The sequence below is a fragment of the Lygodium microphyllum genome, chromosome 10, assembly GCF_053477565.2.
Source record: "Lygodium microphyllum isolate KBCC chromosome 10, Lygodium_microphyllum_v1.1.10, whole genome shotgun sequence".
NCBI lineage: Eukaryota > Viridiplantae > Streptophyta > Polypodiopsida > Schizaeales > Lygodiaceae > Lygodium > Lygodium microphyllum.
The window spans coordinates 46460716-46532804 of NC_141144.1; positions in this window are offsets into that span (position 1 = coordinate 46460716).

The window sequence follows — 72089 nt, forward strand, 5'->3', positions numbered from 1 at the left end:
TTCCTCCATTGATCTTTACTCTTCACCCCCCCCCCTTGGTAAACAGATCCATGAAATATTTCCATCTAATGATTTCTTGGATTTCCTAAGAGGTTGTTCCCACCCTCTTCTTTATTTCAAACCTCTAAATGTACAAAAAATCAACAAAGTATTAGACAAATATTTGTTTGTTGATCCGGGTTTTTTTACAACCCGGATTATTACCACAAAATTTTGGCCAAAGCCCCTATCAAGAGCCTACCATATCACTCTGGGTTTACTCTTCAAGCACTAGGTATGCTACATTGCTTCTCGATTACGATAACTCTAGCAAATGGGGGGAACAAGTTCTTAGGAGGCATGTCAATGTAAAGGGTAAAAGGGATGGTTATCTTAGTGAAGATGAAAATGGATTACACCTAGGAGTTGAGTGAGTGCATAGATTTTTCAAAGGACTAGCCTCCAACTACACATGGGCCCCGTCTGCATCACTAAGATTTGGAATCTATCACCATCATTAGAGGACACCTCACCCTAGCACACAAGTCAATATCCACATCATGGTGTCATTTGGATCTTGCATAAAAGCTTACAAGCATGGACCCCTTTTGTCACATGCTTATATGTATTTATATACATATGGGGGACTAAAGTCAAAGCAGCTTTTAGAAGCTGTTTTTTATAATCTCAATAACTCCCAAGAAAAATCGAATTTCAAGAAAATTCTTGCGAGTCCCGATCGGTTTCGACCTGGTCTACAAAGTTGCAGAAGAAACTTTTTTCAAATTCCTCACGGATTTGAAGTTACAAAGGCGCAGACTACTGGCTACATGCAATTTTCTTCTCTCTTTTACCACACCAACTTTCCACTCTATCCTTCTTGTAAATATATTATAATAATGTGCTTTGGGCACCCATCTATTGTAATCTAGCTCCATTTCTCTATTTTGTCTACCACCACCCTTGGCTTCTTGCATGATGACCAAGGTGGGGACTTGTCCCATCCACTATTCTCCATGTTTTCAAAGATGCCATACATAATCTAAGATTATGTTAATCAAGAAGATTAGCTTAATCTAATCCCTCATGGAGGCTATATAAAGAGCCCATGGAGAATGAAGAAGGAAGAAGGACAATGACAAGTCCATGAGAGCACTCTACAATATCCTCATCTCTTTGAGGTAAGCTATGAGTAAGTTCTTTTATTATGTAGTATAATGGCAAGCTTCCTCTACCTTTTCTCCTATTATCTCCCTCTCTCCTCATCTTCTCATTCCATGTAGCATAATGGCAAGCTTCCTTTACCTCTTCTCCTCTTGTCTCCCTCTCCTCTCATCTCTCTCTCTTCTATTCCAATATGGTGTCTAGTACATATATTCTCTCTTGTAAATTTGTGTCTTGGTTCTCTTGATTCTCTTTGAGAAAAGGGATGTCCTAGCCCATCCTCCCTTTGGCTAGGTGGTGCCCCTCTTTAGTTCTCTTAGTGAGGATTGGAGGTTGGATGGGTAAGAGGCAACTCGTTCATCATTTCAGCCCTCATTTGTGATTTTCTCGGATTATATACCTCCCCCAAACCTGATTAGAGGTATTTATGCCTCTAGACACTCTTTGGTATCTTGAGCTAACCCCACCCTAATGTGATAGGGTTTTAAGTGCCATCCATTTACCCTGGTCTTATGCACTTTTTCCTCAATGTCTTGAAGTTTGAAGGAGCCATTGTTGAATTTTTTTGTGACCCAAAATGGTTCCTCCCACCGGTAGAGAAACTTGCCATCATTTCTTTTATCAAAGCGATTATCATATCGAATCAAATCCCTCCTTGATGTTTTTATCTGTTAGCTTCTTGTTGAACTTTTCTCTACGCTTTGCAGCTTCCTGGGAGTAGTGGTTGATGGCTTCTTCATGATCCAATTGTAGCCTTTCTAGATCTAGTAATCCTTGATGTAACTTCACCTTTTGAGAGTCTATTGTGCCGAAGGCTAGCTAATTTCACCTCAATAGGCAAAAGAGCCTCTTTTCCATAAACTAGATGAAAAGATGTGAACCCTAACATGATTTTGAAGGAGGTTCTATAAGCCCATAGAGCTCCATTAAGGTGCTTGTCCCAATCCCGGGGCCTTTAATGTACCTGTTTGTTGATGATTTTACAAATCATTCCATTTACCTTTTCCACCAATCCATTGCATTGAGGGTAGTAAGGGGTAGAGTATCGTCATTGAATATTTAGCTTTTGCATGAGTTCACCCACCACATTAGCTCTAAATCCTGGTCCTCTATCTAATAATATTTCAAGAGGGGTACCAAAGCTAAAACAAATGTGGTCAAAGATGAATTTACTCACTTCCTTAGCAGTGATTCTTCTAGTTGGCATAGCCTTGGCCCATCTAGTCATGTAATCTACCCCCATGATAATATACTCTTTTCCTGATGGAGTGCGTGGTACAGACCCTATGGCATCCATTCCCCACTTCTCAAAGGTTCCATAGACCTTGATTGGGGTTTGGGGTTCTGCTATGAGTGGTCGTGGTCTTGATTTCTGACATTCTTCACATGTTTTTGACACCAATATTTGAGATCTTGGTGTAGACTAGGCCAAGTAAAGCTAGCTTGTAGAACCTTTCTACTTGTGATGTCATGTGCAAAGTGGCCTCCACACACATCATCATGGCAAGCTTTTAAGATTTCTTCAATTTCCCATTTTGAAGGCACTTTCCTAAGTACACCATCCTTACCAAGACAATACAAACTATCATTTACCATGCGATATCTTGTAGCCTTCTGAGCTAACCACTATCTTTTTCCCTTAGTCAGGTGTTTGGGAGCTTCTCCTTGCTCTAAGAGGTGTAGAATGTCTTCTAAGTCTTCCTTGACTTGCTGAAGTGGGGGTTTGATAACCACTGCTCCCACCATTGACTCCCTAAATCTTCTCATAAGAGATTTGGCCTCTCTCGTTTTACTAGACAGGTTTGTATTTTTACATGCCCATGTACCTTGCATTTGCCTTACCAATAGCATGGAGTCTCCAAAAGCATTCAACCTCTCGATTGAATTACTAAGACACCAACCAAGACCATGAATTAAAGCTTGATATTTTGCCTCATTGTTAGAGTGAACACCTTCCAAGATGATTCCTTCACCATAGATTTTCTCTCCTAAAGGTGAGAAAACAACGATGCATGTGGCTACCTTATCCTTAGTTCTCTTATATGCACCATCAAAGTAGAGGCTATAAGCATCTACAAGAGTCTTTATGGATGGGGATGGTGGAAGATCCTTTCTTTTCACCCTGAGATTTTTCTCATAGCACCTGTTTGTCAAAATATCAGCCAGGCATGCTCGAGTTGTTTTTTCAACCTGCACTATATAATCAAACATTTAAAGTCAGACCACCCACTTTGCTATTTTGTCAGAGATTTCCATATGTCGTGGTACCTCAAATCCTTCAATTAACACTACATTCCCTAGTAGTGTAACCTTGCTTTCCCCAATGTGACATTTATCCTTATTTAGTTATCCACCTAACCTAGCTAAGTGAGTAAATCCTTCATCAACCTTACGTAGATGTATATTCCTTGAGCTGTAAATACAAAAGTCATCTATGAAAACCCTTATGGGCTTACCAAAGCAAGGTTGGAATATGATATTCATGAATCGTTGAAAGGTTGTTGGGGCATTTGTGAGACCAAAGGGCATGACTCGAAAGGCAAAACAACCCCATGTTGGGCTTCCTTGGGAGACCATTGTGGAAGTCGTGGACTTCAACCAGCTTCAAAAAGAGTTGGTGAAGGCGTTGGAGAAGAGCCACTTGGAGCACTTGTTGTAGAGAATGCACCACTATATGTTATATCGTCATGCATAAGGAGGTAGAGTATTGTGGATGAGAATGTCCTCAGCATGGGTACCAATTTATTACGAAGGAAATTCGGTATGGCAGTCTCTATACTATGCCAAACTCCCTTCTGCCACAAAGTGAATGAGGTAAGGGCACCACCTAGTCATGGAAGAGCAGACTAGGATGCTGTGCAGGAGGGAGAGGAGCTTGTGAGGGAGAAGAGAGGAAAACTAAGACAGAGAGAGAGAGAGAGAGAGAGAGAGAGAGAGAGACAGAGAGAGAGAGAGAGAACTACAAAAAATAGATGAATCGATAAAACTTAAGAGGGTACAAGAGATGGAGAACCCTCAAGACATAACCAATATACACAATATGGACACCAATAGCATGGGCTTATTACACTATAGAGCATGCATAAGCTATAGTAAGGGAATGAACTGCATAAGCTCATGAGAGAGAATGGGGAAGGCTCAATAGGGTTGAAGAAAGCCTCTTGGCTCTCTCTTGTAAATTACAAAGGAGATGGCCTCTTTTTATAGTCCTTGAGGGTGTTTAGGGAGGAGGTTAACATATAATAGGAATTACCAGCACCAAAGCTGCATTAAGGCGGTTCCACCAATGTGGAAGCTCCATCTAGATGTTTTGTTGACCAATTTTGTACTTAATCAAGTTCCATCATAGGTGAGCTTTCTCTATTCTCCCCCCTATAGCTTGAGTCCAAGAGCTCTCCTATAAAAAAACTAGATAATATTCATAAAATAAGATCATATCTAGCAATAATGGAGAGAGAGTAGTGAGAATTCATACATTACTACTACAATTAAGGATGATTTGAGGGTGATTTAGGAGGGGAATTCTAATGGTTTATTAGCTTAAGAGAGAGGAGAAGAGAGGGGAAAGGGTTGGGAGTCTGATGAATGATGTTTTATGGAAGTGTTAAGTGTGGGGAAGAAAGTGTGGGTGTGTATAAAATTGAGAGGTAGTCTCCACCGCAGTTGGGAAAAGTTGGCGTCTACCATTTTGGTCATATCTCCCGACTCGTAGCTCTAAAAAATTATAAAAAAATGCCAGCCAAAACTTCATCTCACGTGCTACAACTTTCATGTTTTTTTTTTTGAATCGGAGTGGAATTATTTTAAAAAAATCTTACAAAATCATGTACTTGATTTTTCTTCCACTAATGCTTCCAAGAAGGGTCCCATATGTTTGAATTATCATAAGGCTCCAAAGCCATGACATTATGAGCCGCCATGCCATTTGGATGGCTCCAAATCCATTTCATGTCTTTTCTTTTCACATTACACATTTTCCCTTTACCTTTCTCCATTGATCTTTACTCTTCACCCCCCCTTGATAAACCGGTCCATGAAATATTTCCATCCAGCGATTTATTGGATTTCCCAAGAGGTTGTTCCCACCCTCTTATTTATTTCAAATCTCCAAATGTACAAAAAATAAACAAAGTGTTAGCTAAATATTTTTTTGTGATTTTCTCGGATCAAAGGGAGGAGGAAGAAATAGGTGACGATAGCAAAGAAAAAGTAGATGATGATGAAGAAGGGGAAGTTGACGATGAAGTCGACGAGGGGGAAGACCACATGGCCTTCCACCCCCTAGACATTACACCCATTCCATGACCAAGTTGGTCTCCCTGCCACCATGCACTACCACCACCACTCCACTTCATCCCCCCCCCCCAATCGTAAAGGAAAAAAGGGATGTATACTACTTCCTTTCCCCTCCCCCTTGCTACAGAGATAGAGGGAGAGGGAGAGGGAGAGAGTATGTGTGTCTCACAAAGAGAGAGAGAGAGAGAGAGAGAGAGAGAGAGAACCCTCCAAAAGGTTCTCCTTCTCTTCCCCTCCTTAGAGGATGACCACACGCATTGTTCTTCTCCCCTTTTCCCGCAAGTAAAATCCCTATTGCAATAGAGGAGAGTCACCCTAGCATGCTATCTCTCTGAAGAGAGAGAGAGAGAGAGATTTATAAGCCGAAAGTATGGTCCCCCAAACGAAGGGAGACTCACGGCAATGGTAATCCTACATCCAACAATAGAGCCACTGGCCAGGGTGTTACTGCTAATACGAATACAATGTTGGGTATGGATAGTTCATATCTGAATATCTAGGTACTAATTACCATCTCCCCTATTCATTGAGACATAGGTTATATCGATTCGTCATGTGCATGAGTTCATTTTAACAAGTAACTTGAATCTATTTTTCAATAGTTAATGAACTCATAGGGGATTATAGGATAATTCTTTCTGTAACCATTGATAACCTTGCATAGATTTATGCATATGGCACATTGAGATTCACACAAACCCTTGTACCCAAATACAATCATTGCATCCCAATGCTATTCAACAAAGTCATACATAGCATGAAGAGCATATAAGGTTACCTTGAGGGTTATACACATAGACGATACATGCCTGGAAAAGATTATATGAAATATACATCGATGGTAGACGAATTGATATTACATTAAAGTCTTGCATCCATCCTATGAAGGTTTTGCATAAAATAATAGTCAAAGAGTTTAACTTGTGCTCCCAAACCATGAGTGGATTACAACTTGCACAATAATTTGGGGATTATTCTACATTGCAAGATAGTCTTGGACCATAACAAATTTGTCTCGCACTCATTGAAAGGAAGATAAAGTCAAGTAAAAACTCTCTCTCTTTGATCCCAAGGGGGAGAGCGAATATTCAATGGAAATGTTATCACAACTATTTTCATAATGTTTGGAAAAGAATACCATTGTTTTTGTTGGTTGATCGAACAACATCCTAAATGCTTTTACATTCAACTGATTGTTGGTTTGTCGTTTGCATGATTATTCCAAGTGCTTGTGATTGATGGTAATTTCATGGCAGGGGTTGTGATGACAAGTTGCCATGGGGATAAAAGAATGTTTTCTTGGAAGATGATATTAGGCTGGTTGCCTTGATTGTGCTTGATTCTTGACTAGATTAATTAAGGAAAAGATATTTTGTGTGGGTGGATCATCTCCAAGGTTATACTGTGCTTCAACCCGAGCGGGCATTGCTTGATTCACGAGAAAAAGATCAAGTAGTGAAAATGCCAACCATGAAAATGTTTCCTCACTCTTAGGCTACTTAGAGCTAGGTGGAGCTCTAAACACCCCTTGCCTAGTCTAGAACACAGTTGAAGACTGCCCCGTGAGCCCAATATCTTTGGCATTAGAAGATCCTATCCTAGATAAAGGATGGGATTTGTGGTGCTATGTAATTTGGACCAGTTACTTCAGTAGAGGGCAGAAGGGATATTTACTTTTTCCTATATGGGCAAGAGATAAAGATTAACTTGAAAATAAATCAACGAACTTGTTTGTTAAAAGGACTGTTTGTTTTGTTTTCGTTAACGAAGGGTTTTCGAAAGCAAAGTCGCAAGCACAGAGGACCTTGACTAATTTCAGCATAGAAGATCAATGATACAAATAAGCAAGATGAGAGGATTTGTGAGTAGCAAAAGCACTAATACTGTGCCAGAAAAATCTATAGAATCCACTATTCAATCAGCTTCTACAGATATAGCCATAATTGTTGTTGACAGCATTACCAGATATGCGAAGAGGACGGGCATTCCCAGCATATGCATTCCACATTATTATTCAATGCATTATCTTTGTTGGTGCCTATGAGGGAAGAAAAGATCCCAATCTCTGCATTCAAACAGCCAGTTCTTTAACTTGACTCTGCTTAACTAGCCAATCTGAGACTACCCTTACAATAGGCACAAAAACCATGTCTAGCTTAACAACAACTTGAATGTGGAGAACCAGAAGCTTATCACATCTAGTCAAAGTCCAGAAAAGCCTCAACATTCCATGCTATCCATAATTAGTAACTGCTAGTAATCAAATGGCAAACCTTGGTGAAAACCATGGTGTTTATCTACAATACACAGCCTTATCAACCTCTGCAGGTATGGATAAAAGCCAGATGCCCCTCATCTGCTTTGCTTGCAGCAAATACCATATCTCCACATCACAACGACAGAAACACTTTTGTTCGATGCGTATGAGTTCCTAACATCTGCTTAGCATGGTAAGAAAGCCAAAACTTAAGTGGGGTGCAAAGGCACAACCCTCTATGCTTCTAGTTTGCACCTATGTGTACATTGTTCCACAAACAGGTACAGAAACAGAATCCACCCAATCAGTCCTCCTCTTTTGAAGAAATCATAATTACACGATCTTCACCTTTTTGCACAAGTCAATCAGTATCAAATATGCAAGAACTGAAAGGCATCTGGTCAGGAGGTAAAATTTGAACACTTGTTCCAGTCTTCTCTATGATTTCCTTAATGACCAAACCTCCCTTCCCAATTAAGCAACCAGTTTGAGAGCGGCCAATCAACAGTCGTATCAAATTTGACAACCCCTGACTTTGTGTCCCAGAAATTGGAGTTGTATTAATTTCTTCAAGTTCCTCAATGATCATATTGGCCACTTGGCCTAGCACATATTCAGCAGATGTGCACGAGTCAACTATGTCCTCCTCCTGTCAAAGGTATGGACTGACCACCCAAAGTTTGTTATTTTTAGCTCTCCTCTCATTCCCATCAACAGGTTCTCTGGCTTGATGTCACGGTGAATGACATGCTTTTCATGGCAATACATCAGTGCACGAGCTAAAGAAGCAATGTACGTGGTAGCCCTTCTCTCACTGAAAACCTTGAATCGTTACAATTCCTTGTAAAGCTCACCCTTGTGAGCATACTCAAGAATCAAGTAAACTCGGCTCTGATAATAGAAGTATCCATAGAGGCACAAAATGTTTGGATGTTTGAGGTGGCTTTGAATTTCAATCTCCCTTCTCAACTGATACCATTTCAGGCGGAAGGTAATACAATGTTCCACACATGATCCTCCTCCTCCCTCGATTGTCTGTTTGCATTTTTGAGTTGCCTGTACTTCTCTCTGATCAGAGGAAAAGTACAGTTCTTTCCTCCCATTCGAGCCTTCTTCCACCTTTTTTCCATTCGTTGCTTTTTCTTCGGCCCTCCCAATACACTGCGCTCCCCTTTTACCAGAAAAGCCACCCCTCCCACAATAGCCCCATGTCATTACATCACAGTCCAGTAGTAAACACGCAATGCGCTTCATTAAGGCATCCAAACTTTGCATACAACTCAATGATAGAGCTTCCAATTACTCTCTCTGATTCAAAATGGTTTTTGACTATTTGTTCATGTAAAATTCTCCCACAACTAATTCTTGTGAGAGATGCACACCCTTTCAACACACACTGGTACGTTACCTTGTTTGCCTGGAGACCCTGCCATTGCATGTCTTTGAAAAGCTCTAGGGCAGCAGTGTCATTCCCATGATGTATATTCTCCACAGCAAACCCACTCTGAACAAATTGATTATGTACTAATCGCCCAAGCTCCACATCCTTTGAACAGATGCAGGCCTTGAATGTCAACAAGTAGGTGACTTTGCTTGGTTTAATGCCCTCATCAAGCATTTTGTCATACTATTTGAGAGCAAAAATACCATCACTGCATCGGACATATGCACCAACCATGGCTGTCCATGCAACTACATTGTGGACTGATAATCTATTAAACAATTGGCATGCTTCCTAAATGCACATCCAGATGGACCAGTTAGTCAGCACTGGCATTTGCAATAATAGAAGTCTCATTCTACTAAACTCTCCTGCCTGTGCAAGGAGATCCATCATTACCCCATAGTGCTTTGCAACTAGAGTGATGCCATACTCTTGGGTCATTGATATAAAATACTGGACTCCTCTGTATATAAGACCTTTTGAGCATCCAGCATACTTGCACAACTCCCATATGCTCGGAGGAGAGTGTTTCTTATAAAAGGGTCCTGATCGTACCCTTGACTGTACACACATGCTTGAATGGCAATCAGAAATGACTGTTGATCTGGAAGGATACCTTCATCTTGCATCTATTTGTACAAGAGCAATGCCTTCTTTCCTTCACCCTTCTCAACATATGCTAAGAGCATGGCACTCCATGACACAATGTCTAGCTTTCCCAATACTTGAAACACATTCTCTGCTTCAACCATACTTCCACATCTTCATCAAGCATCTGTCTGTACAACAATACAATATTTTCCACTTGCTCTTACTCCACATATGCTGTAAGCATTGAGTTCCATGATACTAAGTCTCGCCTTAATAACCCAATAAAGACATTCTCTGCTTCATCAATGCTTCCACACTTGCCATACAAATTCACAAGAGTGTTACCAAGGAACACATCAGAACACAACCCTAACTAGAGCATTAGAGATAAGTTCCTCTCGCTCCAAACCCCTCTCCACTATACTGCCCACGCAGAACAAAAATGCAAACACAACGACTAAGTATATACAAAGTAACAAATGTCACACACACAACTTTTTGGTGGATTCCACACCTTGGATGCGCAACAGTATGACATCGTGTCAACGCTATAAGTTACGCAAACAAACCCTGTTCCCTAAAAGGATTAATTAAGGAAGCCAATTTTAAATGTCACACATAAATGTGATAGGATCTAATTAAATAACTAAAGAACGCTTATTGAGGAAAGCAGGTGGACGAAACCCCTGACATGTCTGTCCTACGGTAGGGTGATCCCGAAGAATTGGGAGGCTTCTCACAAGATTTTACCGACAACCAACCCTTAGGTATTGTTAGGTTGGAACACCAATTCATGCTATTTTAGGGGACCAGAATGGGACTATGTCCTACGGGTAGAGAGGTTGAGTGGTGCATCCCTCTCAATTCCCATTCTCTTTGAACCAAGTGTGGCATGGGTCTACTTCGGATTGGGTATCTCTGCCAAAAGTAGGATGTCCAAGACTCGACGCTAGAATGTTGTCAGGAGACCTTGACCACTAGGGACCCAAGTTTCAAGTCGATCCTAGTGGGTTTAGCCATGAAAGTTTCCTTGCAAGGTGGACTCAAGAAACCCTAGGTACCAACCCCCATAACATTCCATAGGAGTGTCGAGTAGTGTCATTTAGACTGGTCTCTTGATGGACCACTAAAAACGTGCATGGATTAGCAGGCACGTTACAAGAATATGCCAAAATATTTTTGGTCTAAAAATATTCATATTGTTGTTTATATTATGAACAAAAATCTCATAGCTACAGCTCATGGAATGATTCTCAAAGAATGCTTTAGAGAAAAGAAGCCTAATGTGTCACACTTGAAAGTATTTGGATGTATTGTATATGTTCATGTACCAAATGAGCTACTAAAGAAGCTTCATTTGAAGGTTGAAATTTGTATTTTTTCTGGATACTCTTTAGAGTAGAAAGAGTATCGTTGTTATAATCCCATCATAGGTGAGTTCAAAGTGAGTAGAGATGTCACGTTTTATGAGATGATTAGTTAGTATATATCTAGTGGTGATGCATTGGATGATGATAATAATCATGAAAGTTATATGTAAAAAAGAAGAGTAAGAATCACATATACTTAGTGGACCAAAAACATCATTTGGTACTATATCTATAGTGAGACTAAGCAGTAGCCCCACATCTTTAGGTGAATCTACAAGTGTTGCAAGAAAAGACAAAGGGAAGAAGAAAGTGTTAGATGATAATGATACATCTACTAGTAATTTGGGATTGGATGCAGATTATGCAATTTAGAGGGTTTGGATAATGAGCTTGGTATTCCTTCAATCAGGACACCAAGTGTACAGAGACCACATGCTAATGTACCATTGAGTGATCTAGTGGTATGCAAGTCTAGCAAGGTTAGATACCCTCTTAAAATATTTGATTTTGAAGGTTACACAACTCACTATTATGCTTACATGGTAAAGATGGTTAAGGATATTGATCCCACTTGCTTTGAGGATGTTGTTTGGCATTCTCATTGGGATGCAACAATGGATAAGGAGATGGTTGCATTAGAAGCCAATAAGACTTGTGATCTAGTATCATTGCCTAAGGGCAATAAAGCTATTGTCTATAAGTGGGTTTATAAAATTAAGCATAATACATATGGTTTTTCTAGCACGTATAAGGTTAAGTTGGTTGCAAAAGGCTATGCTCAAGCATATGGCATAGATTATGGAGACATTCAGTCCAATTGCTAAAATGGCAATGGTTAGATATGTGATTGCTTTAGCAGAATCCAAAGGTTGGAGTTTGCAAAAAAATGGATTTCAAGAATTTTTTCTTGCATGGTGAATCGCAAGAAGAAGTATATATGGAGCATGTAGCAGGATATGAGGATTTAGAGCATTCCACGTATGTGTGTAGGTTAAAGAAGGCGCTCTATATGGACTAACGCAAGCACCTAGAGCATGGTTTAAAAATATTGGAGAGTATCTTATCAACATTGGCTTTTATGTTTCTAATATTGATGACTCACTTTATGTGAAAAAGGGAGATGTAGGCTTAATCATCATAGTCATGTATGTGGATGACTTTATTATTATAGGTGACAATGACAGTGGGATTGCTGAAGTTAAGGAATTTTTGAAAAAGAAGTTTGAGATGAAGGATTTGGGTGAGCTAAGGTACTTTCTTAGTATTCAGGTTATTGATACATCCATCTTGGTGTCCAAAACGACAATTGTGATTGCAAACGGAACCTTGGACCATCAATCTATTCTCAATAACCCTCTAGTCTCTTGGAATGATGGATCACTTTTGCACAACCATCTAGTAGAATTGACTTGATTACATCCAATATTGTGTATATCTTTGCTTTCAGTATACTACATAATCCACTGATCCAGAAGTACATGGCTATAGCCACATCCAAGGACAGGGCTTTGCATCCTCAATAGAAAATACATGGAAAGGATTATAGAGCTCCATCATAAAATCTCTCCATTCGATCGAATGCTCCAAAATTAGATCAGGAGAATGAAAGATGTTATAGTTTGCTGAAAAATGTAGTTGAGCCAAGCTGGCGACAAGCATTCCAAATAGCCAATCATCACGAGTTCACATGCATCATATTATGGAATAATAACTATCTCTTTGAAAGAATAATGACGTTCAGGACACACAAGTTGACTGCAAGAACCTCACCTTGCCTAGATATCACCTTGGAAAATGCAATGTTTCTGTCCTTATTCCTACTTGCCCATGGTGCCTACGACCAAAAGAAATGTGAACATTCTAAATCACAATTAGTGACTCAAACTACATATGCATACACATTCTCCTTTCGATATCTTCCATGTATTTAAACAATGCAAATACTTATCTACAAATATACTTCGCTTCAAAACACCACACATGTCTAAACACCATCAATAAAATAGCTACATAATAAATATGCAAGAACTGCATATAGAACTTCAAACTCCTTTACCTAGCTGTACATGTCAACCTAGTTATAGCTTCATTTTTATATAATAAATTTAAAAACATGGTTTAAATATGGCAACCCCTATTTATTAACTAGGAAAATTTGTTCATTTACTAGAGATGGATGTCTTTTTACTATCTAGTATTGTGTTTAAAGTTCCTTGTTAAATCATTAACCATTAGTTTTTACTTTCTCCTTGAAAGTGATTAGTTTTGAGGTTATAAATCTTCAAGAGGAAAAAATGGTTCATTGGTTAAATTAGAATTTACAGAGTTTGTCCCTGTAATGGGAGCTGATGCTCAACCACCAAAACCCATGGACTAGTTATTGCTTCTCACCTACCTAAGGTACCTTCACTCCTATGGGGGTGTAGTGAGCTTACCTTGATGCATGAATGAGTAGCCTCCTCCCTCAAGCAAGCTGATAGCTTCATAATTTGAGATGCAAGCTCAAGCAAGCTCAAGCCTCCTCCTTTGAGCTGCATCCTCCATAGCCGCATCCGAGACAAGAGAAAAGAAGAGAAGAAAAATAAGAAGAGACAAGATGATGGAGAGCTTCTTCTCCAAGATCCCTCACCCTCACACACTGACTCTCTCACTTCCTCACACTTCCTTTCTCAAGCACACACAAAGAAGTAAGAAGGAGAGAAGAAGAGACCACTTTTTCCACACACAAAAGAATGAGCTCCTCATTCATCTTTTAGGTTTATATACAAGCCCTAAATCCCTTGGGCACCCATCCCCTTTTTTACATGACCAGGCATTTTCCAAGGTCCTCTTTTCCTATTCCCTTCTAGATGTTGTATCCCTTCACCTATGTCTATTTAGACTTCACAACTTGCACAGGAGGGAGTCTGGGACTCTTATAAAATGAATTATATTGCACCCTGCACTTTCCTTGCGAGAGCCCTCAGAGGATCTCCTTCATCCTGGAGAGAGCATCCTTCATCCTTAAGAGAGTCTCCTTCATCCTTGAGGGATCCTCCTTCATCCTTTGACGAAAGAGACTTGCTAGAATATTCCTAGTCTCCCATGTTATTTTAAGCTTGTCTTCTCCTCCATTTTTCTTGCCTAGCTAGAATGAGCTTCTTCATTCACTTTTCTACTTGGGCTTCCTTGGTATTTCTCTGCTTCTTTTTGGCAGTATGGTCCGTATCTGTGACATGTCTTGTAACATTATCCCCCTCCTAGACGAGTGCCAATCCCATGGCACTTGTGGGTTTGAGCTCATGAAGATTTGGTGATTTGAAAGGTGGTCATGGTTTGGGAGTCGATGATAATGGGGCATCCAAAGTTGGTGGCTTGCATTGTTTGGAGTTACCTGCAATGAAAAGAAGGTACATTGCCTAGGGATGTGTCCACCTTACCCTCTGATGCATTGTGCTTGTGCTAGTGGAACTAGGAGTTGGGTTGAACCCCTGGGTGTTATCCCACACCACACTTGAGAACCAAATTCTTGCCTAAGGGGGTGCAGTGAGTGTGGCTTAGGGAGATAGGTCTAACCATAGGTGAGAGTGGCCTCCCTAGGTATGTCCTACCCTTTATGTGCCCTAAGAATAATGTGGGGAATTGAATGCGCTAGGGGGTTAGAGATGGAGCCAGCCAACCAAAGCCACTGGACACACCTAACTTGAGGACCCCTAGGTGTAGTGACTGTGGCCTATATGTAACGAGATCATTTGGTTGCTTCCCTTGTGATTTCCTTCTAGTGATTTCTTATTCTTTCTCTTTCATTATCTTTTCTTTGTCTTTTCTCCTCTTTTCTTTTTTTAATATTCTTCTTCTTCTTCTTCTTCTTCTTCTTTTTTTGTTTTTTTTAGTAGACGAAAATCTAGTCTTCGTCATTAGAGTCATGAGAGGGAGAGGTTGGAGGCTTAGTGGATTTGCTAAGAAATTGTCTACTTTGGATATATCCTTTTAGGCCTATTCAAGCATTAAGAGGAATGGTGGATAGGAAGGGATGGTTGCAGCTAGTGAAATGATTGTCGCTCATATCCTCTAAGAGGGCTACGCAAGAAGATGGTAGGAGGGCAACACACATCATTAGCCTAGCCATTGCATAGCTATCTATGCTGACATTGAGATAAAAAAAGAGTGGTAGGACGTGGTATTCCTGTGGGGTAGGCTCCTATCTAAGTAGTACCCTAAGTAATCTCAGATAATTACAAGTAGTAATAAAGGTAGGATCTAGGCAAAAAGTGAACTTGTGATAAAATGGGCAATTGAATCCCATGGATTGGTTTCAGACAAGGTCAGGGTGTCCTCCGGCTTGGTGACATCTACATTATACATCTTTGGAAAATCATATCTATGTTAGGGCTAAAGTTTACCCCTATCCTTCTTGGATATGGTGTATGTGTGGGGCCGTTTCTCTCGAAGGGTAATGTGTTCCAAAATGATATCTAGGCATACATGTTGCCATCCTAGATTCTTCTTCTCTCCACTTTGGTTGGTAATCATAGCCTTTCATTTTTCGGGTGACCTCCATGATTTCGTCTTCCTAGTATTCGGGTGATTTTGTTCCCCATCATGTTGGGTTCTTCTCCCTCTCCTAGTTCCACCTACTACACCCAATCCTTCCTCCCACACTTCTTACCTCCTCGACCACTTTGGTGGCATTAGTCAACCCGAAGGGCATGACTATGTACGCAAAGACGCCCCACTCAATGGCAAAGGCAGTCTTATGCCTGTCTACAGGATGCACTTGCACCTGGTTGTACTCCTGAGAAGCCGTCCAGAAAACTGTAGGCTTCCTTGCATGCCACTCTCTCAAGCATGTGCTCGGTGTATGGCAATGGATAGTTGTCCCTCTTAGTAGCAGCGTTCACCTTCTTGTAATTGACGTTCACTCGGATTTTTCCATTCTTCTTCATCATGATGACTATGGGCGATACCCAGTCTGTGTGTTCAATTTCGTAAATGAATCCCGCTCTCATCAGCTTCTCAATCTCCTCTTTGACAGCATGAGTGTGTTTTGGATTCATAGGGTACGGTCGCTGCTTGACCGGCGTTGCGACAAGACTCGTTTCTTCTTCCTCAATCAAGTCATCGACAATGAAGACTGGTAGGGGTGTTTCCCCTTCCTGGGCTAGATTCACCTCCTTGACCTTGGCTGGTCCCTCGATCGGTTCGCTCGTTTGCCCTTGACGCTTGGCACCTAACAGAACTACTACCCTATCATCTTTTTTGAATTTCATAAAACGTTTAGGGAGGTCCTGTGGTTTTCGCTGTTCTTCCGTTCGTGTATCCCTGGGTTGTTTTGCCTTTTTCTGCCTTAATCGTCTGTGCCTCAGGTGGACGGGTAGGTCCCCCTTAGTGCGTCTAGCCGTGGGCGGCCTAGGGATTTCTGGATCACTATCCGAACTAGCCTCCGACTCAAAGCCAAACTCCCCGTCCTCGCTAGAAGAGGTAGTCTCCCCTGGTGGGCGTAGTTCGGACGGCGACTCTGTCCTAAGCACTGATGTCATTCCTGGCTAGGCTAGGCCTACTTGCTCAAGGTCTATGGCTCCTACATGTTCCAACCAGGCACGATCACATTCTATGCGCATGACTCCTCGCTCTATCTTAAAGATACTCTTTTTCTGTGGCTTGAAGTCTGCTCTGTATTTGCTCTATTTCTTGTCCTTTAGTGTCCTATTCCACGGTATCTACCTCACCCTCACTTTTTTCATTGAAGGATTGACAATCTTTGTATTCGTCGTTAGAATCCTCTTCATCAGACTGCTCGTCGTCTCCTAGGGCTTGGTATATCTCTTGTCGTTGGTTAGGAACTAGGACCTAGTTATACATGAGGTTTAAGTCATGCACTCTGGTCCATTGCTACTTGGATTCATCTAAGAGATCCTGGAGTGGTTTGAAGTTTGCAGCTGGATTGCCAGCTAGCTTGTCTGTTAAGTATTCCAGTATCTCCTGGAGTTCCCTTTTTTTGGTTGGGACTTGGAAGTTGATAGGTTTAGGTTTCCCACAAAGGGTTTCTGCCATCATGCAGACTGGTACGGAGGGTGCATCATTAGACTTGCCGATTGTTTTGATGGCTTGCTCATACGCCTCATGATCTGAGAATGACAAGTCAATTGTAGCAAGGACGTGCATCCGATCCTGCTCTTCCTCTGGGCATGGGATATACTTGGTCAAGGGCCCATAGGACTTCTTGACCTGGGTGTTACCCTTGAGCATAGCAGAGATGGCATCTAATATGACTGGTGAGGTCTTCCAAGTGTCCATCTCTATTCTCACGGCATCCGTTCTATTACCAAGGAAGATCAAGCCGTTACCCCAATCTTCGATGACTCTAGCGTTGTGCATCTAGGGTCGGCCTAATAGGATATCGTAGTCCACTCCCTTCATGACTATAAAGTCCATAGAGAATTGGACACTTGCGATCTTCAGTGGCCAATTCTTAAGCACCCCGAATGGCTTGACTCTCATACCATTTGCTAATGTGACATTAAACCTAGCAATTTCGACAAGCGGGTTTCCCCAAGTTTGAAGCACCGCGTGGCTAAGCACACTAACCCCAGCTACTGTGTCCACGATTCCCTTTCTCGTTGTATCGCCTAGGGCTAGAACTGGTAAGACTGCATGCATCTCGAAACTTCCTAGAAGGCATTGAGGTGTAAGGATTTAGGTATAGAGTGCAGCGTCAAACTTGGTATTTGCGTCTCTGCATCATGGTCATGAAGGTCTGTCATGACCTGCTCTCGTGACCCTTCAACTCACTGCTTAAGATCTTGCCATAGGGTGGGATGCTGCCCAAGCAGATCTCCCAGGCTGTGTTATAGGGGTAGTCACCAACATGGTTAGGAGATCATTGGGTGCTCGTCTTTCTCCTAACCTGGATTGTCTTGGTGGCCAATGGCCGTGATTGATCTGTGGCCCTGTAGCTTCAAGGCTTGGCCTTAGCGGCACTACTTGTGGTGCAGTTGCTTCTCGTGACCTTGGTTGAGGAGGTAAGATTGGCATGATTATGTTGGAGAGATCATCGATCTCATCCTCTATGATGGGCTTAGTGTCTTTTAGATGCTATTGAGCCTCCTTCACCCATTCCTTCACTTTTTCTATGGCCTCTAACTATCGCTTCGGATGTGGGTATTCCCCTACCTTAGCACTTCCCTTTTCGGCCATCTTAGGGGCTGAAGTCTCTGTCTCTACGTCAAAGACCTTCTTTCCAGCAGGCAGAGTTGTAGCACTCTCCATTTTTAGTGCGATTTTAGCTTTCGACCTCTTCTTCTTCCGTCCTGGCAATGATATGCTAGCCTGCTTTGTCTTGGCACGAGTCATGACCCGCAATGGGATAGGTGTAGCCTCCCCATCAGGGTTCTTGACACCAAAAAACCCCAATGGGATAGATGGTACATTGGCTGAGCTAAAAGACGGCTTTCACTTTGGGCAATCGACAAAGAGATGAGTGATTCCGCACTCAGCACACCTTTGTTCAGCCTTGTCTCTGTTTTGTTGCTCCCTTTTAGGGCAACATGATGAGACATGACCTGGGTGACCACAAGTCCAACAGGTGATTGGATCCTATGTCTGGCCTCCTAGGCCTCTACCTCATCCTCTTCCTAACGCCATCACTGGCACGGGGCAATAATCCATGAGGATAGCGTTGCCCTCATTGTCATGCAAGACGTAAGGGCATATGTAAGTTTCTTCCTCATTTGGTTCTTCCATGTAGTGGATTGGAGCATCGCTCGGTGGATGGGTCACGTAAGGACCAGGTGGTTTGGGTATGCCACTAGGGTTTATGTCCATCCTAGGAATAGTTGGCTTAATGTCGTTAGGTGCAGGAAGGGCCAATGGGGATCCCCTTCCGAAAAATGGCTGCGGCCTGTTCGCTAGGTAAGGCAGCCACCGTAGGGTTGCGAGTACAAATGTCTTCTTGGTAATCTACAATGCGTGACGTCATGACCGAACCTACCGCAGCACAAGGTCTTGACCTAAGGTCTTGACACTCGGCTAGCAAGTAGTTACCGCCACAGTATACGCATTGGACGTGTGGGCACGTTGGTCGTCTCAACATGTCTTGCAACTTGGCTAACTCCATCTTTACATTAGCCAAGTCTTGGTTCGCGACTCGGTGGCCTTTCCCTTATCTTGGAATGATGGGACTAATCGCTCACTAGAGGCTGATGCTCTCTATGAGCTTTGTGAGTTGGTCTCTTCTAGGTTGCTGATCATCGACTCTGATGGCTTCCTCAAATACTCTAGCTAGCGCGTCTTGCTACAAGCACGAATTGCCTGCCAAAGCCTTATATAACTCCTTGTCTTGAATTCCACTAATGAATACAGTCAAAACTGCTCTTTCAGTCGATCGCTCGCCCATAGGGATTCTCTTGAAGAGACTCCTCACGTGGGTTACGTAGGCACGAATGTCCTCCTTCTCTTTCTGTTCGACATTCATCAAGCGTACTAGTAGATTATCGAAGTATCCATGCTTGGTAAATCTCTTAATGAAGAGATCCTTGAGGCCACTGAAGTTGGCTCGTTCTGCAGCATCTAGGCTTGTATACCAAATCCTTCCCTTGTCACCTAAGCAGAGCCCGAATGCTTGAGAGCGTTGAGTCAGGTCGTTGAGGCCGTTGGCTTTGCAGACTTGCTCGAACTGCTCTACAAAGCTGTATGGATTGTCATGGGGTTGGTATTTGTCGAGTTTCTTGGCAACAATAGGGATTTTAGACTAGCTCTTTGAGCCTTGTTTCTCTCCTAATCCTACAAGCAGCGATGTCGCTAGTGCCGCGGCACTTTGCTCTACTGCCGTATTATCTAGCAGTTGCTTCATGAGAAGCTCGCTCAACGTCAAGTCTCCTTCTAGGGCCCTCTCATGATTTGTTCGGTTTCTATCTGCTAAGTTCAGCACTCGTTGTACCTCACGCAACTCCGTGCTTTGCCTTTGGCTCCTAGCCTGCTGGTCCCTATTGTATTTGACTATGCTTTACAAAGCCTTGTGGACTAGTTTTCTCTCTTCCTCTAGGTCTGCGATGATAGCGTCTGTCGTCCTGCCGCGGTGCTTATACCGGGCGTGTGCATCATAGCTGCTGACTAGCTCACTGAATAGCCTCCGGGAAGACGTTTAAGTTGAGTTCCTCATTAGACCTATGGTTTGAGCCTCCTTCTGCCATAGTCATGTTGTCGTGCTCCACCAAGCTGTCAATCAGGTTAAGTAGATTTGTCAAATCCACGTCGTTGATGCCACCCGCTTGGTCCTACTTCGCGCGTTGATGGTTTGTCTACGTCTTGAGTCCTCTCCTACTGGTGGGTTCCTTGAGTGGTTTATTTGAGTGAGCTCCTTCAGTTATTGAATACAATCCTCAATTTATAGTCATTTAGTGTGCGGGTCGCTTCTCATGCACTTGTGCTCAATGAGGCTTTCAATTTCCTTAAGTGCATTCAAGTGCGAAAATTCAAGGTGAGTGCAACAAACAATCTCGAAGCGTCTTACGCACTCTAGCTTTGTTTTGTGCCTAATAGTCTTGTTGGTCAATTTTCTGGTCGCCTTGATAGGGTTCAGGGTTTTTCTAATATGTTGCCTCGTTTATTTTTCACCAATCAGGTTTTAAATGCTTAGCACTTTGCATCTAGGTCTTTGGGTCTTATTGCTTCCTACTTCAAGCTGCTAAGCAGCTGCTCCCTATGATTTCGTCTATTTCGTGTACCAGAATCAAGTTCTGAGTGTCAAAAAGACTTTCGACAGTTTGTGCTGCTAAGCTCTAGCTGGATCAGGTCAAATTTCTGAGAATTTAATAAAAATTTACACTCAGTCTAGCTGGTCCGAATTGTAGGGTCCGAGTGGGTTACTTGGATGGGCTGAGGTACATGGTCCGAGGGCCGAATTCGTGACTCGGGCAGGGTAGACTCAGACGGGCTAAGGCGCAAACTCAGACAAAGTCACTCGGACAGGTTGGCTCGGATGGTTTGGCTTGGATGGGCCGAGGGCCGCATTAGTCGATGGTCCGAATGGTTGACTTGGGCGAGCCGAGTAGGTCTGGGCCGAGGGGGCTGATTAGGGTTTCAGGCCAAATGGGCCAAACGAAAGAGGACCGAGGGCCAATTCTGGAGCTCAGCCCAAAAGAAACCGCTCGAATGGGCCGAGCACGGCACGACAACGACAATGAGAGGTCGATTTTGCTTGATTCTTGCAATTTAATCAATCATAGCAAGCATAAACCTCCAGATCCTATCTAGAGGGATAGGGGAAGGGATTCATATACCTGAATAGAGCGGTAGGCTCATCGATGGTGCGATCAGATCTAATCATGCGATGGCTCTCTCTCTCTCTCTCTCTCTCTCTCTCACACACACTGAAATGGTCACAAATGAGCTCTCCCTTGGCCTCTTGGCTCTTATACCCCTTCCCCAGTATGGTGTTGATGCCCCCCAATCACTCATTTGCCGATCTTAGACATCACTAACGAGCTTTTTACCATTTTTTTCATGATTTTTGCCGTGTTTTGCAACAGTAAACCCTACCCTTTTCTGGTGCGATTTCCTAATCCTAACCTACGCTAAATGTAACTAGAATCGAAAGAAAAAAACTGAAATAATTTCTCCATGTTTCCCAATCATCAAACAAACAAAATATCCCAAAATACTTACTTGTTTTGAAGATAAAAAACACCCAAACTTCCTACATATCTAAAGCTCCGTTTCGGGGATGAATCCCTTACTTCGATGCTCTATATGAGGCGCGCAAGTGCTCAAGCTTGAATCCGTTGGGCCCCGCAACGGAACCAAAATGTAGTGGGAGCTCACGCTCAACCGCCAAGATCCACCGACCGCTTATTGCTTCAAGCGTTTCAAGTGAGCTCTAATGGCTATCTCTCACCTAGCTGACACACCGTTGATCCTATGAGTGTAGTGAGCTTACCTTGATGCCGATACGAGTTGCCTCCTCTCTCGCACACCCCGGTAGCTCTATGATCCTAGATACAAGCTCAAGCATCCTTAAGCCTCCTCCATCTCCAAGCTCCATCCTCCATAGCCACGCGCATGAGAAAAGGAAAGAGAAGAGAAGATGAGAAGAGGAGATGGTGAAGAGCTTCACCCTCTTGATCCCTCACTCTCACACACTCACTCCCTCACTCCCTCACACTCCATCTCTCAAAAGCACACAGAAGCAAGAAGATGAGGAGAAGAGAAGAAGAAGAGAGCTCTTGTTAGCCACACACCAAAGAATAAGCTTCCATTCATTTTTTGAACTTTATATACAAGCCCTAAAATCCCATGGGCACCCATCCCTTTTTTACATGACCGGCCATTGTGGCAAGGTCCTTTTTCCATTTCCCTCTTCTAGCCTTATGCCTCTAGCCTACACTCGTCTAATATTTTACAATTGGCACAGGAGGGAGCCTGGCACTCTTTTATAAGAGTTTTTCAAGTTTCTTGAGGCGCCTTTCATTTAAAATTGCGCTTCTTGCCCCGGCTTAGCTTTGGAGGTCACCTACGTGTCTTTGCTCTTTTTCCATGTTTTTTCTGCTTTTTCCTTCTTTTTTCCGCCATCTCGACTTGGGGTTAACAAATAGCTAGGGAGATTTTCAATCTAGAGTGGGATCTTGATCAAGTTCTTAATTTCTTAAAGGACTTTTGCAATGAAGATTTTGCAAAATTTGAAGAGTTGGCATATCTTGTTGTTCATTTGGATTCCAAGGAGTATGTTCACACACCCTTGTTGGAAGGTCAGGCACTGAGAAGTCCTTGTTTACCAAGAAATGTGGTTATCCATTGTCTTGATGGATTTTATGCAGCTGAGTTATGCTCTTTACACCCAAAAAAATGCAAGCTTATGCTTAAGTCTACTACATTCATTGTATTTGAACTTGCGAAATATCCTCTTAAATCTGATAAAAAGCATAAAGAAACCTCAAAATTATCTAGTTGTTGCCTTCTTAAAGAGATAGTTGATGAAGTTGATGTTGAGGAGCAACTAGACACCTAGATGGAAGCACTAGTTTCAAAGGACCTAGACATTGCTAAATTTAAAGAAACCTCAAAATTATCTAGTTGTTGCTTGCTTAAAGAGATAGTTGATGAAGTTGATGTTGAGGAGCAACTAGACACCCAAATGGAAGCACTAGTTTCAAAGGACCTGGATGTTGCTGAATTTAAAGCAGAGATAGTAATTGAAGAAACCACTATAGAGGTTGATGAGCCATCTGATAGTCCTTCAAGCCTTATTGTTCCATCTTTGCCTACTTTCCCAATTAAAGACAAGGAATACATATTATTTTCTGATCTCCAAACTCTTTTCAATTTGAGAGAATATTATTGCTTGGTAGTTATTGCAAAGGCATTTGTAGATGCAAAAGGCATAGTGGATGTTGAAAATGAGTCCCAGGAGGACTTAGTTAAATTAGATACTCAAATGTCTGATGATATGTTTATAGATGCATCAAATGCTTTTTCCTTATGTTCAAGCAAGGTTAAAGATGCTAAGAGAGAGTTATTAGCTGCTGACAAAGAGTTTAACCAATTTCAAGAGAAGCTTGGAATCTCCAATTTTGGAAGGGAGGAGTCAGAATATGTAAAGGAGCTCAATGATATCAAGGAGACATCAATCAGCTTATGGAATCTAAGAAAACTTGAGAGTGATGAAAGTCAAATGATAATGCATTCTTTTGTTTTTGTGGAATCACATACATATTTTTGTTTTTTTCATTTTGACTGTTGCTTTTATAGTTGGAGATTGCAGATGAGGATAATTTCTTGGAAAGAGCCAAAGGATCGAGAGTTGGTGGTAGTTCCCTAAAGGATGTTGCACTTGGGCATTACATATTGAGGATTGATCCCAATATTCTGTTGGTTTTGCATAGCACTTTCTCAGAGAAGGCCTCATGACCAATTTTCTGTGTTAAAGCACTTACAAGGCTTCTTGGATACTCGAGTTTGCAATACAATGTGCACAAAGTTATGTTTTTGGAAAAGACAGCAGCCATCCAAATATTTGGTTATGGTCCCGACTTCTCTGCCTCCAGGGCTTGATACTTCCTTGCATACTCATATTATGTTTTAGCAGTAAACAAAACAGATATCAAATCCATAGCTCGATATAAGAGAAGAAAGTTTTTATGTTATAGAGGACAAATGCCGAGGAGGAAGAGGATGTAAAGGCTCTTAAAAGCTATCCATGTATATAACATTTTGAAAATAGTATTGGTATTTTAGATTCCATCGCATTTATTGTGTTCTTTGAAGTTGTCTTCAAAAAAATCAATTGAATAACTCGTGAAGGGAATTGGTTTTTGTTGCTCCTCCTCCATGTCTAGTGCTCTGAAAGAAACACATGCATGATTGGTAGTGAGATTTCTCCATACCTTGGCTACTGTAAGTTGCTAGGGGTCCTTGCTCTTCCACAACAAAAGACCCATGAATAAGAAGAATATGCTCTGACAACCCAACAATCAATATTTAGTTTAAATCATTAAACCTTGTTTTCAAAACGGAAAGGTTCAAATTTATGTCCATCTTACCAAGTAGAAAGTAATATCCTTTTCTTCCCAAGCTTCCTTAATTGCTTGAACAAGATTCACAATTGAATGTTTGTACTCTTTCGAATAGTTAGATGTTATCTTTTTTTGCATGAGCATTTTTTAAAATATGTCAAGGTGTCTCCAAACCTCCATTCGTAGGAATGCAATTCATAGTGTGCTAGCCACATTTGTTGTGATTGCACACAACTCTCTCCAACACTCCCACAATGCATTCATTTGTTTACCAGTATGATTTCTTAGAAATCGTCTAGCTTTTGCACCCCTCATAGAGACATCTACCAATACCTCTCTTGTTTTCCTTGAGGCTTTTGGATCCTTTCTCAGGGGAACTTGACCTCCATGAAAACCCATTTTTGACAGTAAAGCCTCACATTTATCAATAAAGTCATCTGACAAAGATATTGGTTTGATTGAATATGCATTGTCAAGATGCAATCTAAGCAACTTATCAATTATTCTAATCTCTGCATGTAATGTACAAATATGAATGTTCCTTAGAGAGATTGAGAGAATAGGATCCCATAATCCATCCACATTTTTGAACTTACTCAAATCTTTAGAGTTTCGAGTCGGGGCTCTTCTTACTAGTTGCAAAGTACTTCATTCTTTGGATCCCAAACTCTCCATGCAATAAATACAAGGATATTTTGCATTGGCCCCATTACTTACTCCAAGCATACATTTGATAGTTTTTAAGTCAGCGCTCATATGCCATTCCGCATTAAAACTACCAACACCCCATCGACTATCAACATTTCAGCTTCACTTTGAGACTTTATAATATCAGGAATGCCTGTATGAGAGAATAACCATTTCAAGATTTCATGACTTTCAGTTGGTACTTAGCGACAAAAATATTCATTTAAAAAAATTACCCTTATCATCGCTAAACACGTCGGTATTAGCGACTCCATAGAACAACAATGCAAATAGCAATGCGTTAGTAAATTTGCCACACTAATAGCAATGGCTACAGAGAAAAAAAAATTATGGCAGGGCAACAAGCTGCCCTGCTACATGTAGCACTATTTGATGTATTTGGGCTATACAAAAGAGTTACAAATAGGTGTAAATGGTCGTTAAAATGAAGGAAAAGTTGTACTTGAATCCACAACTAAACTGATACATAAAATAAATACAAGATTACATAATGAAAGTGATGGTAGAATCATGGTGGCAAGATACAAATGATGATAACAACATAGTGCATAGAAAATGCCTACATGAATCACATAACCAAAAAAGAAGAGGATGTGCGCTCCACGGATCCAAGGGTGAGCTATAGATCCTTGCCATCTGAAAACTATTCCCACTGCAAAGGAGCACCGAACAGACTTTGCAAAAAAAGAAACAATTATACATTACTGCACCATACGATAATGCATTTTAATTAAAATTAGTAACTACAGACAAGAAAGATGAGTAACTTACTGGGCCGCTGCGTCCATACAATCGGTCGATCAATGCAGTGAGACTGTGTCTCTCTGCATATCGAATCTCTAGGCCGGTGGGATTGCAGTTTGTAATGGAGTACTGCAAAGGAAACAAAATACAAATGTTAGAAACATGATTGTCTATACATTGAGGGATATTGTAAAAAAATAAGCAAGCAGAACAAAAGAAAAACTTACAAAGTCTTCCAGACAAGTCCGATGGCAATCACTCCTCCCAAGGTGATGGACCACTCCTACCTTTAGTTGTGTCCTCGCCGCCTCCCACTATTGTCTCCAACATCCCGGAGAGTCTGTAGCCTCCTCCCTGAGTCGTCCCTGAGTTGGCGCCAGTCATCTACATCTAGCCACTTGGGCATTGAGACACCATTCTTAAGTGCCTTGCATGAGTTCAATCATTTGTGTGACATATACATACACATGTACTCCATCATCCAGCCAATGGAAAACCTATCTACTGTGGCACGTATCGAAAACTCCTCATACAAGGATGGTACTATGTAGTCCTTGCTCCCCTCTGGTATGTTCTTCCAATTATCCAAGACATTGTGCCGAAAAACTTGTTGGCACAACTCTCTCATACAAGCCATCAACCTCCTCCCCTCATCATTCATGATGATGACTCCTCTCCTATCATCTACAAGGTATCCATACCCCTCTGGGGTATGCCTAATGTGTGTCCTCTCCCACCTACAACCACGCTCCTGAGCATATCTAGGAGACCCCTATACATCTGGTGTACCTACAGGGGTAGTATCTCTTGGAGTAGCACCCATAGGGGTGCCACCTGTGGATGGCTGAGTAAAGTGACTGGAGTAGACGTCCCCACGGGTGTGACAAATCACACAGGTGGTGCAAATCCAGCAAAACAACAAGGTGGAGACACTGCGTCGGTACCTCCACAACAACCACATGAGCCACCCTCTCTCAAACCTGCACGAGAGCGAGGATTAGCACCTATATCTTGATCCAACGGTAGGCTCACCGCATCCACATCTCTGCAACATCCCCTAGAACCACTCCTTGCATTCAATCCAAGTCTGGAGTGTCGACCTCATCTACTCAAAATCGATGCATCAGAGCGTGCCAAAGTAGATTAAACAAAATGGCCTAATGGTGTCCGAGACAGCTTGTAGTCCACCATATCTCTGAATTGAGCTATCTAATTTGGATACATACGTGTGAAGTTCTCTTGTAGCTCCTCGTCGCTCATCCCTTGACTCATCATGCTGTCCAAATATCCACAAAGGTCACCTGCACACAGATAAAAATTAATGTTAGCATAATCAATATATAAAGATTCAAGAAAAGTACAGTAATATAACTCTAAAAAAATTGATCTTATTTAAAATGCTTATTCTAGAGTATCCTTATAAGCAATTCATCAACAAATTGAGTAGGTGGATGCTCCAAGTATGACGTAGCCTATGGTCCCATATCAATCTCTTGACACAACTCTGCATGTCGATAGAAAGGTCACCACAAAAGGATGAGTCCATCTGGTTCCCAAAGAATTATTGGCCTCTTGTCTTTCCATCATTGTTACTCGATTTTGCCTCCTCTATATACTCCAAGCTTTGGGCGGCCTCTACCCCTTGCAATATCAAGCCCTCTACCTGCATACTGTCTTCATCTATGCTAGGAACATTGCTTTTATTATATACTCTCACAATTCAAGGAGCTAAAGGTACAACATACCAACATTGTAAGGTGCCCACCTATTGGCTATCCAGGCACGCCTTTAGCGGTCTATCGAGAAACCAATCTAAGCATCACTCCCTGGCACTCCCATGGAATGTCCCAAGTATTTTTGCCTAGGGTTTCTTGAATCCGCCTCGCAATGGAACGTTCATAGTCAAACCCACTAGGATCGACCTAAAATTTGGGCTCCTAGTGGCCAAGGTCTCCTAATAGCATTCTAGCAACAGATCTTGGACATCCTACTTTACGCAGAGATACCCAAGCCAAAGCAAACCCATGCCACACTTGGTTCAAAGAGAATGGGAAACGAGAGGGATGCACCACTCAACCTCTCTACCTGTAGGGCATAGTCCCATTCCGGTCCCCTAAAACAACATGAATCGAGATTCTATCCTAACAATTTCTAAGATTGAAGACGGCATGAATCGAGGTTCTATCTTAATAATGACTAAGGTCAAAGACGGTAAACCTTGTGAGAAGTCTCCCAGTTCTCTAGGACCACCCTGCCGTAGGATGGACCCATTCAAGGGTTCCGTCCACCTGCTTCCCTCAATAGCTTTAGTTTTCTAATTTGGTTCTACAACATTTATGTGCGACATTTAAAATTAGCTTCATTAATTAAGCCTTTTAGGGAACATGGTTCATTCGCGTAATTTATAGCACAGACACGAAAACAGAGCAAGCAATCCTTTGACAAACAAGTTCAAACAAGTTCCTTAACTTATCTTCAAGTTAATCTTTGTCTCCCCCCCATACAGGAGAAATTATGTATCCCTTCTATCCAATAGAAGTATCTCTTCTGCCCTCCAGAAGTAACTGGTCCAAATCACATAGCACCACAAATTCAATCCTTTATCTAGAATAAGATCTCCCAACAGGCCCAGATGTTGGGGGCCATGGAGGTCTTCCACTCCATTCTAGACATAGCAAGGGGTGTCTAGAGCTCCACCTGACCCGCAAGTTGTCTAGGAGCAAAACATCATTCTCGTGGTCGGCCTTTTCACCACTCAACCTTTGGCCCATTAATCGAGCAGTACCCTCTTTGGGTTAATTCGCGGTGAGATCATGGAGGTGATCCACCCATGCAAAATATCCTTCGTTAATTAAATCCTTCAAGAATCACATGAACAAACAAGGCATTCAGTCCTAATATCATTTTCTGGGAAAACATTCCTTTATTATCATGGCAACTTGTCATCACAGACCCTTGCCATGCATTTAGCATAAATCACAAGCACTTGGAACGTCATCCAAACAACAAAAAACAACCAGTTGAATGTAAAAGCATTTACGATGTTGTTAGATCATCCAACAAAAAAACCTATTGTATTCTTCCCAAACAATGCAAGAATAGTTGCGATAATATTTCCATCGCATATCTGCTCTTCCCCTTGAGATCAAAGAGCGATTCTATGTTAAAAATTTACTTAACTCTTGTATGCACAATTTTTAGTGTCATGATTATGCCATCCATAACCCCAAACCAATTCTTCCTTGTAATTGCTTTATCAACGAATAAGCCATATGCAACTAGGTGCAATTAACTTTTCTTAATACATGCACTTTGCAAGCTTGATCTTTTGAATATGTGAGATAAAATTTATCCCTTTTGATGACCTATACTTGTGCATCATAGAATGGAGCCCAACCTATCTCATACAAGAATCAAAACAAGCATCTATCAATTTGGAAATACATTACTTACGACCGAAACTGCAGTTGGATTGGCAATGATGCCTTTGCCCGAAGCCATTTCTAGTTGTGGGATTTCCATCCACATACAACATTCTTCGCTTGGAGGCCATTGTCCACAAGTAGATTCAAGAGATAAGAAGGTGGAATAGATTTGAGATGGGAGAGTAAGAGAAGATGGGTAAGTTGAGGATTGAAATAGAGGGAATTGAGCTAACTCTCTTCCTTGCAGCCTCTAGGGGTGACTTCTCTCTCTCTCTCTCTCTCTCTCTCTCTCTTCTTCTCCTCTCTCTCTCTCTCTCTCTCTCTCTCTCTCTCTCAAACTCTCTCTCACAATCTCCTGGAGGGGTATCCTTCTCTCTACCTCTCTCTCACAGCCTCTCGGGGTCTCCTTCCTTCTTGTGCCTCCTCGCATGCCTCATATCTATAGTGGATTAGAGGATAGGGCTTGTGGCTAAGAAGTGGAGCTCTTTGTGGAGGTAACATCCATCAAGTATGGACAAGTCCCACAATCTCTACTTCATCTACAAGATGCACCAGGAGGTGGGTTTGTATGGTGAGCATGCTAGTGGGCAAGTACTTCTCAAAGAGACAGATTGTCTCAACTACTCCCCGCCTTGCGGATTCAATAGAGGATGTATTGATCTCCTTTTGTGGGATCCATTGCACTAAATTTAACAACTTGTAAATCGCCCCACATATTTCTGGAGTGAGGCATCCTACGATTGCGATCGATAGTACAAACTACCACAAATGAAGAAACATTACGAATAAGGACTACACTCCAAAGAGTAAAATATACATGCCACTTAAAATCCATTCGTAGTACAAACCTGACATATCTTGTAATATTTCCGTATGAAATATTAATGACCCTGCACACAACGCGCAAAAAGCGGTTCAAAATAATCTTCCGGGTTGATAAATGTTGGTGGCTAAGTGTTCCCTCAGCGCGCATTGATAAATTCTAGCTCCGTGACGTGCATAAGAGGCCGTGGCTTGAAGATCGCAAGCCCACACGAGAACACCTCTTCTAGAAGGAAAAAGGGGATAATGGTTAAAATTTTGACATTTTTTTTTTAAATAATCCCCTCCCCCCTCAGCCGATGCATGGCAGGGGGAGAGGGAGTGTGAGAGGAGTGATGAGAAGTAGGAGAGCATGGGGGGAGGAGGAAGCATGCAAACTAGCCACATGTGTGGCTATCTCCCCCCCCCTTACACACTATATGAACCCCCCTTAGGCTTGAGGGGGGGAGAGAAGGGAGTAAGAGGAGCTGCTGCCCTGTTCCGTGCTGCCACCCATCGCCACCATCCATCGCCATTGCCAGGCCATTGCAACCACGCCGCCTCCACCTCACCATCACCATCATCATAATCATCACCATCATCCTCTCCTTCATCCTCTCCATCATCACGTTTTTTTTTTCACGTTTTCTGTTAGAGACAGAAGCATAGAAGCTTCATTAGAAGCTTTTAATTTTAAGCTTCCTAAAGTCCCATTCCCTTGTGCCCTCCCCAGGAACTTTAAAGCCAAGTCTCCAAGGACCATGTCCTACATGGGAGAGGAGATCGCAGACTGTGACACTTCAGGACACGTGAGAAATCAAGGGAGGGAGTTGCTGTGACAAAATACACTGCATAGATGGCTCCGAAGCTAAAGATGCGAGGCGCACATGCGGGAGCTTCCACTCTGAGCTTGCGTGTGGATAACACCCCAAACCTCAATGCCCGAGTTCTTAAAAGTGATTCTCGCTTGAAAATAATGCATTTAAGCATATCTTTAATTCACGTAGTCAAGTCAAAATACATTGGGAAATTTATTTCCTTGGACGATTTATAAGAGTTAGCGCATGTCGTGCATTTGGGTTTGTTTGCATTTCCAAGTTGCAATCTTAAATGCATATTGCATAAGTAAAAATGTGGATTTGTCTAAATGTATCCTCGATTCCTTGCAAAAAAGAAATAGCGCATAATGCATTTAGATAGTAATCTCCTAGTTGTGATTCGTACAAGATAATCATTGACGTCCATTCGAGGTTGTCCAAGTAGTTGCATGCATGAAAAGGATTTATGTACCTTGCAAGTTGCATGCGATGTTAATTACATCCTAGGTTGGGTTAAGTGCTATAGGACAGATTAAGTCAATAATAGTCTTAAGACATTCACTCATGCATGAAATTCTTTTATTGAAGTTTGTATTTAGAAAAGGATGCATTTCATATTAAAGCTTGAATTCAATGCATTAAGCGAAGGGTTATGAGCATAGTTCTTGATGAATTTCAACGTAGGTTTTTATATGAGTTAGCCCTAAATTGTCAATCTTTATAGTTTAGCAAGGAAAGGAAATGGTCATTGTACACTTTATGGTTGCATAGAAGGAAAAAGTCTATGAACCGCATATCTACATGAAATAATGTATTTTGAAATTATTTACATATTTTTAGGATAAAGTATTTGCATCACTAAGAAGAGATCACCTCTTGTCGCAAGACCATTAGATCGATTAGGTAATTCGCTTGCAAAGGTGTAACTCAAGCAATGATCACCTCAATACGCTAGGTAGAGTTAAGCCGCGTTAAAATTCTACCTAGTATCGCACTTGGAATGCCAAGTCAAGACTTCCAATGCCAAAGATCCTGCCCACATTCACAGAATGTTAGGGCTAGCTGAACACCTATACAAGAGCCATCTAGGGTCTTTAGCTGAAAGATCTATTGGCCTAATACTGGACTTCCGATTGAGTTTAGAAACCCTAGGACCAAACGTTGTCGGCCTAGTAGGGTTAGGGTTGGGCTAGGTCAAGAAGACTCCCAAACCCTATATCTTGACCAAGGTATCCTTGACCAAGGAATACCGTGCGAAGGGAGAAATAACCCCATAAGCCAGGTGCAACACTTATGCAACAAGTTACAACATCGCAGGATGTTGTGTTTAAATAACAAAGTAAAACTGCCACTCCTTGGAACAAGGTTAGCAGGTTCTAAATATAAGTTTAATTTGCAAGAGGATGGGTAGTCATTCCGCTACATCACCCTTCCTTGGGCTGATTTTCCAAGATAAGGAAGTTATGTATTGCCTAGCAAGAAATTGACCAAATCAAGTCAGGGCGACAAGGTTGCCTAGGATTTACTATCTTAATTTAAGGAACCTAAGGTGTTTGTTAATTTGGGTTAACAGGGTATAAACCCTAACCCAAGGATAAAAGGGTGAACAAACAAACGAAACCCTTAGGGATCTTGCCAAGTCGCAATGGATCCCGGATCGAATGCTGGATGCATTCGGAGAGAAGGATTCACACCTTAGCAGCTGGCCAAACAAACGACCACTAGATTGATTGTGCTTGTACAGTTAAGAGAACTGTTTTTACTTCTTTGCTCAATGAACTAAAGGTGGAAAAATAATCAATGCTTCAGGTTGAAGGCCTGGAGGGAGAGGCAACATCAGTTACCCCCAATTGTCTGCCTGACCCTATCCAAGGGGGTTGTTAGCCACATGGGGTACGTGGACCGAACCCGCTGTGAGAGGTCTCTCCATGGATGCTACTTGGAGCAGGAGGACGCTTGGGTGCCAGGGGGCTCTGGCCGTAAATCCCTTGCCTTCGGGTCCTACACAAGAGGTCGACGTGACTCGAGATTGGATCTCGAGACCCGCATACTAGTCTACGGGCAGAATCTTGGATTAGTAATCCCTGAGGATTACTGAAATAGCCTTCGGGAAGATTATGGAATTGCCTTTGGGCGGATTATGGTTTAGCCTTCGCGCTGGATTATGGAATAGCCTTCGGGCTGGATTATATGATGTATTCCAAAGACTGATAAAAAAGATCAATTGTTGAAAAGGAACTTATTTGACATTGTTTTTCTATGTCAGTGCTTAAGTTACGTGAAAGAATCGGTGCTTAATTGGCTAATTAAGAAAGCTGTTTTTGCGTGTCAAACTAAATGTGATAGGTAATTAGATAACTAAAGAAACCCCGAGGAAAGTGCGGTGGATGCGACCATGGGTCCGTCCTACAGAAGGGTGGTCCCGGTTGGCTGATAACTTTTCTCGAAGGAAATTGACAGCAAGGAACGATGACCTAGAACCTAGAATACTAGAGTCCCGATTTATGTTGTTTTAGGGGAACGGAATGGGACTATGCCTTATGGGCAAAGAGGTCAACTTTGCATCCCTCTCATTTCCCATTCTCCTTGAACCAAGTGCAGCATGAATCCACCTCGACCTTGACGATTGTGCGTAAGATAGTTCCACGCTAGCTACCGTTCTAGGAATTTGACCACTAGGAAAACCCTGATTCAAGTTGGTCCTAAGTGGGAACGGTCGGAATGCTTCCGCTTCGTGGCAAACTCGGGAAGACCTAGATCGCAAACCCTGTGACATTTTGTGGGAGTGCCGGGCGGTGCTTTCTGGACCTTCTTCTCGATGGGCTGCTAAGATGTGTCCCACAAGTGAACAGGTGGACACGTTACATATCTTATGCCAATCATAGGATTTTAGCCCTGATAATTGGTCGTCTTTAGAAAATGCAGATTTGAAAGAATGCATCATACCCATCGCAGTGCGGATAGATCTGATAATTTTCTTCACAAAGTGCTCTTTTTTAGTGGACAAAACCCAGGGAGCACGAGGCAGTTTCAAGTGACCATCAACACTCGACTGCGGCTCAGCTCAATTGCGGCCAAAGTGCCTCCATCTTGCCTACCTCCTTTAAATCCATTCGTGCCTCCATCTTGCCTACCTCCTTTAAATCCATTCATGCCCTTGCAGTGTCTCTCTTTCTTGTGATGTGTTCTCATAGTAAGCTACTCACATTCTTGAGAATATGCATGGGATCCAGCAAGTGGTTGATCTATAAGTGGGTCCAATATGGCAACTCATAGAAAACTGAGAATCGTCGCATTCCGTTTGGCTGCGACCCTGTGTGGACCATTTTCAACTCGTACCAGCTTTGGGAATTCATTGTCCAAGAAAAACTTCCCTCAATTCATGAACCTCCGGTAAGAAAGCGGCTTGTCCTTGATATGCCATCTTCTTTATGGTTCGTGACCTTCAAGAGTCTAATTGTGGCCCACACAATGGACATGCATGATAACATGAGGTAACCAGACCTGTCCCAACACCTCTATCCAATTAATACAAACTTGAATTAGCTATGATAAATATTACCAACGAGAATGAAAGCCTACTTACATGAGCACTTCCCGAATCCCAAAAAGTCATGCATAGTCCAGGTGAGAATGGCTGGACCGTCGACCATCACACGCTTGCTCATATCTTCCACAGAGACCTCCTCCTCCCACAAAATCTTAAGCTCATTGACTAATGGATGAAGATAGACATCCATATTCTCGACTTTGTAGCGGCCAGGAATGAGCAAGCTAAGGATCGGGTATCCTTTCTTCGTAGAAAGCAATGGCAGGATGTTGTAGTTAACAAGCACTACAGTCCACACACTGTAAGATGTTGAGCGGAGACCAAATTGGTTCACACCATCCATAGTAAGACCAAGTCAAAGATTCCTTGACTCTTGTGCAAAACTTGGAAAGGTAGAGTCAATGTGGCTCCATGCGTGTGAATCCATTGATACTTGTTGGACACTCCATCTATGGATCTATTCTGCACATGGTGAGCAAATCGGATGCTAGATACATACGGAGCGAGTGCCGGAAGGTCCCCAAGAACAAAAGAACTTTAGTAAAGCTCATAAAACAAGAAGAAAGATTTGCATGACATGAAGAAAGAGACAAATTGGGTACAATCTCCCTCCATGCCTTGTGTGAGTGCTCCACGAGGCATGTATTTTTAAATTTATTAATCTCTAAGCTAAAAAATAGCCCAATTTATAATTAGTATGCTTTGGCTATTGTGTTTGCTTTTGTCCAAATAAAGAATAAAGCGATTGAGCACCCCAAAAGTCGGACTGTGCCCAAACACAATGTCCAATAATAAAAGATTTAAACTGTGCACCTATGCACATATAAAATAATAAATATTTATCAAGTGATTTAATAAATAAGTGTGCTTAAATAAATATTAGTTCCACGCCTTTAATGATAAGGTGCGCACCCATCAAAAATGATAATTTATTATAGGTAATTTGAATACCCACTATTTCTGAGTGCTTCCCAACGCCACTGTTGCCTACTCTACACATCAACTGAAGCATTCACAATTGTTAGAAAATAATAAAATTAAACCGAAAAGAGTGAATACCTAGCAATCTTTAGCTACAAAATAAATAAATAGGTTGTAACTCAGTCTCATAACCTTAATTTAATACAAGTGTACTCTAAACTCATAAACGTCCATTAATTTAAATATGTATTTTGCAGAATCACCCACTATGGAATCACCCATGTGCACATTAACTTAATCTGACAGCCAAAAAGGACAAGTGTCCCCATCAACTTCTCATGCAAGGAATCCATCTTCTGTACGAGCCCCAAAAAATAAATATAGTTTTACGGAATCCACCGCAAAACCTTAGAGAATCCACCGTGGAATAAAAACCTCATGCAATCCATTGTGGAATATGCCTCTTGGCATCATACCACCAGGGTGGGATAGCAATTGTTCTCTCAATTGCTATTAGCTCAATGTTGAGCGAGTAGTGAGGGGTAAGGACTTAGGTTGCGGGCATGCATCCATTGGGCCTCTTCAACAAGATGAGTTTTAAACTTAACCAAATATCTAGAATATCTATGACCAGTTCTAGTGGTCATAAAGCTAGTATCAGAATATTTTTAGGTTCAAGGGTTTCAGTTTCTTTTTCTAACAAAGGAGGGTTTTCATAGACACATTGAATAGGTAATTGGCCTCTAAAAGATCGTAGTAAACTGATATGAAAAGTATTATGAATTTTCTAGTGTTGGGGTAGTTCTAATTTAAATGAATTGTCATTGATTTTGTATATGATTTTGAAAGGTCCATAAAATCTAGGGGCTAACTTAACAACAGGGTGTTTCTCAACACTTTGCAATCTTCTCTTTTCAATGCGTAACCACACATAATCATCAATTTTGAAACTCATAACTTTTCTTCTCTTGTTAGCTTGTTTTGTGTATGATTGCTGGGCTTTCGTAATCATGTCTTTAACTTTAGCAAAAATAGTAGCATGCATATTGGCAATATCATCAATAGCTTTAACTTTGTTTGACAATGATGTAACAGGTGTAGGAAATCTATATTCATAAATGATTTCAAAAGCTGCTTTATGTGTAGCTGTATGTGGTGTATTATTGTTTGCAAATTGAAGTAGATACAAATGTATATCCCATGTTTGTGGTTTTGAAATTGTGTATGCATGCAAAAGATCTAAAATTGTATTGTGAGTAGCTTTTTTTTGTTCATTAGTGATGAAATGTAGATGAGAAATCAACCTTAGTACCTAAATTAGCAAACAAAGTAGTCCAAAATTTATTATAGAATCTAGAATCACGATCTAAAATAATAACTTTTGGTAAACCATGGTTAATGAAAACACTCTTTAAAACCAATTGTGCAGCTTGAGATGTAGTTAATGTTTTCTTGCATGGAAGGAAATATTCTTGTTTGCTAAATCGATCTACAATACTCCAAATCATATCATGATTAGCTTGTGTGTTAGGCAAACTAGTTATAAAATCCATTGGAATATGTTCCCATGGTTGTTCAGGAATTGGCAAAGGCATTACAATACCATATTGCTTACCATGGTGGCACTTGACTCTTTGACAAATTAAACACTCAAATACAAAGTTAGAAATATCATATTCCATTTGTGGCCAATAAAAATCTTCAACCAATGTTCGTAAAGTAGAAATAATACCTCTATGGCCTTGATATGGGGGACAATGTACATAAAGTGGAAATAATACCTCTATGGCCTTGATATGGGAGACAATGAACTTCATGCAATACAAATGATCTAAATGGAATAGTTACACACAACCTTTTCTCATAAAACATAAATCCATCAGAATAAGAGAAAGAATCAATTGGAATCCAGTTATTAGCAACTAATTTATTCCAATCAGCTTGAAAACTGGGGTCTTGGTCATAGGTATGTTTCATAGGGGTAACATAATCAAAACATAGAATGAAAATATTATAGATGCTTGGTCTTCTACTTAAGGCATTGGCAATAACATTCTCTTTTCCGGGTTGATATTGGATAAGTGGATGGAAACTTTGAATGAAAGTAGCCCATTTAATATATCCATCAGAGATTTGTGGCTGACTAAGGAGATGCTTAATACTTTGTTGGTCAGTTTTGATCATAGATTCGGATCCCATTAGATAGCATTTCCATTGACGTGAGCCTTGTACTACAACTAACAATTCCTTATCATAGGTAGAATACTTCAGTTCAGAGGGTTTAAGTTTGCAACTAGAATAGGCTATGGGATGTGAATCTTGCATAAGGACAACTCCTATTCCTGATCCGCTAGCATCAGTGACTACTAGAAAGAATGGTCAATTAAAATCAGGTAATTGCAAAATAGGTGAATGTATTAAAGCATGTTTCAATAAATCAAAATACTTTTGTTGGTTATCAGACTAATGATATAGAATACTTTTCTTTAATAATTTTGTCAAAAGCAATGCAAGCAATGAAAAATTACTCACAAATTTTTTGTAAAAGCTAGCAAGACCTAAGAAAGAACATAACTCATGCACATTTTTAGGGATTAGCCAATTCAAAATTACTTCTATCTTTTTAGGATTAACTTGAATACCATCAGAAGAAACAATATATCCTAAGTATTCAATGTGGGTTTGAAAATTTTCACTCTTTTTAGGGTTAGCATATAATTGATTCTCTTTCAATAATTTGAAAACCAAAGATAAATATTCATAATACTCGTTCTCATTCTTACTGAAAACCAATATGTCATTAAGAAAAAACTACACAATGTTGATGCTTCAGAAATATGTGATTCATCCTTCGACAGAATGTAGCGAGTGCATTTGTCAAACCAAAAGGCATAACAAGAAATTCATAATGACCAAATTCAGCTCTAAATGCAGTTTTGAAAATATTATGTGTATCCAATCGTACTTGATGATATCTAGATTTAAGATCTATCTTGCTAAGAATAGTGGCTCCTTGTAGTTTATCCATGAGGTCATCTACCCTAGAGATCGGATATCTATTCTTGACAGTGATCTTGTTTAGGGCACGATGGTCAATGCACATCCTATAGGTATTATTTTTCTTCTTGACTAATAGGACAGGTGCACCAAAAGAAGAACTACTAGGCCTAATGAGTTCTCAGGTTAACAATTCTTCAACTTGGGCTTGGATTTCTTTTTGTTCAATCTAATTATGTCTATAAGGTGCTTTACATGGTGGTTGAGAACGTGGGATTAAATCTATTTTATGGTCTTTAGGACGTGTAGGTGGTAAACCAAGGGGTAAGCCAGCAGTAAAACAATCTTTAAATTGTGAAAGAAATTGTGCATGCCTAGGATACATTTGATTTTCCTTAGCTTCAATTTCATTCACCCATACTAAGTATGATTTGCTACCTTTTCTTATTGCACGTTTAGCTTGTGTGTGACTAAGCAATGGAAAATTATCTAAGGTGTGTGTTCCATGTAATGTGATTTATTTTTCGTTAGAATAAATTTTCATTGAATGTGTGGAATAATCTATATCGGGATTATATTTATGATGCCAAGGCATTCCTAAAATAATGTCACTAGCTTGCAAAGGCACAACCAAGAAATTTTTGTGCTCAACATAATCACCATTTTTTATTTCTAAATCATGAACTTCTTGTGTACCATTGTATCTAGTGCCTAAGAATGCAGCTTTTATATGATAATGAGTTGGAACAGTATATAAATTCAATTATTTTACCAATTTTCTAGAAATAAAATCATGTGTGCTCCCATCATCATGCAAAACAATCTTTTCTTTACCATGCACAAGCCATTTCATTGTTAATAATGAATGAGGATTTGGCATACCTGGTAAAATTTCTGAAGTAGTATTGATATCATCATCATCTTCCGTGAAATCTGGCATATCTTGATGGTCTTTGTCTTCAGTCACTCCCAAGTAGTTGATGTGAACAATTGGCTTCTTATATTGACAATTCACCACTAAGTGTCTAGGTCTTTAACACTTATGGAAAACTATAGGCTTGTGTTTGGAAACATTATTGATATCATCATCATCTTCCGTGAAATCTGGCATATCTTGATGGTCTTTGTCTTCAGTCACTCCCAAGTAGTTGATGTGAACAATTGGCTTCTTATATTGACAATTCACCACTAAGTGTCTAGGTCTTTAACACTTATGGAAAACTATAGGCTTGTGTTTGGAAACATTATTGATAATGCCTGAAATTTTGGGGATGTTGGGATTTGGCTGAAGACAAGGTTTAGGATTTGAATTTGTGTTTGATGGTAAAGCACGGGGTTGTGTCCAGGATTTATGAAAAGAAGAAGGAACAAAGAGATTTTGATTGAATCTTCGAAAGTTATACTTGAATTGCTTTGTAGCGAAGTTACCATTGTTGAACAGTATGTAAGGAAGCCAAGGAACGTAGGAAGAGAGAGGAGAAGAGAGACACGAGACACCGGAAGTGGAACCCCAGAAGTGCATCAAGTGAGCACACATAGTTGGAATATATAGAGGGGACCAGGGATGCTATATATAGACAAACTATATATAGCTAATACCCCCGCTCAAATAAAGGTCCCTAACTGTGGATGAAAAAAAACCCTTGGGGGCTCAAGGGAAAAACCCACAGCTCCATATAGCCCTACTGCTATATTAATATTGAAAATATATTATTACAAAGTTGAAAGGAGCTAAATCACTCCTGAATATACAAGTGCCTGTTTGTAGGCATTGAAGGAGCTACATCACTCCTGAACACAAATGCGGTCGCACGTCATGACAACGTCCTGGAGAAGAGATCGCTGCTCACCACGGTTGGAGGTGACTTCCTCTTTGAGCTTCATCAAGATCCAGAAGCAGGCTGTAGCCATGCTCTACGCATCAAAGTCCTTGAAGGACTGCTTGTAGTAGAAGTGATGGAGGAGGATCTGAGTGGTGGTGGCCATCGCTTCCAAACGTGACCAAATCCGTCAGATTCCCTTTTGGCGGACAGATGCACATCGCCATCATGAATGTCACCCTCATTCAGCTCGTTGTGCCTGAGCCTGTCATCTCCCTTGGCAATACCAGTGTGGCCGTGCGGGCCTCTAATGTCCAAGTTGACTTGACTCTGGATTGGAGATACTCGTATAGCAACACATGGCTTCCTCAACCCCTGTCCGATGCAGGTAAAGTTCACATCCAAGTGCTTGGGATGCAGGCAGGGGTCTCAACAAATATCAAAGAGGAAGGAGGATCATTGCAATTCACCATTCTTCAATGTGGGACTTACATTCAAGATCTGAATGTGCAATTGCATGGTGGTAGTTCGTGGTTTTATCAATGGTATGATGTGTTAACCATTTTTTTGACCTGTTTTCTGTAGTTGTTTCTTCAAACAGGGCAATGTACTATTTTCTAGTTACACATATTAGCTTACATTTTAGGGATCTCCCATATTTATGTCCTTATGTAGCTGAAGTACTTATAGCTAGTACAGTGGGTTTGTGGCTAACTCTCTAAATAGGCATGCAATGTGAATGAACATCGAGACATTTGGTGCACAAGCCTAAAGTCAAAGATCCAAGATCCAAGTGAGTTGTCATATTAGGGGCTTTGGCCACATCAGGGTTAGTCAGTGACAACAGAAGCAGTTGGATGCAAGAGTAAATGCAAATACATTATTGAGTTTGGCAGTTGAATTTTTGAAGATTATGTCAGCTATGTCATTCAATCCAGGGTATAAGGTGAGCCTGCCATGATGGGAGATGCCATGAGTTTCATCATGTTATTAAATCTCTTAGATTATTTAGTTTGGCACCTGAAGTGGTAGTCACATTGGACACTTCAGTTTTTAAGTCGTTTTAGGCATTTTGGGATGCAACAGGGCCAGTCCCATTTTTCTAGAACCAGCAACTGCTCACATTTGGGGATATCCTAAAATCCTTGTAGGCTTCTTTGATGCACTCCTGATGCATTTGTGATCCTTGTAGTGCATCATGACAATTTTGGAGAAGAGCACTTCTCATGCATTTTGTAGAATTACCAATTGCCTTGAATGAAATAATGCCTGGAGGCCTGAGGGTCTGTAGCTTGAGTACCAACTCGGCTCTGTCATACTGATTTTGAATTGTGTTAACTCTCTCCTTTGCATATCCAGTTCTGTGGTGAATTGTAGTTGTAGCTTGAGTACCAACTTGCCTGTGTCATACTGATTTTGAATGGTGTTAACTCTGTCCTTTGCATATCCAGTTCTGTGGTGAATTGTAGCTCTGATGCCATGTTGAACAGTGCATGAGGAAGATGAGGAACGAAGGAAGAGAGAGGAGAAGAGAGACACGAGACATCGGAAGTGGAACCCCAGAAGTGCATCAAGTGAGCACACATAGTTGGAATATATAGAGGGGACTAGGGATGCTATATATAGACAAACTATATAGAGGGGACCAAGGATGCTATATATAGACAAACTATATATAGCTAATAACCATTAGTTGAAAATTGTTGCAGTCGCTTTTCTTGTCCACGAATTTTGTCTTCAGCATCATGGGCTAGAGAAATCGCATCCTCTAGAGTCGTTGGCTTGAACATGTTCATTGCCGCATAGAAGTGACCAAGTAAACCAGACATATACTTGCATTTGTGGATCGCCTCAAGTACATCTTCAAGCATTCGAAGTTACAATAAGGCACTCTAAAAATGTTCAGTGTATTGCGAAATAGGTTCACAATCTCTTTGTTACAAAAGATCCCACTGTTTGATTGCTTTTTCATGGAATTGAGGTGGAAGAAAATTTTGCAAAAATTTCTTTTGAAAGGCCTCCCAAGTAGTAGGATAATCAATACTCTTGCGGACAACAGCCGAGAACAATTTTTCCATCACATAGCCCATTAAAAGTATAGAATTTGACATTTCTTTTACTTATCTTGGCTTCTTTCCTAATAGATTGTACTTTGAGTGTCGCATTGATCGTACGACATATAACATCTTCGGGGTGCGGTCCATCTTAATCGACAATGGATTGTTGAAGATACCCAGTTGAGCTTGCAAAATTTGACGTGCTCTTCATTCCTCTTGAAGTTGCATCATAATTAGGTCAAATTTTTGCTCCACCGTTGGTTCCGCTAAATCACCTTTGGCCATAAAATCTTCCATAGTTTGATCGGACATCCTGTAAAATCTCAAACAACCTCACACACTCGAAATATTGTTAGAGGGATGAGCGTAGCTCAGGTTTGGGTTTACAAGGCTTGATTTTTTTTTAAAAAATAAGGCTTTTTGCAATCTTGCTTCATTTGTGGGTATGGTAATTGATGAAGGTCTTCTTCTAGAAAGCTCTTCCCTGCACTCCCATGGAATGTTATGGGGTTTGCGATCTAGGACTTCCCACATCTGGCACGTAGTGGAAGTATTCTGGCCACTCCCACTTAGGACCAACCTGAATCAGGGTTTACCCTAATGGTCACTTTCCTAAACGACAGCTAGCGTCAGACCCCAAGTGAACTACTTTACGCAGAAATGCCAGGGAGGAAGCGGATTCATGCTGCACTTGGTTCAAGGAGAATGGCAACCGAGAGGGATGCAAGGCTCGACCTCTCTGCCCATAAGGCATAGTCCCATTTCGTTCCCCTAAAATAGCATAAATCGGGATTCTAGTAACCTAAACTCTAGATCAGCGCCCTTGCTGTTCATTTCCTTTGAGAAGAGCTCCTTGGTGTCCATTTCGTTTGAGAAAAGTTCTCGGCCAACTAGGACTACCCATCCGTAGGACGGACCCATGGCCACATCCACTGCACTTTCCTCAAGGTTGCTTTAGTTCTCTAATTACTTGCCACATTTAGTTGGACATGCATCAAGCAGCTACCTTAATTAACCAGTTAGACATTGGTTCCTTCATATAATCTTAGCACTTGACATAGAAAAACAGTGCCAAAAAAGTTCATTTTCAAAAGGTTATCTTACTTATCTTTGGAATACATCCATAGAATCTAGCCCATAGGCTAATCCATAATCCACTCGAAGGTAATCCATAATCTACCCGAAGGCTATCTAGCAATCCACAGGGATTACTAATCCAAGATTCCGCCCGTAGACTAGTATGCAGGCCTTGAGATCTAATCCTGAGTCACGCTGGCCTCTTGTGCAGGGCCAAGAGCGCAAGGGATTTACGGCCAGAGCCCCCCCTAGCACCCAAGCGTCCTCCTGCTCCAAGTAGTGCCCAACGGAGAGAGCTCTCGCGGCGGGTTTGGTCCACATTCCCGGCGCAGCTAACAACCCCCTTGGTTAGGGTCAGGCAGACAGTTGGGGGTAAGTGATGCTGCCTCTCCCTTTAGGCCTTCAACCTAAAGCATGAAATAAATTTTCATCTTTTAGTTCCTTGAGCAAACAATGCAAATAATGCTCCTAAACTGTTACAAGCACAATCAATCCAGTGGTCGTTTATTTTGGCCAACTGCTAAGGAGTGAATCCTTATCTCTGAATGCATCCAACATTCGATCCGGGATCAATGGCAACTTGGCAAGATCCTCAAGGGTTTGTTTGTTCGCCCTTTTGTCCTTGGGTCAGGGTCATACCCTATCAACCCAGCTTAACTAACACCTTAGGTTTCATTAACAGTAAGTCCTAGTGACCATGTCGCTCTAAATTGATTGATCCTAGCCTGGCGACCATGTCACTCTAACTTGATTGATACTTTGCTTCCAAGCAAATACTTAACTTCCCTTAACTTGGCAGTTTTCTCCAAGAAAGGTGACGTAACAAGATGACTACTCATCCTCTTGCAAGTTAAACTGGCGGAAGAACCTGCCAACCTCATTCCAAGGAATGGCAAAACTCTCTTGTGATCAAACCACAAGGCCATGTGACGTTGCAACTTGTTGCACAAGTGTCGCATCTATTCCATGGGATCATTTCACCCATTGAATGGCATTTCCTAGTCAAGGAATTATGTTTAGAGAAGAAGCAGGGTTTAGGGTGTCTTCTTACCCAACCCAAACCCTATATCGTTATTTGCATGAGCATCCAATTGACCCAACATTCTGTGAATGTGGGTAGGACCTTTGGGTTTCAGGGTTTCATCTTGGCAACAAGTGCGAAACTAGGCTGAATCCTTAACGTGCTAAACCCTAGTTAGCACTTGGGGTATTTATGGTATCGACTGAACCATGCCTATACGAATCCCTTGCAGGTTAGGTGATTTAGATAATTTGATCTACTTGTCTTGCGACAAGGACGAACATTTCCTAGACATGATAAACTTGATCTAAAGGAGAAAAATAGTTGCAAAATGTCACAATACATGTAAACATGCGATTCATTGCTTCTACGTACCACTAGATTTGCAATAATCCTATCCTTTCTTGCTAAAAATCAAAACGCATGATAATTTGCAGAATAACTTTCATAGGGCCTACTAGGACTTACATCAAAGAATCATGCCTACAACCTTTTTTTCTACGCTTTAGAATCTCATGCTTTAATAAACCATGCAACCTTTTCTAAATGCAACTCTTGATGAATGAATTTTTCGCATGACGAATATGCAACAAGCAACTTTCTCCTAGCTACAACATAGTTAATGAAGTTCATGCAAAACCAAAGCTAGTGTTAACTTATTCCATTTTACAAGCACATGCCACATGCAAGTCCATAGAATCATTTTGGTGCTCTGCTATTTCCTTTGGGATAATATCCTACGAGTGTTAACGACTTTTCCTCATGAATCATTACAAGGAAGATATTGCCTAAAATGCAACATATGCTTATTCCTTCCATGTCCAGTCAAAAATGCACTTAATAATTTCATTCCTTTGCCCTAAGTAATAGGCATTTAGACTCATTACTTTGGACCTTATCTATCGTTCAAATAGATAATTTATCAAGTGTACTCTTATCACTATTACTTGAACTAACGATAAGCAAGAAATGCATTATCCCTATGCTAGGTGAATTTGAAACATGCATAAGTGCTTTAAAGCATTTCTTTATGTGGAAAATAAATTCGTAGAACCTGGGTTTGTGGATCCACGGTGATTTCCATGTGAATGTTAGGGGAAGAACCTCTCGTAGGCACGCCTTGCGACTTCTTGGGGGCCATCGTTGAGGATTTGAACTCCGCAGATTACCATCGCTTCTATGCGTTCTCCGAACAGCCCCAAGATTTTCCTTCTCCCTCGAATGTAGGAGACTCCTTCACCGAAATGCGGATCTCTGAGAACCCTGGGAGCTTGTGGGATTGGGGCTTATGGGAAGGCTTGTGGGAAGGAGCTTTATGAGCCGGTTTTTGAAACCGGGGTGGCCACGCAAAAACAGGGCTTAAGGAAGCCCCCTTATGGAAGCTTCCAAGGAAGCTTCTATGCTTTAGAGCTTATGTGGAAGAGGGAGGGTTAAATGGCAGATTGACGTTGAGGGGGGGCGGAAAACTTATGACAGTTACGTTAGTGGAAATGGCTGGGCGGGGCAACGACTACAGCGATAGCCTGGCGGCGGGTTCGTGGCGGTAGTGGTATCTTCCCAGCACGGCAGCGTTCGTCAACCGGCAACCTATCGTTTGCTCCTCCCCCTTCATCCAAAGCTAGGGGGGTTTTTATAGCCTAAAGGGGGGAGAGGGAAGCCACCATGTGGCTGGTGCATGGCTCTCCCCCCATACACCCACTTCACCACATCACCTCCTTCTCCCATTCCCTTCCCTCTAGCCATGCATCGGCTGGGGAAATTAGTAAAAAAATTTGCTTTATTATCATCATTATCATCATTATCCATTTTTCCCCCTTCCAAAAGGGTGTTTCCCTGCGGTTATGTAGTCTTGCATCCCCAGGTTCGATTTCACAATGCAAAGGCCTCGTTTTTGCACGTGTGGGGTACGAATTAAACTTCTGGTAATTACACTGTGGGAGATAACCTTGTAAGGTTTTACGCGGTGTGCGGATATTCAAGTTTAGTAATATTTTAAAGTGGGAATATTACAATCTCTCCCCCTTGGAGGAATCGAGATGTCCTCATCTCGAGAAGAACTGGGGTATTGTTGGTTGAGAGTGCTTTCATCCATCCAAGTGGCATCCTCCTCGGGATAATCTTCCCACTGGACGAGGCATTCTCTCAAGGTTTTGGATCTCAATTGTCTCTCCCTAACATCTAAGATCCTGTCAGGCCGTAGCTCAAGGATTCCTTGGCTAGGCATTACAACTTGTTGGTCATCAAGTACATGGCTAGAATTAGGTACATACTTCTTCAGTAGGCTGATGTAGAATACATTTTGAACCTTTAGGTTCTCAGGGAGTTGCACTCTATAGGCTTTGGGTCCTAGGCACTTGAGGATCTTGTATGGTCCACAATACCTTGGACTTATCTTCTTGCAATCTCCTAAGAATAGGGAACTCTTCTTTGGGCGTACGCAAATGAAGACCATGTCTACTTCCTCAAAGATTCTATCTTGACGTTTCAAATCCGCGTATGCCTTCTGTCTATCCTTGGCGGCTTGGATGTCCTGTCTTATTGACTTCATTTGGTCATCCATATCTTCCAGCATTTGCCTTGAAGCTTCAACCCTCAGGGTTGGATCCGAGAAGTCTAAAGGACTTCGACAGTCGTGCCCATGCAATGCTTGAAAAGGGGTCATCTGAATACTTTGTTAGTAAGAAGCATTGTAGGCAAACTCAACCAGTGGCAAGTATTGAATCCACCTTTTTGGTTCATGGTAGCAGTGTGCCCTTAGCATATCCTCGATGACTTGGTTGACTTGCTCTGTTTGACCATTGGTTTGGGGATGGTAAGTTGTACTAAAATAGAGTTGAGTCCCAATGGCTTCGAAGATAGCTCCCTAGAAGTGTGATGTGAAGAGGGAATCACGATCACTAATGATTCTTCTGGGCAACCCATGTAGCTTGAATATCTCCTTGATGAATAACCTTGCAATGTCTGAGGCTTTATAGTTTGTCTTAACAAGAACAAGATGTGCAACCTTGGTAAGCATATCAACCACAACCATGATGGAGTTGTATTCTCCTTGAACTTGGGGCAGGCCAACAACAAAGTCCATACTGATGAATTCCCATTTCATTTGGGGAATGTCAAGTGGTTGCCACTTTCCTGGCATTTTGACATGTTTAGCTTTAATACGTTGACAAGACAAACACAATGACATATTTGAGAATATCACTCTTAAGCCTCTCCCAATAGTAGCTCTTCCTGACTGTATTGAGGGTCTTGGCATAGCCAAGATGTCTTGAGAAAGGGGAATCATGAGCTTCCCAAAGTATCTTCTACTTGAGTGACTGGCTTGTCGGTATACATAATCTCATTCTATAGTAGACAAGTCCACTATTGATAGAGAATTCTTGATACTTAGCCTGTAGATTCGGGTCTTGATCCTTGATATGGATCTCCCTTACCATCTTTTGATAGGTTGGATCATGGCATGCTTCTTCTCTAGCTAGCTCGAGTATTGGATTGTTTGGCATGTATACCTTTGTGGCTAGAGGTCTAGCTGTTGACGGATTTTGCAAGATTAGAGAATTAAGAAATGCCTTGCGACTAAGTGCATCGGCAACTACGTTCTCCTTTCCAGGCTGGTATTTGATTTCAAAATCATACTCCTCCAGCACTTCAATCCACCGACGTTGCCTCATGTTGAGTTCATTCTGGGTAAAGATCCACTTGAGACTTTTATGATCCATCACTAGGGTAAACTTGTTACCCAGCAGGTAGTGTCTCCAAAGCTTTAGAGCATGGATAACAGCTAACAGCTCTAGATCATGGGTAGCATAGTTCCTCTCATGGCTTTTCAGTTTTCTTGAAGAGTATGCTACAGGATGACCTTCTTGCATAAGCACACATCCTAGGGCAAGTGTGCTAGTATCAATTACTACTTCGAACTCCTTACTAAGGTCCAAAAGTTTTAGGATAGGTGTTGATACCAAACTTTGCTTTAACCTATCAAAGCTAGATTGTTCGGTAGTTGACCATACAATTGATGTTTGCTTCTTCAGTAGATCCGTCAAAGGTGCTGCAATCAAAGCATAGTCTTTGATAAAGATCCTATACCATTCTGTCAATCCAAGAAAACTGCATATTTCTTTGACAGTTGTTGGTATTGGCCATTCTAGAACATCTCTGACTTTGGCTGGATCCACTCAGATTCCTTCTGCTGATACGATGAATCCTAGATATTCAATCTAACACTTGAAGAATGCACACTTCTTCATTTTGGCATAAAGCTTGTGTGCCCTCATTGTCTCAAGGACAATGCAAAGCTAGGGTTCATAATCTTCTTCCTATTTGGAATAGACTAAAGTATCGTTGAAGAAGACGAGTACGAAGTCATCAAGACATGGCCTAAAGATATCCTGCATTAACCTGTTGAAGGTGGCAGGTGCATTCGTAAGACCGAATGACATGACTAGGAACTCAAAGTGTCCATATCTTGTGTTGAAGGCCGTCTTTGGGATATCTTCTTCCTTGATCCTTATCTGATAGTATCCAGACCTCAGATCAATCTTGGAGAAGATCTTCACACCTTGAAGACGGTCAAGAAGTTCATCTATTCTTGAAATAGGGTACTTGTTCTTAATGGTTGATTGATTCAACCCTCTATAATCAATACATACTCGAAGCATTCCATCCTTCTTCTTCTAGAATATCACTGAAGCTCCCCATGGCGAACTACTGGGACGGATGTAGCCTTGATCTAATAGTTGCTTGAGTTACTCCTTCAGCTCAATTGCTTCCGGGATGGACATTCTATAAGGCCTCTTTGCAATTGGTGCAACTCCCGGCACTAGCTTGATCTCATGATCAACTTCCCTTTGAGGCGGAAGTTCTGTCAGCTCTTCAGGAAATACGTCCGCGTACTCCTTTAGCCATGAAGGTTCTTCACTAGACTCCTGCTTTTGATCTAGCTTATTAAGCTTAATCAAGTAGACAGGTAGTCCCTTTCTAACTCCCTTTATGATCCGAGATGCTTTGGCCAATTGAATTTTCAGCTTTCCATCCTCTCCTTGAGTTGTGACCAATTCCCTTTCAGAGTTTCAAAAGGAAACTTGACCCTTTCCACAATGAATGTGGGCATCATTAGGTTTAAACCAATCCATTCCGAGCAAACACTCATGGATACCTAGGTTCATGACCCTGAATCTGTCAACTTTCCTCCCAGAAAGAATTCCACCTTAGCAGTTTGCCTGGTACAAGTGACCTCACGACCATTTGCTAATTCCACAATCAAGGTAGGTGCTTCTATTGTGGGTATTCCTAATCTTCTTGCACAATTAAGTTGGTGAGATAAAGGAATGTGTACTGCCACAATTAATCAAGGTTTTGAACCTTTTACCTTGATAGTCCGATGGTGTCTGAATCACCAAAAACAGGTGATTCAGGCCTTTCTTGTGAAGGGTGGCATGGATTGTTGCCCTCTCAAAGTCTGCTTCCATGGTCGGGTCTTCTTCTTCACACATTTCCCTGTTGGCAACACAAGCGGTTCTTCCTCTGCCTCGGGTGGCAGCTCCTTGGCCACGAGCGGTTTCTTAGAAAGGTCCTTGACGTTGTCCTCCGCCAATTTTGGGACATTGACTTTTGAAATGACCGGGCTCGTTGCAGTGGAAGCAAAAGAGATTGCGGCCATTTCCTTGGGTAAGAACAAAGTGATTGACATTGTTGGTCCTTGTTTTCTTCCTTTGTCCCTGGTTTTGACCTTGAACTCTCTTCGCCTGGGACCTATATGCTCCTTTCATCTGATCATTATAAGACCAAGTCTTGTTACTTCTTGGCCTCTGGTCTGCACCTCTTGAATTATGGGCGCAGCTCGAATGAGTGCATCCTGAAGGTCTGTTGGGCACATAGATTCGAGGCGGGTATTTACAAGTGGGTTTAAACCGGCACAAAACTTCGACACTTGTTGTGTCATATCCATTTGTGGCGCATACTTCAGAAGAGAGACGAACTTTGAATAGTATGCGTCAAGAGTCAAACCCAGCTATTTCAGCTCATAGAACTCATTCATTTTCTGCGTGCAATACGCAGGTGGTAAGTATCTTCCCTACATAGTTTTTTCCAGCTTTTCCCAGGTAACAGACCCTTCAGCAATTCCTTGGTCTCTACACCATTTCTTCCACAAAAGTCTGGCTTCGCCGGTGAGCTTCAACTTGGCGAGCATTGCCTGGTTGGTGGGTACAGTACCTGCCTCTTCAAAGTAATCTTCCATGGACAATATCCAAATCTCAGCATCAGCTTGGACAGTCCTTCCTTTCCCATCAAATTCTGGCGGCTTGATCTACTTGAGAAGAAACTTCTTCTCCTAAATCACAGCCGTACTTGGTGTAGGGATCGGATTAGGAATCTGTACCTGGGGTTGTGCCTGAGTAAAGGATTCTTAACGTTAACAACTCGCTAATTGTTACTATTATATTTCAGACCCAATTCAGCTTTCAGCAAAGAAACCTAACCGCTTACCTTTTTATTAATACTCATAGACAAGACAATCATTGATAAAAAGAAGTATTTATTTCATTCATATGGGTATATCCCTTTCGGCGTACAATATTTCTTGGGATGGTAGAGCAAGTTGATACATTAATTTGGGGACAATAATGTTGTGTTACATTTAGCTACGGGAACTAGGTAATAGTACCAATTTTGGTCATGGATCTTCAGGAATTGATAAGTCATCGAAAGATTAGGGTATCCTTTCCTTTGGTACCCATTCTTCTCAAAGCCTCCCAACACCTTGATCCTGTCGGCGGGGATTATGCGGGTCACTTCCTCGTACACATATGTGTTCAGCTCAACCTTCTGACCTTCGACATGTAAAGTTGTGTTTACGTGAGCCTCAACAAAAATGAACAGCTTTATAATCTTCATGTCCTCCAACCATTTGATTCTCTTTAGGTTGGTTCGAAGGTACGCAAACCGATGGGCAGCTATGTAGTAGATTCCTAAGTCGCCCCTCCATCTCCGTTCCACGTACAGAGGCAATGGATTGTAAATATGGTCTAGGATGTTCATCATATCGATCCTTCGTTGATAATCTGAGGCATGCATCATGGTCATAAACATGACCTGGAACACCATGAATGTGTTCCATGCATCGTGGTCATAAACATGACCTGGAACACCATGAACCTGTTCCATGCTTCATGACTCTGCAAGACAGCATTGAAAGTAAGGAAATGTTCTTAACAGCAACATTTGATTTACTTCTTCTTCTTAAGTTTTCTTATAAAGATAGATCCTTCGTTGGTTTTCTTTGATACCAACTCTAACGTGTCCACATGTTCCCTTTTAGGACACATCTTAGCAGTCCATCAAAAAGAGAGTCTAGAAAGCTCCGCCCTCCACTCCCATGGAATGTTACGGGGTTTGCGATCTAGGACTTCCCGCATCTGACATGTAGCGGGAGTATTCCGGCCATTCCCACTTAGGACCGACCTGAATCAGGGTTTCCCCTAATGGTCACTTTCCTAAACGGCAGCTAGCGTCGAACCCCAGGCAAACTACTTTACGCAGAAACGTCAAGGACGAAGTGGATTCATGCTGCACTTGGTTCAAGGAGAATGGGAACCAAGAGGGATGCAAGGCTCGACCTCTCTGCCCATAAGGCATAGTCCCATTCCATTCCCCTAAAATAGCATAAATCCGGATTCTAGTAACCTAAACTCTGGGTCAGTGCCCTTGCTGTTCATATCCTTTGAGAAGAGCTCCTTGCTGTATATTTCGTTTGAGAAAAGTTCCCGGCCAACCAGGACCACCCATCCGTAGGATAGACCCATGGCCACATCCATCGCACTTTAGTTGTCTAATTACGTACCACATTTAGTTGGACATGTATCAAGCAACTTCCTTAATTAACCAGTTAGACACTGGTTCCTTCATATAATCTTAGCACTTGACATAGAAAAACAGTGCCAAAAATGTTCATTTTCAACAGGTTATCTTACTTATCTTTGGAATACATCCATAGAATCCAGCCCGTAGGCTAATCCATAATCCGCCCAAAGAAAATCCATAATCCGCCCGAAGGCTATCCAGTAATCCACAAGGATTACTAATCCAAGATTCCACCCATAGACTAGTATGCGGGCCTTGAGATCCAATCTCGAGTCATGTTGGTCTCTTGTGCAAGGTCCAGAAGGCAAGGGATTTACGGCCAGAGCCCCCCTTGGCACCCAAGCGTCCTCCTGCTCCAAGTAATGCCCAACGGAGAGACCTCTCGTGGCGGGTTTGGTCCACGTTCCGAGCGCGGCGAACAACCCCCTTGGTTAGGGTCAGGCAGATAGCCGGGGGTAACTGATGATGTCTTTCCCTTCAAGCCTTCAACCTGAAGCATTAAATAACTTTTTATCTTTTAGTTTCTTGAGAAAATAATGCAAGCAGTGCTATTAAAGTGTTACAAGCACAATCAGTCCAGTGGTCATTTATTTTGGCCAACTGCTAAGGAGTGAATCCTTATCTCTGAATGCATCCAGCATTCGATCCGGGATCAATTGCAACTTGGCAAGATCCCCAAGGGTTTGTTTGTTCCCCCTTTTGTCCTTGGGTCAAGGTCATACCCTGTCAACCCAATTTAACCAACACCTTAGGTTTCATTAACAGTAAGTCCTGGCGACCATGTCGCTCTAACTTGATTGATCCTTTGCTTCCAAGCAAATACTTAACTTCCCTTAGCTTGGCACTTTTATCCAAGAAAGGTGATTTAACATGATGACTAATCATCCTCTTGCAAGTTAAACTTGCGCAAGAACCTGCCGACCTCATTCCAAGGAATGGAAAAACTCTCTTGTGATCAAACCACAAGGCCATGCGACGTTGCAACTTGTTGCATAAGTGTCGCATCTATTCCATGGGATCATTTCACCCATTGAGTGGCGTTTCCTGGTCAAGGAATTATGTTTAGAAAAGAAGTAGGGTTTAGGGTGTCTTCTTACCCAACCCAAACCCTAGATCGTTATTTGCATGAGCATCCAATTGACCCAACATTTGTGAATAACACCATATTGGGGAATATGGAAATTTTCCATAAGTTTGGGACACATGGTTAAATATTTGGATTTATCATAACTTGAACACTATCACTCCAAATCAAGTGCTCTATAGCTCAATAGATTCCTTTTTTCAAGCGATTTCAAATGATAGGTCACATCATATGGTTTTGAGAAACTTATGAGCACGTTATCTGGGTGCCACCTTTTTAGTATTCAAAAAATGGGAATTGGGAGATTCCCAAACTCGCTAATATTGTGTTGAATGTGGGAAGGACCTTTGGGTTTGAGGGTTTTGTCTTGGCAACAAGTGTGAAACTAGGCCGAATCCTTAACGTGCTAAATCCTAGTTAGCACTTGGGGTATTTATCATATTGACTGAACCATGCCTATACGAATCCCTTGCAGGTTAGGTGATTAAGATAATTCGATCTACTTGTCTTGCGACAAGGACGAACATTTCCTAGAGATGATAAACTTGATCTAAAGGAGAAAAATAGTTGCAAAATTTCACAATATACGTAAACATGCGATTCATTGCTTCTACGTACCACTAGATTTGCAATAATCCTATCCTTTCTTGCTAAAAGTCAAAATGCATGATAATTTGCAGAATAACTTTCACAGGGCCTACTAGGACTTACATCAAAGAATCATGCCTACAACCTTTTTTTCTATGCTTTAGAATCTCATGCTTTAATAAACCATGCAACCTTTCCTAAATGCAACTCTTGATGAATGAATTTTTTGCATGACGAATATGCAACAAGCAACCTTCTCCTAGCTACAATGTAGTTAATGAAGTTCATGCAAAACCAAAGCTAGTGTTAACTTATTCCATTTTACAAGCACATGCCACATGCAAGTCCATAGAATCATTTTCATGCTCTGCTATTTGCTTTCGGATAACATCCTACGGGTGTTAATGACTTTTTCTCATGAATCATTACAAGGAAGATATTGCCTAAAATGCGACATACGCTTATTCCTTCCATGTCCAGTCAAAAATGCACTTAACAATTTCATTCATTTGCCCTAAGTAATAGGCGTTTAGACTCATTACTTTGGAAATGCACCAAAATAGCAATATGCAGCTAATCTTCTAAGATGGACAACTCCGAAAATGCAAATGATCCAATTGCATGACATGCATCATTCCTTATCTATCGTTCAAATAGATAATTTATCAAATGTACTTTTATTACTATTACTTGAACTAACGATAAGCGAGAAATGCATTATCCCTATGCTAGGTGAATTTGAAACATGCATAAGTGTTTTAAAGCATTTCTTTATGTGGAAAATAAATTCGTGGAACCTGGGTTTGTGGATCCACGGTGATGTCCACGTGAATGTTAGGGGAAGAACCTCCTACAGGTGCGCCTTGCAACTTCTTGGGTGCCATCGTTGAGGATTTGAACTCCGGGGATTACCCTCGCTTCTACGCGTTCTCCGAATAGCCCCAAGATTTGCCTTCTCCCTCATACGCAGGAGATTCCTTGACCGAAATATGGATCTCTGAAAACCCCGGGAGCTTGTGGGATTGGGGCTTATGGGAAGGCTTGTGGGAATGAGCTTTATGAGCTGGTTTTTGAAACCGAGGTGGCCCCGCAAAAACAGGGCTTAAGGAAGCCCCCTTATGGAAGCTTCCAAGGAAGCTTCTATGCTTCAGAGCTTACATGGAAGAGGGAGGGTTAAATGGCAGATTGATGTTGAGGGGGGGACCTTATGACAGTTACGTTAGTGGAAATTGCGGCGGCCTGACGGACTAGGCGGGGCAGCGGCTATAGCAGCTGCTTGGCGGTGGTTTTGTGGCAGCAGTGGTGTCTTCCCAGCATGGCAGCGTTCGTCAATCGACAGCCTATCGTCTACTCCTCCCCCTTCATCCAAAGCTAAGGGGGGGTTTTTATAGCTTAAGGGGGGGAGAGGGAAGCCACCACGTGGCTGGTGCATGGCTAAGGGGGGGTTTTTATAGCTTAAGGGGGGGAGAGGGAAGCCACCATGTGCCTAGTGCATGGCTCTCCCCATACACCCACTTCACCACATCACCTCCTTCTCCCATTCCCTTCCCTCCAGCCATGCATCAACTGGGGGAATTAGTAAAAAATTTTGCTTTATTATCATCATTATCCATTTTGGCCCCTTCCAAAAGGGTGTTTCCCTGTTATTATGCAGTCTTGAATCCCCGGGCTTGATTTCACAATGCGGAGGCCTCGTTTTTGCGCGTGCGGGGTATGGATTAAAATGCCGATAATTACAATGCGAGAGATAACCTTCCACAGGTTTTACGCAGTGTGCGGGGAGTCAGGTTTAGTAATAGTTTTGAGCAAGAATATTACAGCCCACTAAGGAGGAGATTTGACAACGTCGAGAATCGTGAGTACATCCTCCCGCCGTCGTCGACGCTGGAATTTGGAGAGCTTTAGTCCTTCTTAAGCTCTTTAAAGCTTAAGACTTCCAAACTAATTAAAATTTCTTCGCTGTTTCTTTTGAGAAGAAGCGACTTACAAATTAGCTTCCCGAATGGTCCTTTCTTGACAAAGAGTTGTCCTTTGTGTTCAAATAGCATAGCAGGGGGTTCTTCATCGCTAGGAATAGGCTGGTATAGACGGTTCATTGTCGTGAGACTAACTGTAGAGCCCATTCATTCTAGGAGCTTCACCTTCGCGCGAGATGGTAAGCGATTGGAGGCCCTTGATCTCAAATTTTCTTTGATATCACTAGTGCACAAATAAGATGCAAGATGCGTACGTAGCGAGCGCCGAAAGATCCCCAAGAACAAAAGAACTCTATTAAAGCTCATAAAACAAGAAGGAAGATTTGCATGACATGAAGAAAAGAGACAAATTGGGTATCATCTCCCCCCATGCCTTGTGTGAGCGCTCCACAAGGTATATATTTATAAATTTATTAATCTTCAAGCTTAAAGATAGTCCAATTTACAATTAGCATGCTTTGACTTTTGTATTTGCTGTTATCCAAATAAAGAATAAAGCGGTTGGGCGCCCCAAAAGTTGGATTGTGTCCAAATACAATATCCAATAATGAAATATTTAAACCGTGTGCCTATGCACATACAGAATAATAAATATTTCTCAAGCTTTTCAATAAATAAATGCACCTAAATAATTATTAGTGCCATGCCTTTAATAATAAGACACGCGCCCATAAAAAATTATAATTTCTTTTAGGTAATTTGAATACACACTATCACTGAGTGCTTCCCAATGCCACTGCTACATGCTCTATACATCAACTGAAGCATTCATAATTGTTAGAAAATAATAAAATTAAATTGAGAAAAGTGAATACCTAGCAGTCTTCAGCTACAAAATAAATAAATAGGTTGGAACTCTATCCCAACCTTAATTTAATACGAGTGCACTCTAAACTCATAAACATCCATTAATTTAAATATGTATTTTATGGAATCACCCGCTACGGAATCACCCACATGCACATTAAATTAATCTGATGCCCGAAAAGGATAGATGTCCCCGTCAACTTCTCGCACAAGGAATCCACCGTGGAATAAAACCCTCACAGAATCCACTATGGTCTCACGGAGTCCACCGTGGAATATGCCTTCTGGCATCAGCGCATGCCACATTGTCAAGCTTGTCAAGCCCAATGTACAAAACATGTGATGTATATGGGGGATAAGTGGAAAGTTTCTAAGAACTTTCTAAGGGATGGTTTGCCCTTGTAAGTTGTGTTGATACCTATGAGAACCACACTTTGAACATGTCTCCATAGTCTCATACTCTCCTCGAAACAACATGCAATTGTTGACACATGCATGGATGCTATTATAGTCCATGCCAAGCTTTTGTAAAACATATCGTGCATCATCATGAGACTTAGGCATGGTATTTTTAAGTAATAATATATGATACTTTAGTAACCTTAAAAGAAATCATAAAACACCTTGAAAAGGCACAATTGTTTTTTTATAATGGTGTCGAAAAGAAATCAACGAGGCGTACTCAAAAGGTACCTAAAAAACTCAATCACACTCGCATCGCTCCACCCATATTTTGCTTACACACTTAGGAGTGCAAGTAGTGTCTTCAAGTGAGATACTTGGCACCCATCATATAATGGTATGGATGCTTCCTCTCTAAGTGGATTAGATGTCTCGATATCTATGGGCATCAATGCATTGATCATTGCCTCCATCTCAGGCTCCAAGATTATATGAAAGTTTGTCTCCTCTAGTATTGATGGTATAGATTGTGTAGTGCCTTCCAAGTGGTGGATTGGATTGGGCACTCCATCCATTGCACGCCTACGAACTCTTCTAACTAGTCACAATAGGTGCACTCCTCCTTGGGTGAGACATCACCTCCCTATATAAATTTTATGGTCACATCGACTATTGTTGTACATGATATTTGACCCGAGAAAATCACAAAAAAAAATTTGTCTAACACTTTGTTGTACATTTGGAGGTTTGAAATAAAGAAGAGGGTGGGAACAACCTCTTGGGAAATCCAAGAAATCACTAGATGGAAATATTTCATGGACCGGTTTACCAAGGGGGGGTGAAGAGTAGAGATCAATGGAGGAAGGTGAAGGGAAAATGTGTAATGTGAAAAGAAAAGACATGAAATGGATTTGGAGCCATCCAAAGGGCATGTGAGGCTCATAATGTCATGGCTTTAGAGCCTTATGATAATTCAAACAAATGGGACCCTTCTTAGAAGCATTAGTGGAAAAAAATTAAGCACATGATTTTGTAAGATTTTTGAAAAATACTTCCACTCCGATTAAAAAAAACTTTTTGGAATGAAAGTTGTAGCGCGTGAGCTGAAGTTTTGGCTGGTATTTTTTTATAATTTTTTGGAGCTAGGAGTCGGGAAATATGGCCAAAATGGTGGACGCTAACTTTTTCTAACTGTAGTAGAGACCACCTCCCAATTTTATACACACCCACACTTTCTTTCCCACACTTAACACTTCCATAAAACATCATTCATTAGACTCCCAACCCTTTCCCCTCTATTCTCCTCTCTCTTAAGCTAATAAACCATTAGAATTCCCCTCCTAAATCACCCTTAAATCATCCTTAATTGTAGTAGTAATGTATGAATTCTCACTACTCTCTCTCCATTATCGCTAGATATGATCTTATTTTATGAAAATTCTCTATATTTTTTTATAGGAGAGCTTTTGGACTCAAGCTATGGGGGGAGAATGGAGACAACTAACATATGATGGAACTTGATTAAGTACAAAATTGGTCAACAAAACATCTAGATGGAGCTTCCACATTGGTGGAACCGCCTTAATGCATCTTTGGTGGTGTTAGTTTCTATTCTATCTTAACCTCCTCCCTAAACACCCTCAAGGCCTATATAAAGAGGCATTCTCCTTTGTAATTTGCAAAAAAAAAAAGAGAGACTCAAGAGGCCTTCTTCAGCCCTATTGAGCCTTCCCCATTTTCTCTCATGAGCTTATGTAATTCATTCCCTTACTAAGCTTATGCATGCTCTACAGTGTAATAAGCCCATGCTATTGGTGTCCATATTGTGTATATTGGTTATGTCTTGAGGGCTCTCCACCTCTTATGTTCTCTTAAGCTTTATTGATTCATCCATTTTTTGTAGTTCTCTCTCTCTCTCTCTCTCTCTCTCTCTCTCTGTTTGCCTCTCTTCTCCCTCACAAGCTCCTCTTCCTCTTGCATAGCATCCTAGTCCACTCTTCCATGACTAGGTGGTGCCCTTACCTCATTCACTTTGTGGCAAAAGGGAGTTTGGCATAGTATAGAGGCTGCCATACTGAATTTCCTTCATCAATATTCAATTAGTTTGCAAATATAATGCATGATTGATACACACTTTGCTTACCGTTTGCTCAAAGTTTGAGATCACCTTATCAATGATCTATAAATTGAAACTCGCCGAAGCATCGTATGTGTTATATAGACAGGTGATGCTTTCGTCTAGTTGCCAGCTTTTGTCTGGTTGCATTGAGAGCAAGGACACGAGACACGTTGATCAAGATATGCCTATGATCTTGAACATCAAAACCTTAATCATTTTCCACTTTGTCTACATTATGACAAACAATTTGTCTAAGTTTAGACAAGGAAGTGGTGTCTTCTGAGGAAGACACCTCTCACTCTTCAAATTTTCCATATGTTTGATGTGTCATATGCTAGGCACTAAAAGGCTTTGTTGCCTAATTTGTCATTGTTGGTGGCTAGTAAGGCTCATTTGGTGATGTGGTCACTGTTGCATAGTGTGTAAGCTTAAGAATATTTTTGATGATAAGGTCCATTTTTCACAGTCCCTTCCTTTGTCTAAGCTATGATTGTAGGGTTTTCTAGAGTCATTCAATATTTGGTCTCTCTATTTCTCAAATTTCTTTATGTATTTTGTGATTTTTTTAACAATTTATTTCTTTATGTATCTTGTGTTCCTTTGTTAGAAATTTTTAATTTTACTAACTTGCAAGTGTATGTAGGTGTACCATGCACAACTAGGTTTTTGTTTTCCACAATCAATGTGATTCAATATAAATGCAATTATCTTCATGATGATGGTGCTCAAACTACCAATTCAATTATGACATATGCAAACAAGCATTCAATCACAATTTTTACAACACTACACAATGTGTGAACTCCCTTTTTTGATGATCCAACCACTTGTGAGTGATTTTGCAGGCTAATTAAGGTGAGATCCTAGTCTTCTTAGGGTTGTCATCTCTTAGATGTAGTCACTTTTGATGACCTAGTTGCATGAGGTCCAAGGGCTTGACTATCACTATTAGTGCTACCTCCACTCAAGTTGTTCTCACCAAATGGTTCCAAGTGAGCCTATGAATAGTTTTAGGTTGACTACTCAAGTTCACTTCTTAAGGTATGAAGGGGACCTTTAGCACTCACTTTGGAAGTAAGCGTATCAAAAGTGTTGGCATAATCTCTTTTGCCTCTATCTAACACTCTGAAAACACTCCTAAAGGTGTCCAAACAAGTGAGGTGAGTTCATCTTCCTGTTAATGAAGACTTGGTTACTCCTTCTCAAGTGCAATGACCCTTGTGACTTGTCAATGTGTAGGGAGTTTCTTTCACCAAGATTTTAACCATGAAATGTCCTCTTGCATGACTAAGGTCTCTCTTTGTTTTTCTCTACTCCCTCGTATTTTCTTGTTCATTCTCCTCTCTCCCACCCTCCCTCTCTCTCTCTCTCTTTCTCTCTTTCTTTATTATGTTTCATATTTATTCACACTCTCTCTCATTCTTTCTTCCTTTTTCTTTCTTCTTCTCCCTCTCTCATTTCCTCTCTTTCTCCCTTAATGCACCTCATTAATGTCAAAAAAAAAGAAAAAGGAGAAAGAACAAGAACAAAGCAAGAGGGAGAAATATACTCACCACAAAGGCTCGAAGATGGATCTCACCCTCCAAGGTCTCAAGCTCGACATTGCTAGTTTGACTAATATTGTGGACTTTGAAGGGCCCTAATACTCTAATTTTCATTTTCCGCTTATGGCCCTTCATAGAGTATAGCAACACGAGGTCACCTTGCTTGAAGTCATGTAGTTTGACATGCTTGTCAAACCAACTCTTATATAATGCTTTTTCATAGATTGGCACATGGGTAGCTAAGAGCTAGTTCTCAAAAAGATGTTCTAGCTCTACTAGGCATTCCATCAATATCTCCTTTCCATCCCATCTCTCTTGTACTGCTGCTCTTAAGCTTGGAACAATAAACTCTAATGGCATGATCACTTTGGTTGGATAGGTAAGCTTGAAGGGTGTTTTTGCCCCACTACCATCTTATAGGCTATCCTATAGGCCCATACCGTTGCCATGCACTTGTTATCCCAATCGCTATGCAAAAGGTGGTAGAGACCAATTCAGTTAGGGCATTCACACAAATTTTATTTGTGGATTCCACCTAACTATTGGCTTGAGGATAGTAAGGTGATGATTTCCTATGGATGATCAAGAATGTGAATAGCAAATGAGAAACCGCTACATTAATAAAGTGTGTGCCTTGGTCACTAACTATCTTGATGGGTAACCAAATAATGATATCACCTACTCCCAAAGGAACTTAGCCATGGTCCTAGTGTCGTTCTTCCTGGTGGCTCAAGCTTCAGCCCATTTTGTGAGATAGTTAGTGGATACTATGATATACTTGGCTTGGGAATATTGTGCCGCGGGACTGATTGGCCCAATGAGGTCAATTCCCCATTTTTTGAAGGGTTATCGTGCTATGATCGGGGTCAAATCCATCTTATCTTTATGAACAATGACCTTGGTCCTTTGGCACTCGTCACAATGCTTTACAAATTTGATAGAATCACATTATAGGGTGGGCCATCATAGTTAAGATTATAGCACCTTACAGGCCATGGTGTCTCTACTGAAGTGCCCTCTAGCGATTCCACCATGGGTTTCATGTTGAGATATTTACAATCACACCTACTTTAGTCCTTTTGTGAGAAGCACTGAGGGCCCAGGACCAGAATCCCATATGCATAGTAGGAGAAAGTACCACCACTCAATTCCTATAAAGCATTGTACTTGCACTCTTTTTCTAATGCAATGATAGTACTCTTTTCTTTCCAGTAAAGTGTCATTTCACTATCAATACACAAGATTGTGTTTATGAGTCCAAGTCTCAATCTTGGAACCTAATTCACTTGTGTAACAATTTGTCCTAGTCACGGTCAATGTCTTCATGAGTTTCTTTTTCCTCTTTCAACCTACATAGCTTCCGCATCTGCCATGATCTAGATCCCGCATATTTCACATGGTATCAGAGCTCACTTGTGTCAAGATTGTGGGAGAGAAGGAAGGAGTCTCATTTGTAGCTTTCTCACTTACACAATGGGAGAATACACACAAAGGTGGAGGCTGAAAATAGTTTTTCTCTTCTTAGTTGTGTAAGCCAAAAAGAACTCAAGTATAGAGAAAATAGAAGAACCCTATATATGGGTCTCAAACCAAACTCAACTAACTAAGGTGGCATACTAACTGAGCCACAAACTAGAGTAGATAAGGATAGCTGTCATCTAGCTATTATTCATGGGTGGTGTACCAACTGCATCTGCAGCTAACAAGTTGGTGACATAAATGCACAACGATCATCCTGGCATATCACGAGTGGAGCTCGATATCTCAACACTCCCCCTCGAGCTCAATCCCAATTCCTGCACACCAAGTAGGTCTCTGAACTTGCGCAGCTTCTCTGCGCCCAATTCTTTTGTAAATATGCCAGCTACCTGATCCTCTGTGCTGACATAAACTAGATCAATAAGACCTAGTAAAACCCTCTCCCGCACATAGTGATAATGCATCTCAATGTGCTTTGTTCTAGCATGATAGAATGGGTTATTTGCCAAGTATATACTACTCATGTTGTCACAATAAATGACAACTGGCCCATCTGTAGGCTAATGCATATCATAAAGTAGCTTATGCAACCAAGCTACCTCACATACAGCCATTGCTGCACCCCCTGCATTGTGCTTCACCTTATAAACCCACTTACAACCAATTGCATTCTTATCTTTAGGCAAAGGTACCAATTCCCCATGTAGCATTTGCTTCCAAGGCATCCATTTCTTCATCCATGGCTTTCTCCCATTTTTCTTTTCCTATGGCTTGCTCAAAAGAAGTGGGTTTAGTTCCTATATCACTTTGACTATATAAGCATAGTGAATGGCTATAAATCCATCATATTTCAGCCTATCCACAGGATACCTAGCTTTGGTAGACCTACGCAAAGTAGGTCCCAAGTGCTCTCAAAACATCCCTGGTCTTCCTTACTCCAGGTGTAACAATAGAAGGAATACCCAACTCATCATCAATGCTCTATTCTGAGCCACAGGATTCACCATCCACATAAGAGTGACCTGCATTCACATCAAACATGGGCTGATCTACCTTCTCTTTTCCTTTTTGTGAAACCTGCATACCACTATCTGCATTGCTTTGAGGAAATTCTCCTGATCTCAATCTGCCTGTCCATGACGAAGAATGTGAACCACTACTAGAGAAAACTCCAAGTCCACTAATATTTTGTGTCTGCTACTGTGAATTCTGTGCAGCATTACCATTTTGTGCATCTATATCATTAATCACATTTATTGGTTTATACCAGCTACTCATCTCATTTAAAAAAACATCTCTGCTCACTGTAAACTTACAAGTAGAAGGGTTATAGCATCTATACCCTTTCTGCTCTGTAGAGAGTAACCAATAAAGATGCACTTCTCAGCTTTTGGATCCAACTTGGATCTCAACTCATTTGGCACATGAACATAGGCAATGCAACCAAAAATTTTCAAATGAGAAATATCTGGTTTCCTACCAGTATGCCTCTCCTCTGGAGTCATCCCATGTATTGCTGTAGTGGGAGTCCTGTTCATTATGTAGACTGTTGTAGCAACTACTTTAGCCCAGTAAAAATCTTGCAAGTCTTTTTCGTTGAGCATGGCACGAGATACCTCTCAAATATGAATGTTTTTCCTTTATTCAATTCCATTTTTTTGTGGGGTATGACTGCATGAATATTGCTGCTTTATGCCATGCTCCTACAGGAACCTTGCAAACTCATTTGAGAGGTACTCTCCCCCTCTATTTGATCTTAGGCATTTTATTTGCAGGCATGTTTCATTTTCAACCATAGCTTTAAGAGTTTTAAAATGCCCAAACACTTCACTTTTCTTTTTCATAAAATACACCCAAACTTTTCTGCTATAGTCATCAATAAAAGTGACAAAATAATGACAGCCTCCAATAGATGCAGCTTTAGTAGTCCATACATCAGAGTGGATTAATTCCAATGGCTTCTTACTCTCTTGAACATGTCTAGGAAATGGTTTCCTTGCCTGTTTTCCAAATTGGCAGGCTTCACATACCTTATGCATTTCTGCAACCTTGAATTTAGGCAATCCTACAACAATATTTTGGGCCTGCATTGATTTAAGTCACTGTACATTAACATGACCAATGCGTTTATGCCAGATATCAATATCTACAACTACATCGGTCCCATGTGCAAACATTGCTGCACTCAATTCACGCATGTCTGCATCCAACGTAAACATTCTACCCTTCTTCTTTCCTTTTGCTATCAAGTGACCTTTATTTTTCATATCCTCAACAAAGCATCCATGAGGATTAAATCTGACCTGCAAGCCCTACTCAACCATTTGACCAACAGAAACTAGATTCTTGGTGATATTCGGGACATGAAATACATCTGACATGTATTTCTTTTTCCCATCCTACATAGACAAAGGAATTTTTCCAATTTGCACAATAGGATGTGCAATATCATCACCAGTCTCCACAAATCCTAGTTTTCCATTTTCCTTGCATCCTACATCCATTCTGCATGACTTGTCATGTGGTTTGACGCACCTGAGTCAACATACCACACTTCATTGCTTTCTTCTGCACTTGTCACAGAATTGTTCATGTGCTGCACCATAAACAAATGCTCATTTCTGTCATCACCGTGTCTACTAGAAGATGCATAATTCCCTTGTTGCAATTTTCCATTCATGATGTCATTTTGCTTTTTATAGCAGTCTTTAGCCATATGTCCCATTTTACCACAGCAGTAGCATTCAACATTGCTGTTTGCATTTTAGCCTCTTTGCCATCCACCATAACCTCTTTGGCTCCCCTTGCCTCTAAAGTTACCACGTCCTCCTCCATAGGACTGGTTTTCTTGAGTTTGCTACATATTTTGATTTCCACCACGGCCTCCAGATCGGCCTCCTCTACCTCTGCCTCTACCTCTTCTAGCATTTGAGTAGAAGACAGTTTCTTTTGAAGTTCCTCCTGAAGAAGATGCGCCACCATTTCTCTGCTCCTCAGAAATTAGAAGAGCAATCAACTCCTCAAAATCGGGAAATCTTTCACGGACAGAAATGGATGTTCGGAACTGTGCATAATCCTTTCCTAGACCATTCAAGGTCACAGAAACTAAATCATTATCTTCCACTGGCAACCCAATGGAAGCAAATGCATCTGCAATCTTCTTCACCTTCATGTGGTAGTCATTGATGCTCATACTTTCTCTTTGCACATTGTGCAACTCTTGCTTGAGCTACATTTTCCTAGCTTGCGTAACTGTGCTATACATTTTTGACAAAGTATCCCATGCCTCCTTTGGCGTACTTGCATCCTGAATATGCACAATCATAATAGAGTTTGAAATATTGATAGACAGCCAGTACATAACTTTTTTGGCTCTCTCATGCCATCCTTTAAATGCCTGCATTTGCTGTTGATTGGGAACATCAGGAAGAACTGGTTCTTCTTCATTTCCTGCAACAATATCCCAATATCCTTTTCCCATAAGGAAATTTGTCATTCTAAACTTCCATGCTTGGAAGTTGTTCTTGTCAAGCTTTTCAGTGACAATCTGTGAAAGAGAATCAGACGCCATTAATAACACTACAAAGAATTCTGTCACTGCAAAAAACACAGCTTCAGCCTCACAAGGGCAAATCTGCAAAACTGAAGAAAGTGGTATTTGACCACACAATTACTTCCTAGTGACGATTTTGCATCAACAAGCAACAAGGATGATTCTGTAACTCCCAATGTCTCTGCGCACAAGCATACGATGCAATTTCTAAGGTAACTTTTCACCGACTTGTAGAACAGTGATCACGAAGGGCGTCTCAATCTGAGACAATGCACTCTTGCACTTTCCGACTGTGCTACCTGCAGAGACTTGCTCCCAAACTCGAAAAATGAAAGCAACACTTGTCCTCTTACCAGAACACCGCGAACTTGGTTTGCTTTCTTGAGCTCCTTACCACGAACCAGGCTCTGATACCATGTCAAGATTGTGGGAGAGAAGGAAGGAGTCTCATTTGTAGCTTTCTCTGATACCATGTCAAGATTGTGGGAGAGAAGGAAGGAGTCTCATTTGTAGCTTTCTCACTTACACAATGGGGGAATACACACAAATGTGGAGGCTGAAAATAGTTTTTCTCTTCTTAGTTGTGTAAGCCAAAAAGAACTCAAGTACAGAGAAAATAGAAAAACCCTATATATGGGTCTCAAACCAAACTCAACTAACTCAGGAGGCATACTAACTGAGCCAGAACTAGAGTAGATAAGGATAGCTGTCATCTAGCTATTATTCATGGGCGGTGTACCAACCGCATCTGCAGCTAACAAGTCGATGACATAAGTGCACAACGGTCACCCTGGCATATCACGAGTGGAGCTCGATATCTCAACAATTTGAGCATGGCCCAACTCTCCTTTCACTCCTCTCAGCTCCTTTCCATCTCTTCTCAGCTCAGTTTGAGTACTAGACCCTATCTCCAACTTCATTTGCATTCCTACCTTCAATGAAGCTTCCATGGCAGCCATAGACAGCAGCATCATGTCAGTTTGAAGCTTCCATATCTCTCTCCACATGACAAATCTCTCTAAACTTCCTTCTGGAGACGTTTTTCTCTAATTTCAAAGCTCCTTCTTGGTACCTCAATCATTGATATTGGGCAACTATAGCTTCAGCATTGCCTCTTTTCAGAGTTGCTACCATAATTGTGTCTGTGGACAGCACCTACCTACCTCTATTGGAGCAGCCATATCTCATCAATTAGGCCGTATCTCTTCAATACTTCTCCTTGAGAGTTTTTCTTCAGATCAAGGAGCAACTTCTTGGCACAAAAATCAAAGAGATTGATGGACACCATGCCCGGCATTTGCATTTTCCCAAATCTGGGTGCAGTTTTGAAAGTGACCACTTTGAAGACTTAGATCTCTCAACTCGAGCATAATAAGTAAAAACCCTCTTAGGGGGAGTTAGATCCATTAGTGAGGGTCCTCCATCTCAAAGGGTTTGAGCGGATTCAACCTGTGGAGCGCGTGGGAGCTATTTACCAGTTGCTAGTCCCTGTTTTGACAGGATAGCCATAGCCACTTACCTTTAAGCTCATTTTTCCTTCATTTTCTCTCTCCTGCTACTTAAACCAAGCCAAGGCCACTCTAATCTGAATTTTTCAGCAAGTATTAAACCATCAAATCAGAAAGAAGGAAAATCTATGAAGAGTTTTTGAAGATCATCAAGTCAAACTCAAGCAACAAACATCAAATTTCAAACTAGTATCTTTTGATACTTCACTGCCATTGCTTGTGTCTTTTGACACATACAAGGTCAACTCATTCCTGGTTATTCAGAGTCATTTGAAGCTAATTTTCTGCTGGTCTCTCAAGTCAAGCATGGGCAAAGATTCTCCAACTGCCCGTTTCAAAGGAGTCGGGTTTCATACCTGGCAGACCCGCATCAAATTGATCCTGATGAAGAAGGGCCTCTGGGCCATTACCACTGGAAAAGAAAAGAAGACTCGTGATGAGGATATTGCTGTCACTTGGCAAAAAAATGATGATAAGTCTCAGGCCATTATCAAACTGGAGCTAGACGACAGCTATATCCACCATGTGGATAACTGTGAGACCTCACAGGATACATGGAAGAGACTTGACACCTCGTTCGATGCACAGTCTAAATCATCAAAGTATGGTCTCCTAATTGATTTTTTCAGGCTTGAAATGAATTCCAACATGTCACTTGCCACACATCTAAATTACATGGAAGGACTTCTAACCCAACTTGCGCGAATCAACATTAAAATGGAAGAAGATGTCTGCATTGGTTAAGAGTTTGCCTCCTGAATATAATAATGTATCAACAACTTTAATCAACATACCAAATCTTGAACTTATTGATATCCAGGCATCATTGTTAGAGGAGGAAAAGAAGCTAAAAACTAAGGAAGAACCAAGTACCTCTAGAGATGAGCATGCATTATACGTTGGCAACAGGTACAAAGGCAAGAAGGATCAGCTCTTCTGTGACTTCTGCAAAAGGACTGGACACATCGAGAGGTTCTGCCACGCTAGAAAGAGGTCCCAAAAGGCCTATCTAGTTGCAGTCAAAGAAAAAGAAGAAAATGGAGCAAAGAAAGAAGAAGAAGACCACCACGAGAAGGACAAACCTCATCAGTCCTTCTATTCAGATAGACTTTTTTAGTTTTGTATTTCCTAGCCCTAATGCCTCAAACATAAACTTGTAAACTCCTCAGTTATCCTTGTACTACAGTCTCTGTACGCTTTGTGAGGTCCCTGCTACAACCTCTGGATATCCGTCATGTTTGTGATACCCACACTTAGCCTTTTCTGCAACAGCCTCTGGTGTTTTTGCCATGTTTATGGTGTGCCCACACTTTGCAGGTGTTGCTTTCACTAAAGCCTCTACACACTTTATACTTTTGGTTGTGATTGAGGAGGAGTGTTGAGATATTTACAATCACACCTACTTTAGTCCCTTTGTGAGAAGCAGTGAGGGCTCAGGACCAGAATCCCATATGCACAGTAGGAGAAAGTACCACCACTCAATTCCTATAAAACATTGTACTTGCACTCTTTTTCTAATGCAATGATAGTACTCTTTTCTTTCCAGTAAAGTGTCATGTCACTATCAATACACAAGATTGCGTTTATGAGTCCAAATCTCAATCTTGGACAATTTGTCCTAGTCAGGGTCAATGTCTTCATGAGTTTCTTTTTCCTCTTTCAACCTCCATAGCTTCCGCATCTGCCATGCTCTAGATCCCGCGTATTTCACATTTTAGTCATCACATCATGCATTTCATGCTCACACACACATCTTTGCAATAGCCATCCTATCCCAATCTATATAGGGCTGAATCTTAAGGATAAGGTGCTTTAGCCTGGTCTTTTTTATAGCTCTCTTAGGTAATCCATGCTCTAAGATCTCGATTATGTCATTTGCCCAATATGGCGTTAAGTCTACGCTAAACAAGTCTTTCTCACTAGGCATGCTAAACATGTGCATATCGGTAGGTCCTCTACAATCCCCTATCCACCAGTGGCTTCTTTTGTGGATATGCGATACATGTGATCGGCCATGTAATGTTGCTTGCCCTTGTGTACCAGCACAAAGAAGTCAAAATCTAGAAGTAGAAGCAACCATCTAGCTATGTGTCTTGTAGTATAGGGTTTATTTACAAGATAAAGCAAGTCTTAATGGTCCACAAAGAAGGGAAAGGCATAGCCAAAAGATAATGTTGAAACTTCTTTACAACAAATACCATGGCTAGGCTTTCCTTGTCCATCACGGAGTAGTTTATCTCCGTATCCATGAGTTTTCTTCTAATAAAGGTCACTAGATAGTCAAGATTGTGTTCACCAAGTTGGCCCAAAACAACTTCCATGGCAAAATTTGATGCATCAATATGCACATGGAATGTTAATCTCCAATCTGGGGCTCATATAATTGGTGTGGAAGTGAGAGCCTTTTTCAATTTCTCATAAGCACATTGGCACTCCTCACTCTAGTCAAATACAATTAGCAACTTACAAAGTGGTCTAGCAATCAATGTATAGTTCAAGATGAAGCGCCAATAGTACCTTGCGTGTCCTAGGAAGCCTTGAACTCCCTTATAGTTTGTTGGTGGTGGCAAGTCGACAATAACCCTCATTTTGGAGAAATGTGTGGTGGTAGCAATGTCTTTCTTGGACACTAGATGCCCTAGCATACATTTTTGTTTTACCCAAAACTAACACTTTAAGGGGTTTAGAGAGAGACTATACAATCTACATCATTCAAAGACTACGCAAAGCTTATCTAGGTTTTCAACCCAACTAAAGTGTATGCATAGGCCATCAATGAATACATTTAGTTCTTACCTAAGCATGTCCTTGAAGATAGTGTACATTAGATGGTGGAAGGTGGCACATGCATTAGTTAGCCTAAATGGCATGAGTATGTAAGCAAATATGCACCATTTCGTGGTGAATGCCATCTTGTGTCTATCATCAGGGTGCACCTAAAATTTCTTATAGCCCAAGAAGCCATCCAAGAAACTATAGGCTTCTTTTTCTGACACTCTCTCGAGCATGTGTTCTATGTAGGGAAATGGATAATTGGCTCTCTTGGTTGCAGCATTGACTTTTTTGTAGTTTACACACACTCATATTTTTTTGTTCTTTTTCAAGACAATCATGATGGGTGATACCTAGTCCATGTGCTCAATCTTATAGATGAATGAGGCCTTCAATAGTTTATCTATCTCTTCTTTGATGGAGTGAGCATGCTTCGGATTCATAAGGTAAGGTTGCTACTTTACTGGTGGTGTTGCATCAGGAGTTATTGAAATGTTATGTATCACGACTCTCAGATAAACTCCTTTGAGTTTATCTATGGACTAGGAAAACACATCTATGAACTCTCGCAAGAGAGCCACGAGATCAACCTCCTCTCGCTCAATCAAATTGTTAGCTAAAAACACGGGTCAAGGCTTCTCCCCTTCGCATGCTAAGTTGACTTTCTTAACTTTGGCAAGTCCTTCTATGAGTTTTCTTGCCTGTCCTTGCCTCTTTGCTTCCAACAAGATCACTATCCTATCTCCCTTCTTAAATTTAGTGAAGCGCTTTGGTAGGTCATGGGGCTTCCTTTGTTATTCGGCCTCCGATCCCTTTGGTTGTCCTCTCTTTTTCTCCTTCAATCATCTATGCCTTAGATGGACCAACAAGTCCCTCTTGATGCATCTAGATTTACGTGGTTGGGGTATCTCTGGATCACTCTCAGAGCTTACTTCTGATTCCAAGTTAAACTCGCAACCCTTGCTAGAGGAGAGAGTCTCCCTTGGAGGTCACAGCTCTAAGGCTGATTCTAAAGAGAGTCACGGCACTAGGCTAGACTAGCCTTGGTTTCTCATAGTCTATCATGCGTAATTGATCCAACCAAGTGCAATCACATTGAGTTCTAAATAATCCTCTTTCAATTCTAAAATAATTGGCTTAGTACCACTTGGAGTCTACTTTTATTTGTTCAATTAGTTGGCCATCTATGTCATACTCTATCATCTCAGCCTCTTCTTCACTTTCCTCATTTGGGAAACATAATTCCTCATACTCATTGTTCGAATCACTACGTTTTGATTGCTCATCATTGTCTAGATCTCTATTCTCTATTCTTTTTCCTTCCATGATCAATGTCCAATTGCACATAAGGTTTAGGCTATGCACCTTGGTCCATTGCCATTTTGGCTCATCTGTGAGGTCTTGGAGTTGCTTGAGATTGGCGGCTAGGTTATTGGCTAGCTCCCTCATCAAGTACTCAAGAGTCCCTTAGAGCTCAAGTCTATTAGAAGGAATATGGAAAGGGGCAAGAGTTTTTCATATAAAAACATTTCACAAAATACTAGGACTTCTGGCCACTATGCAAAGTGGCATTGAAGGTGGGGTCTCACCCTTCGATAGCTAGGTTATGGTGGCTTTATGGGGCTCACCTACTATCAATGCAACTTTCTTAGAATCCTCTTCTTCGTCTGAAAATGGCAAGTTGATGGTGGCTACTACATGTATCCAATCCCGCTCATCTTCAGGATGACATGGAATATACTTTATTAATGGCCCATACGAATTCATGTCTTATGAGTCCCCCTTCAAGATAGAGGAGATGACATCCAAGTCAACTCGCATGGTCTTCTAGGTGTCCATCTTGACTCTTACTACCTTCGACCTATTACCT